This window comes from Chelonia mydas, chromosome 19, assembly GCF_015237465.2.
Source record: "Chelonia mydas isolate rCheMyd1 chromosome 19, rCheMyd1.pri.v2, whole genome shotgun sequence".
Taxonomy (NCBI): Eukaryota; Metazoa; Chordata; order Testudines; family Cheloniidae; genus Chelonia; species Chelonia mydas.
This window is the reverse complement of record NC_051259.2, coordinates 9,348,939-9,404,145: the sequence shown is the minus strand read 5'-3', so window position 1 is coordinate 9,404,145 and position 55,207 is coordinate 9,348,939. Positions and strand designations below refer to the sequence as shown.

General features: G+C 52.6%; 1 protein-coding gene across 1 annotated transcript; it reads right to left on the bottom strand.

Moving 5' to 3' along the window:
- Positions 1-946: 946 nt before the first annotated feature.
- On the bottom strand, positions 947-48,131 carry EXTL1 (exostosin like glycosyltransferase 1). The gene is made up of 11 exons (XM_027832990.3): positions 45,400-48,131; positions 11,960-12,053; positions 11,233-11,340; positions 10,132-10,251; positions 7,113-7,245; positions 6,908-7,026; positions 5,808-5,903; positions 5,383-5,469; positions 3,992-4,152; positions 2,752-2,908; positions 947-1,466 (listed from the first exon to the last, which is right to left on the bottom strand). Exons 1-11 carry the CDS (start codon positions 46,332-46,334, stop codon positions 1,278-1,280), a joined length of 2,199 nt encoding a protein of 732 aa, XP_027688791.1. The 5' UTR covers positions 46,335-48,131; the 3' UTR covers positions 947-1,277.
- Between the last annotated feature and the right edge of the window lie 7,076 nt (positions 48,132-55,207).

The window sequence follows — 55,207 nt, the reverse complement described above, 5'->3', positions numbered from 1 at the left end:
GTTTCCATCAGGAAGAACAATAAAGTCCCTCTTGAGTGCACGTGATTGCCGTGCAAGGTGATTTAACCCCACGAGCCTTACACTAGTGCCGCTGTGTTGAGCAGAACGTGCCTGGTAGCCATTGTTGCCAACCCTAGCGATTTTAATCAGAAATCGCATGATAGTTGATGTTTGTCTTAAAGCCCCAGCTCCTGGAGTCAGGTGAGTATGTGAGGCTCTTGGCTTTCACTGGGAATAAAAAAATACGTTTTTAGCTCTCCTGGTTGCAGAGAAAACCTGGAAAAATGTGACCCCCTAAATGTTCCATCATCCCAAGGCAAAGAAAAAAATGCACCATTTACTACTTTTTTACCTCTCGGGCTTAAAAATCATCTCTCGTCATTTTGGTGGCCTGATTCATGATTTTTGACCTCGTGGGTTGGCAAGAACAGGTAGACAAGGCGAGTCGCAGGCACAGGAGCTTTCTAGACATCTCCCTGGGCCCTTTGGTGGCACATCCAGAACCGGACACAATAGTTGTTCTGAGGCACATCCGACTGGACCCATGGTTATTTTTATCTGAGGACAATAACTAGTTTTGTCTGCTGATTGGAGGATGACTGGGCTTCATTCTCAGCCTTGTGCTGAGTCTGAGCTGTTCAATGCATGGGTATAAAACAGACCCTTGATGCCTATTCCAGATTAAATGAGTTTGGATTCATGGAAGATCAAACTCCTAACAGGGCAGCAAACATTACAACAGCTCCCCAGCGTGAGTATCACGGACAGGTGCTGACCCCTAGCGGCAGCAGGAGGAGGGATGATCCCTGGATTGTGTTCCCGCACTTCCACAGGACCCTATTTCTGCTCCTGTATTTCTGGTGAGTTGAAATAGGGATTGTGGCTGTCACCAGGACAATCAATGGCATATACATTCAAACCCAGCTGAGACTCCAGAGGCAGGTCAAGAAATGGAAGCGCCCAGCATCCCTGGAAACCTTTATTTGTACTGGTAAAACCCAATAAAGACGGAAATTCCTTCCAGTATCTCGCCAGCTACCGTTAACGTGAGTGTATCCCGCTCAGAGCCCAGCATTAGGGAGGTCTAAGCAAGGAATGTTGCCCCAGGCCCCACTGGGATTCCTGTTCGCGTGGCTAGATCAGTAACGTTAAAGTCTGTAGCACTGGAATCCCAGCTCAGTCCGGTATCCTAGGAGCATGGGAATAATGCGTCCAGCACAGCGGCTGCCTCCTCTCCAGCTTTGCTTCCCAAGGGCTCCGCTGGGCTCTCCCTGGCGCTAGGGTTTCTCTAAGTGCCGGTACTTCTTGCGCAGCACGGACACCTGGTCCTTGAACAGCACGGGGTCCAGGCGGAGCTGCGAGTGCACCAGTGGCATGTAGCCAAACCAGGCTGCGAACTGGTTGAGGCAGTCCTGGCGCTGGGAGAACTGCAGGTTCCCGCTGGAGACGGCCGCGCTCTTAGACCTCTGCGGGGCGCAAGAGGAGAAGAGAGTGCTCAGGGCTATTGCACAGACTTAGGGACTTATCCTGCTCCCAAGAAGACAATGGTGGTTTTGCCATTGATTTCAGCAGGACGAGGAGCAGACCCCAAATTAGAGGGATTTGACCCAATAGCTCATTTGTAAGCCCCCAAGGAGGGAGAGGGGAAGCCATCAAAACCACAGAAGGAGGTAGACGGAGCACTGTGATCAGAACACATGGGCGAGCGAACCGCAGGCAAGGAGAGAGGAGAAGTGGAGGTGCAGGAGCTAAGGGGCTGATAGCTCAGAGGGAGAGCTGGGAGTTTCCACGGCTTTCCCTTCTCCACCTACATCACAGGTTGGCCCTGAACAAGCCGGAGAACCAGGCACTCCCCAGCTCTCTGAGAGATCCCACCCCGAGCAATGAACCCCCTGAGGGGAGCCGTGTTGCAGCTGCTCCTGTTATTCGTTGTAGGGGATGTGGCCTAACACCAGGCCCCGGAGGAAAGTAGAAGCAGTGGCCAGTGGGGTCGCCCTCTGATAGGAGCCTTTCCCAGAATGCCTTTCCTGGGGCTGGCCCTTTAAATCTGGGAGAAACAAGCTGCTGCAGCTCTAGGGGGAACGTTTTGCACCTAACAGTTACAATCTGCACCTCCCGCCCATCTGGTAAGTATCTGTCTTTTATTTTGCTGTCTTGGCCTGAGGGGACTGCCCATCTCCAGTTCCTTCCCCCTCCCTCTGCCCCACAGGGCACAGCAGTCTCTGAGCTGAGCTGGGACTGGTTCCTCCAGGATACACACAGCCTGCCTGCCCCAGCCCTGTGCTCTGCACGTGGCCGCAGGCCCGGGGGCCGGAGCTACGCTGCCCCAGGAGGAGGGCTCTGAAGCGGGTTGGCTGGGTGGGAAGCAGACGGAGCTCTCTGCGGGTGCTGGAAGGGGCTAAGCCCTGAGGACGTAAAGGAAATATTTAGGGTGGCCCCTGGGCATATGGCACTGAGCAGCAGCGCGAGGTTAATAGGTAAGGCCTGGATGTTTTAGGCTATTGGGAAACATTGCCTAGTGGTGAGCTCTACCCGGGTGCGGGATGTCTTCCCTCGGGGACAAGGCAGCTCTGCTGCTTAAGTCATTAAGGACTGAAGAGGGCAGGGCACCGGGGCCCAGGCAGCAGGACCCATCCGCACTGTCCGAGGGGACCCAAGAGGACCCTAACTTCGAGGATTCTATGCCCCCCCCCCATGCCTGGTACGCTCCTGTCTCGGTGGCGCCCCAAAGCACCACTCTCAGCTCCCTACCTCCTGGTGCTGCTTCTTCTGGGTCACTTTGATGGGAGGCAGCTTGGTGACGGCAGACACTAGGAAGTTCATCAGGATGTCTTCACAGTTGGAGAGCTGATCGATCAGGCTCCTCAGGCTGGCAGGCAGGTAATTGGTGAAGAGGCTGTGATAATACCTGGCGGGCGGGGGGGGGGGGAGCAAGGCAGAGACTGTGATAATATCTGCGGCGGGGGAGGGGGAAGAGACGGGAGGGGTGTCTCAAAGAGCATGAGCCTGCTGGACCTGCTTGTACATTTCCGCTGTGCTTGGCTTTGCCACCGAGGGACCATCCCGTTCCCCAAGGCTGCGGGTGGCCAGAGCATGTCCCATGGGCCAAAGGCCTCCTACAGTCACAATGCAAGTCCCAGCAGCTCTCTCCTTCCACGTGGCGGCACAGGCCGGGGTGGAGACAGGCCCTGTCCTCGCTCTGTGTTCCTCGCCTCTCCTCTGTTCCAGAGGACTTTCCCCAGCCACGGACGCTCAGGCTAATGCACCGGCCACTCGGTGGCACGGATGAAGGCTGCTCTTTGTGAGCTGAAAGCAGGAGACCCACGTTCTCCTCCCGCCCTCGACCCTCAGGCCATGACTTTCTAAAACGGGCACCAGTCGAAGCGCTCCTGGATGCACAGGGCTGGGTGCTCAGCACTCCCTGCATCCCGGCCACTTCTTCAGGTCCCTGCCTATGGATTTAGGGAGCTACCTTTAGCCTCCTCTTTTTCAAAAGCTTGGCCTAGGTCTCCCTCCCTGTCCTGGTGTCCAAATGGAGGTTCATAGAATCATAGAATATCAGGGTTGGAAGGGACCTCAGGAGGCCATCTAGTCCAACCCCCTGCTCAAAGCAGGACCAAAGCAGGTTAGCCCTACTGAACTCCTTCCCGGGGCATGGGGCTCGATTAGTCCGTTACTACATTGCAGGACCACTTCCAGCACATGGCCAGGCCGGGCCCCGTTGTCCTGGACGCTGCACAGACACGTAGCAAATGGCAGCCACCGTCTCAGTCGAGGGTAAGTGCTTTGAGATCCTCAGCTGGAAGGTGCTATCTAACCCCAGGCCTGTTATGACTGAAGCCTCCATGTCTGGGCTATAGACGGTTCCTACCACTGGGTGGCTTCAAGCTAGTTCATCTTCCAGTGGAGCTTTTGGGTGGAAGAAGAGAGCCCTCCAGCGTTCACTCTGCCTGGGACCCTCAGGCCGGAAGTTCTGGAGAAGGTGCTTTACCTGTGATAGAACGCAGCTGCGGTGAGAACCATGGAGAACTCATTGGTCCACTTGGAGGTGTAGCCCCACTGGCTCTGGTTGGAATCCCAGAAGTGACTCCGCATGGGGAACCCAACGATGCGGTCAGGGAAACTCCTCCACACCACAAAGGCAAAGTCAACCTGGGGAGCCAGACGGAGAGAGTTCACCACCAGGGCAGGGCCGATTAGCAGCAGATCCGGAGACAAACGCCTCCATCATTTGGAGGAGAACACTGCGGAGAGCAGAACTACCCTGGCTAGGAGAGAGCCCGTCTGGATTTGACCCACTCGATCTTTACCACGATCGCTACTCTCTGCGAAGAACGGGCACATCTTCAAAACATCCTCAGTACCTCTCCGAGCCTCGACGCCTTGTGCCATGCAACCTGCACCTCCCTACTCCCTTTAAGGACATGGATCCTCTCCCCCAAGCCACACCCCAACCAGCTAAGACCAGAAACGCAATGCCTCAATCCTCGCCTGCAAGTCAGGTTGCCTGCTGCCATGTGATCCTGCTGGATCACACGCGGTAAGCACCCTTGGGCCGGGCGCGTACTTGGGTGGAGGGCCTGCCGGGCACAGCCAGGTGTCTCAGCGAGAGACGTGGGTGATTCAGCAGGTGGCATGCTGCCATGTGGGTTTTTCCTGGAGGTCTCTTATTCAAGTACTCAGCCAGCCCAGCCCTGCTTAGCCTGGGAGATCTGGTGCCCCAGCGTGGTAAGTGCCAATGACCTGGCGGGGGTGCTGTGCTGGAGAGATGTAAAGCAGAGCTTCTGGCTGCTCAGGGGCCATGGCACTTTTTGTAAGAGGGGGGCATTAACCCCAACGTCCTGGCCAGATTCTAGCTTGATTATTATTACAGGGTCTATTCCCACCATAGTTTATTTGCCCCTCCTGCCCTCAACTCAGGCCTGATCCTGCGATGGTGAGCATTCTTTAGCAGGCCCTGGGAGTTGAGGGCACTCGGCACATCACACGATCTGTAGAGCTGCTGTGCCCTGTTGAACTCCTGCCACGTTCCAGCCGAGAGGTGGCTGCACTTTCCATGGTGCTCTGGGTACAGAGGCGGATTATGGTTTTGTGGGGCCCTGAGCCCCACCCATTCTGCCTGCAGTCCCACCCCACCCTCTACCCCATGGGGTCAGAGCACTGGTTGGGCTGGCAGAGCCGGACAGGGCAGGAACACCGGGCGGGCAGAGTGAGTTGGGGCACGGGGGCGCTCATTTTTCCAGGGTCCCCCGGTTGGCTGGAGCCGCTTGGGATAGGCCCCGTTGGCCCAGTGGCTAATCCGTGGACAGCTTGTGAAGCCCCTTGAGACCCTGCTCTCCCAAGAGGCATCTTTATCTAGGTCCCTCCAGCCCCGGGTCTCACCTCGCTGGTCGACAGGCTGGTGTGTTCATCCAGGCTCAGCACCGCATCCGTCCCGATGGCTGAGTATGGGAAGAAACGGTCGCTTACCTGGAGCGAGAGGGAACAGCAGAGTCAGGGAAGGGGCCAGAGCCCCTCTCGCCCCTTCCCCATCCCATGGAGAGCGCAGGCTAGCGCAGAGCAGCGGGCAGCTGCTGCTGAGTCCCGGCTGGGCCACCGCTGAGCCGCTCCCTGATGCACAAATCGGGGCTGCGGTTCTTTGGCCGCACGTTCCCCTGGCCCTTGGGAGGGCCGGGCTGCCGCAGCGCGGAGAGCAGCAGCCCCACCATGCACTGGGGGGTGCATAGCCCGTTCACAGCCCTCCCTGTCCCGCCTGAGAAATCCCGCGGCAGCAGGCCCACAAACAAACCAACCCGGCGACTGCTTACTTTCCGCCGGCCGTGAATGACTGTCAAAGGCACTGCTGTCTGGGGCCATTTCCCCCTCGGTGGGGGAGGCTTCTCGCAGCTCCACAGGACTAGGATCTAAAACCAAACCCGAGGGCGCCTAGGTCAGCACATGTGGGTGGCTCTGTGTGTCTGGGAGGGGGCGGGAGGGTGTGCCCCAAACCCACAGCCTCCCAGTCCTCCCACCCAGCTGGAAAGTTCGAGCCTGGCACGGAGCTACCACCCTCGCTTTAATCAAACAAACCCGGGCGTCACTAGGGGCCCAACCGCTCACCTGTGGCTGCTTTTAACTTCTACTTGCTATGCAAATAGCTTCTAATTGGAGCCTGGAAGTACTCTCCCAGCTCGAAATTAAAAATCGTAATGCCTAGGCTGGACGCTCCTGCCTGGGGCTGCGGGCGTGGGGCGAGGTCTAGTTAAAGAGGGTGATTAATAAAGGTACATAAAACTCTTCTCTCTCCCATCCCTTTGCCCCAGATAAACCCTTTGGGTCTGATTTCCAGAGGTGCTGGGGCCAGCTCCAGAACCGGTGTCACTCCATTGGAGTCAATGGGCCCGAATCCCCCAGCTGGCATAAATCAGTGTCACGCCATAGGTGTCAGTGGGTCAGATCCGCACATGGGGCGATTCGGCATCGCTCCATTGAAATCAGTGGGGCCAGATCCTCTGCAGGTGTAAATTAGCATTGCTCCGTCGGTGCGAATGGAGCTATGCTGACTTCCGCCAGCTGTGGGCTGACTTTCTGGTGGAGGTTCGGGGGCTCAGCACCTCTGCTGATCTACCAGGGCCTTTCCAAGGCTTTCTGGGTCTCTATGTGCCGTTGTCAGAAGTGGGTCTAAGGCACCATGGCCCCAGATCCAATGCCTGCGGGAGTCAATGGGGGCCCTTCCAGTCAATTCAGTGGGAGAGGGGTTCAGATCCAATCCAAATGTTCCCAAAGCCCAGGGGTATCTGGTTCGGGCCTGTCTCTAGTTCTAACAGGGAGAACAAAGCAGTAGCTTGGGCCCTCGCCTTCTCTTCCGCAGCGCTAGAACCCAGGAGCGTGGCTGGGGGGGGGAGGGGGTTTAACCTTTGCCCCTGACCTGGGCGCAGTGCTGGGATCTGGAGACAGTCTGGATGAGCTTGAGGATGGGCTGGGAGAGGGAGACCACAGGGGAGACGGCCCGGATGAAAGCTGTGAACTTGCCAGAGGGGCTGGACCCTGAAAAGGGAGAGATCGGATCAGTCAGGGGTTCCCAAGGGAAGCGCCAGGGCACACCCGGGGTGGGCGGGGGTAGCGGTTCCTACCGTGCTGCAGGTGGTAGAAAGGGAAGTCACCGAGGTGGGTGGAATACTCCGGCAGAGCCAGGAGCCCCCCAGGCAGGGTGTTCCACAAGAACTTGGGGCGGGATTCTCGACGAAATATCCGATCCTTTATTATCTGGTGGGAGATAGAGACTGCTTTCATCACCCTAGCAGCAAGCAGGCGCATCAAGCCAGCAGTGCTCAGCAGAGGAGACAACATCCAGTTGCAAACCCGGGGCTGGGGAAATGCAACCCAGGCCTCCCAACGTCACCCAAACAAAGGGTGAGCTGCACTCTGCAGCGCGGCAGGACCTGGCTGGCCAGGCAGCTTTGCAAACAGAGTTGGGGGGGGGGGTTGATTTGGGGAGGGAGGGATCATACCCCTGAGTTTTTGCCCTGAGATTCAAATCAGCATGAAACTGATTCAAATCCACCACAATTTGCCCGACTTTGTCACTGAATTTTTCCTGGCTTCCATCTGAAACCATCCCTCAGTCCTGAAAGTTGGGGTGGTGGGTGGGGTCCTGCTTATACTGTACAGTGGTCAATGCATAAATCCCTGATTCTCTTGCCGCACCAGCTTTACCCCAGGCTAACTGCACTGACTTCAGTGGCGTTCCTCCTGATTTACACCAGTGAGTGGAAGCAGAATACAGGCTGAATGCGTAACTAGGAGATGGGCTGAAACCAAGATGGGCTCTAGAACTGAACTGCTAGATCTCCCATCTCTATCCTGAGATGAACCAGCCCCCCCAGGATTTCAGGGCACTTTGGATCCAGATGCTGAGCCCTTTGCTCATGCTGGCACACTGACTTCAATGGGGCGAGCTGGCACCTCCCCAAGGGTACAAAATCTGGCCCTGGACCTCGCTCCCTATTTATAGCAATGAGCAGACCTCAGAAAGTCGAGGTTTTGGTTTGGCCGAGCGGCCAAACGTTCTGCTTTGAACTATCTTGCTGAGCAGCAACAACAGGGCTGGAAACGGCACAAAACCAGACTTCCTGGCACTTCCTTCTTCCAACCCAACCGGAATAACTGGGAGACGCGGCCTCCCTGCGGCCCATGCCGGCAGGCTGCTCAGAAATGACGATGACAGACAGATGTCAAACTCTTTGCTGTTTATCGGCGGGCGTTGAGCCCTGGATCGTGACACGATCGCGCACCTCTCCTTTCTGATGGGAGGCTTTGTGTAAAAGATAACGATGAGTCCGGGTCTTGCTCCCAAAGGGGAAATGCCATTCGAAAGACTCACAGCCTGACAGCTTTGCTGTGTGTGAATTTAGCATTCGGCAGAGGGGCGGCATGGATGGCCCTGGGGCCTGAAGGCCTCTGTTATTATTTGATTATTTGATTTAGTTGGGGATTGGGCCCGCTTTGAGCAGGGGGTTGGACCTCCGGAGGTCCCTCCCAACCCTGATACTCTATGACTATTATATTTATGTACGGTGCTGTGGTAACACCCAGGAGCGCCAGGACCCTGGTCTGCTAGGCACTGTACAAACAGAACGAATTATATCCCCTGCCCCAAAGAGCTCACCGTGCAAGTGTGAGCTAAGAGATAACAGGGGGAGAAAGACAGAGAGGAGGGAGCACTGCACAGTTCAAGGAAACAATGAGATGTTGGCCAGCGATCTCAGCCCACCAGTTGCCTCACCATAGGGCAAAGGCAGGGCAAGCTTCCCCCGTCCTGCCCTGCCCGTGTGTCAGGGGCTTGTTGGGATAGATAAGAGAGCACCAGGGTTCCAAATTCATCCCTGGTGCAACGTAGAAGATTAGGGTTGGAAGAGACCTCAGGAGGTCATCTAGTCCAACCCCCTGCTCAAAGCAGGACCAACACCAACATCGTTGATTGCAGTGGAGTTACACTGAGGATGACTTTGGCCCTGGGTCTGCTTGAGTTCCTGGCCTTGCTGAGATCATCAGTTTTTGGGATGATCTCTCTGGGGTGGAAACCTGTCCACTGGGAGCTGCGCTGAGACCCCCCCCAGGCTCATTTCACAGGTGCCGCTGAAGAGCCAGCAGATAGTCAATTTTGGTCATAACTGAGCTGGGTGAGATTTGAACCTGTGGTCTTGAGGGGAGGAGAACAGGGTAAAGGCAGAGAAGGAGACAAGAGAAGGAAGCTTGGTACATAATGAGCTAGAGAACCTATTTCTTTACTGGCTTATCCACAGCCATCCAGCGATGCCTGAAAGGAAGAGAGTGGTCTCTCTGCAGACAAGGGGCTAATGGCCCATGTTCCACTCCAGGGAGAAACTGGGTTAGAAGCCAACCATGGGGCAGAGCTGGGAAGCCCTGGTAGATGCTGTGCGGCAGCTGGCTTCCTGTGGTCAAGGCATCCTGCTTATTATGTCCAGTTAAAGTCTTTTCTTTCCATTGAGCGACTCAGGAAAATGTGAGTTCGAGTGCCCAGAGTGGAGACAGTAGGGATTTGAATTGCCCTGAAGCCAGAAGGCAACAGGTCCGTGGGCAACATCTGTTATTGTCCCCTTCCATTTAGCTGAACAAATTCATCCTTCTGTCCAATCGCAGTTGTTAACACAGGGACCAGAGCTCTGAGCCTTTCCCAGCCCTGTGCAGAAAAGTCCATTAAAATATTGCCCAATGAGGCTGACACAGGCTCACGCTCCTCTTGTAGAGCTAGGCAAGCCCATCAGCCAGCACCCCTGCCCCACACCCCACAGCACCCTGCTGGGAGAGGCTGGGACTGGAGTAGCTAGGCAATCCCCCACAACCAGCACTCCTGCCCCATTCCCTACAGTGCCCCCTAGTGGCTGGCACTGTCGTAGCGATACATTTCCCATCCATCTACTCACTCCTGCACTGAGCGGGTGCCAATCCCTCTGCCCTGATCTGCTCTCTCCCCCTACGGGATGCAGACAGGGTGGGATTTGCCCCCACCCTGTTGTTGTTGGTCCCAGCTGTTGTTGCTGCTGCTTGCCTGTTTAAAAAAACCCAAACTACGTGGAACGGTCACCGAGGGAGCTGCTGTGAGAGAGATACCAGAATCTTGTGGCTCACCTCAAGGGTGGTTTGCACTATTTTCTCCACGGAGGAGAAATATGCTTCCCACAGGAACTGGGTTTGCTGCTGGAACGCCAGGATCTTGTCACTGGGGATACAGCGAACGGTGGAAGGAATCTGAGCAGGACAAAAACCACGGAAACGGGGAGACAGAGAGAGGGGACGGGGTTAGTAAGGTTTATGCAGCCAGGCAAAGTGTCTCCTTCTGATTGTGGCGCTGGGGAGCCAGGCCCTAACCCTGGCCAGAGGGTTAAAAACATTTTAAGCAAAACCAGGCCTCGATCCAGCCACCCCACCACCCCCAGTGGAGCAGGTGTGGGGGAGTGGGTAGGTGGATCTTTGGCTTCTCCCCCTCAGCGTGCCAGCCAGCACAGCTGAGCTGTCCTGGGGCTCACTGGAACTTGCTGCTGATATAGGCCAGTAGCAAATTATTACACACCCAAAGCAAGGGGGAAGGGGTTTGTTCCTCCCAGGGCTACTCCTGGCAGGGGGGAGCTTAAATGCCAGCCCTTGCTCAGGACTGAGCCTAAAGGTACAATCTAGCCTTTAATGTTCCGTGCAGATGTGCACAGCAGGCTTGTTTATATAGGGCCTACACAAATCCACTGTTTTGCGCTGACAAGGGCACAAGCCAGGCATCATTTTCCATTACCTGCAGGCAATGCATTTTGCAGCAATGAGCGAGTTTCTCTGGTGTCCCCTCAGACCTTTGATTAACGCCTCTCTAGCTCCCTCCCTTAAGCCGCCCCTGTGGGGTATTAATGAGCCTTCCAGTCCTGCCTGCCCTCCCCCGAAGTCAATAGCAAACTTCAGTGGGAGCAGCGCGGGCTCTAAGCCAGCTGTGGGAGGGTGAGGCAGGACACATCTGCCGCGGGAGACAGGGGACAAGGGTTGGGAGAGGGGACGACTGGTCGGCCAATTTCTGATGGCTGGCTGCCCTGTCCGGCTCTGTTGCAGCCGTCGGCTAAGGGGCGATCCACCCGTCCACCACCAGAACAGGGAGATCCGATGGCCAGTAATTCTCCGGTGCTGTGAACGAAAGGCACTTCACACCATGGCACTGTCTGCTGTGCCACCCTGTGCCAGGCGCTGCGTTACCTGCAGGAGGAGCCTCTCGTCCCCGACAATGGCCGATTTACTCCAGTCGATCACTTCGGAGAACGGCAGCTCCCAGCCGTTACTGAGCAGCACTGGGATGCAAGCAGCCTGGATGGATGAGAAACAAGCAGAAAACCGCGCCCATGAGACCCAGGCCAGTCAGCCTTGTACCCACCAGCTCAGGGGCCGACAGCCCGGCCGCTGGGTCTGACAGGGGTGGGGGAAACAGGAGGCCCGAGGGAGGCGCACAGCAGCTGGCTAGTGGTATTGGAAGCCCAAATAATTTCTAGAGAGCCCCCTTTCAAAGACTGCTTTCGTCCAAGACCTAGGAGCATTAACCCTGCTCACGGCCAGCCCAAGGCAGGCATGATTTCCTCAGGGACCTCCTGATGGCTGCTTCTCTACCAAGGGAATAGACAGGAAGGGCTAGCGGCAGAGGGAGGGGATGGGGGTAGGGGAGTGGAGGGTGTCAGGGAGGGGGATGGAAGTGGGAGAGGAGAAGATGGGTAGAAGGAGCGAAGAGGAAGGAGGAGGGGGAAGGGGCACTGATCTCTGAGGAGCAGAATTGGAGACGTTGAGATAAGTGTGTGGGGTGCGGGAAGCCACAGGCTCTTGCCCTGCTTCTCTCTCTCCATTCTCAGAGGCTCCTGTGCCCTGGGATTGGGGTGAGGAGGGAAATTCACGGACTGACTACAGACATTTCCCGCTGTCTTGCCCGCAGTGGTACCTGCAACGCTTCCAGGAAGCGGAAGGAGCCCAGCCGCCTGCCGCGGGGGATGATGCAGAAGGTGGAGTTGTGCAGCAACTCCTGATAGTCAAACCTGGGAACAAAATGCAGCTCTGGTTAGAAACCTGTGGTTAGAGCTCTCTTTTCCTTCCATGTGCCACAAAGCTCCCCCACCCGCCTTGTCGACTTAAGTGTCCTCAGCGCTGTGGTTGTATTTCAGTGGCAAGACCTCGAGGACTCATATACGTCACTCCTAGAACAGAGGTGGTCACAAATAGCATGCAGGCATCCTCTCCGTCACAAATCTGAGCCCAAATACCAAAGCGCTGTTGCCAGGGAGCACCTCCACCTCCAGAACTGAGTCCAGTTGGAGAGACTAAGGCAGGGAGCACCCTCCCCGCTGCTTGCTACAGCTCCCCCAGAAAGAAACATCATCACAAAACACAACACAGCAGTTTCTTCCAAGACTAAACGCTTGTCTGCCAAAAAAAAAAGAAACTTGTAAGGCTACGTGTAACAGCACCATGGTTGACCACTGCCATAGTAATATGAAGGGGCATTAACGAGATGGTTACATTTATTTAGGATGAAAATGTTTGGCACCATGCTGGTCTTTTGGACACTGTTGAATAGGGAGCAGTCGATAATGTGCCATCTATCAGCCGGGTGTCACGTAGCGGAGATGCTTTGGGGCCACAAAGATCTCTTTTAGAGGCGTGCCAGCCAGCATCACATGCAGCTGGTTCACTGGCCGGAGCCGATGACCTCAGTGTGGTGACAGCACAAATGCTGTAAATAAATACTCAGAAACCAAAGCCAAGAAAGGCAGGGCTAAGCATTACATTATTATGATTGTATTACCATAGCTCCTGGGTGCCCCAGTGATGAGCCAGGATCCCAGTGCGCTAGGCGCTGGACAAACAGATGGTCCCTGCCTCAAAGCTCACAACCTAAATTCCATTCTTATCCCCAGAGGGGGCTGCCTCGGAAAGCTTAATATGCCTTAGTGTTTGTCAAACCCTCAGGATTCCCCCCTCCATGCACCCACGCACAAAGCCACTATCATCGTCCCCAGTTGACAAAGGGGGAAGCTGAGACAGAGGTAGAACTAAGTGACTTGCCCAAGGCTAAAGAGAGGTGTCAGTGTCTGAGCTGGGATGAGAACCCAGGTGTTCCTGGGTCTCAGTGTGTTTAGATCCTCCGGCAAGGCGGCCTGTGATCATCCAGGCATATGACCACAGCATGCTGGAGTGGAGATGGCTGTGTGGAAAAAGCATTGGCGTGAAACTCAGAGGAGCTTGATTTAGTGGCTGGCTCCTCCATTGACTCGCAGGTGACTGCAGGCAGGTCTGTGCCTCTGTTTTCCATCTGTGAAATGGGGCTAATGAGACTTCTCTACCAACCAGGGGTGTTGTGAGGTTAAATTCATCAGTGCTTGTGAAGTGCTCAGACACCCTGGTGTCGGGGGCTGTGATAAATGAAGGGGGCTCCCTTTTATGAACACCCAGCCAGCCAGTTAGCTATAAAATCCCTGTTAGTAGCTGTTCTCTATTTGCTTTACCTGTAAAGGGTTAAAAAAAAGTCCATAGGTAAAAGAAAGGGAGTGGGCACCTGACCAAAAGAGCCAAGGGGAAGGCTAGAACTTTTTAAAATTGGGGAAAAACTTCCCCTTTGTGTCTGTTGTTGTTCTCCGGGGAGGAGGGGAACTGTGAGAAGCTTGGGCCAAGTATGAAATCATCAGAATCATACCTAGAAACTGCTTATTTGAAAACTCAGCTATGTAAGTCGATCAGGAAATGTCTAGGAAGACGCGATCAGGTTTATTTCTTTCGGCTAGTGGACTCCTCTGTGCTAACCCCAGATGCTTTTGTTTGCTTGTAACCTTCAAGCTGAACCCCCCAGAAAGCTAGTTTTGGTGCTTAATTTTTGGAAATTGCTCCTTTAAAATCTAGCAATAGCCTGAGTTTTTGTTTTTAATAAAATTTACCTTTTTTAAGAACAGGATTTGAATTTTTGTGTCTTAAGAGGTTTGTGCACATTTTTTAATTAGCTGGTGGTAACAGCTGATTTCCTTTGTTTTCTTTCTCGGCTCTTCCCCGGAGTGGGGGTGAAAGGGCTTGAGGGTACCCCCCAGGAAGGAATTCCCAGGAGCGCCTTCCTGGGTCCTAAAAGGGGTCTTTTGCACTTGGGTGGTGGCAGCATCTACCCATCCAAGGTCAGAGAAAAGCTGTAACCTCGGAAGTTTAATATAAGCCTGGAGTAGCCGGTATTAATTTTTAGACTCCTTGCGGGCCCCCACCTTCTGCACTCAGAGTGCCAGAGTGGGAAATCAGCCCTGACAGGGGCCGAGTGACCAGAAGTGACCTATTGTGCCTATCTCAGCTGTATGTTGTTTTAGACAGGGGCTGCGGAGTCCCATTTAAAGTGGCAGGGAGCACAGATTTTCCTCTGCCGCCTGACCTGCCACCGGCTCATAAGCCCCTACACCCACCCCCTCTACATTTGAATGAGCGGCATTGCCACCTGGTGCACAGGGGCACAGGGTCACTCTGGTTTGGCCCAGCCAAAAAGTGCCCTCCCCCGCCCCAGCCCTGCAGCCTATGGCATGGGTTCTCCACCTGGGGGCTGTCCACCCTCCCTTCCTTTTAGCTAGATTTAACAGGGAGGTCCTGTCACAGTCTGGAAAGCTTTGAGAACCCAGCCCTCCAAGGATCACCTGCCAATGGAGTGCCCCCTGCAGCAAGGGTTGCGGAAAGGATGGCATTGAAGCCACTTACACTGGCTATATGCACTCTTGGGAATGCCCACCCCTCCATGCCCGGAAAATCCCTAGAAGGGGAGAGAGTCCAGAACTCTCATCAGACATCAGCGTCACTTGGGCTGCGTTTTAAGAACCGGTATGTAGTTGTTTGATTTTGTGTGGTGAAGAGTCGGTCGAAGATCAGCCCTGGAGACTGAAGTACTTTATGTTTCCACAGAACAAGCACAATATGATCTGCATCAGGCCAGTTTCCCCTCACTGCTGCATTTCCCCCTCCCCCCCGCCCCCTGCTACCAGCATGCCTCAGCTCTGAGCTGGAAACAGACCACCCTCTGGGGATAAAAGGGGAGTTCAGTTTTCATGGTCAGATCAGTCCTCAGCATCACCCCAGAGCCTGCCAACCAGAGGGGGGCAATTAGTGCCAAATGCCAGGGTGGTTTCTGTGGTGTGGAGGTTGTGGTGAGTTTTTACACTGGAGCTTTTGACTCGGATCACATCGCCTCCAGCAATGAGCAGACGCATGCAGAAAGCCAGCCTGGCAGCATCCGCCCATTTGTGTATCAGTTAGATGCTGCTCATTAAAACCCCAACCAGTCTTGGTTGTATGGTTGTCACCATTACACAAACAATGGCCCGGCCAATTGAAGCCCAGCGTTTAGGTTTGTAAAGCCTAATATTAATGCAAATGGTTTCATGAAGTTTGATTTTTTTTTAAATACCAATGAAAACAATATTTTGTCTAAGCTAAACATTCCTCTGCTATGTTGGCAACCCAGCCGGCCCTGCAGCCTCCTGCTCCTGAAAGTGCAATTGACTTAAACCGGAGTGAAGTTGACCAGGCTGTTTCCACAGTCCAAGCTGAGTAAAATGCAAACAGCAAAGAACTGGAATCGATTGGTCAAAGTAAATCCAATTAGTACAAATTCTCTCAATTTCCATAATCTCTGGTGTCACTGAGAGCACAAGTGACAGTATTCGTATTTCTTAAACCCTTCTAAGTTACTCTTGGAGCTCAAAATACTGGGCCAGATTTTCTGCTGTGCTGAGTTTCCAGTCAGTGCAGTGGGTGGTATAGTTGATTACTGTAATCAACTTCCTGATTCTCCGCTGGGCCCTGTGAGCCTCCATAGGTTAGAGCAGCCTGGGGGCTGCTCCAATTTGCACCATCTGGCAACAGTCCTCAGGGGCCAACAGAGTGCCTGCATGGTATTGGAGCCAACTACGCTGGTTCTTTGCCCACAAGGGAGTTCCTGCCCCCTGTGCCAGGAGAATCCCCAGCAGGGGTGAGAGGGCCAAATCCTGTCTTCTCTGTGTCACCATGGCGGCATGCTGGGTTGGAGTAGGTGCAGTTCCTCTGACCCTCTATCTCTTGTGATGTTTTTAGTAGAACCATGCTCAGGGCCCGATCCTGCAAGGTGACTATCTAATACAGGCCAACAGGGTTAAGGCCATTCAGTCCTTCTCAGGAGACACTCAGCAACTTCCAGGTTCAGGCTCTTCAAGTGGCATCAGCCCCTAAGGGAACTTCCAAGTCCCACCCTATTTAAACCAGACTCTGCTCATCTTTCCTAACTCTCTCAGCGTTGTCCTGGCCGGAGTTTCTCTCCTTCCCAGCCCTGTTCCCACAGAGAGCCCTCAGATCTGGACTGTGATATTACAGACCTCAAGGAAAGGTGAGCCCTTCTTCTTCCATGTGATGCTGAATCCCGGGAAGCTGCTCACCCAATAAGCGTACACCGACAAGCTGAGTTGCGAGGCGTGATACATGAGGAAATGATAGAAGACATTTGTCAAGCAGGAGGGGATCATTTATCGGAGGGTCCTCAGTGAGCCACAGGAAAGCATGATCCTCAGTGTGATGTACAACTCTTTGCAAAGTGTGGTCCTGGTCCATGATTTGGGGGAGCGGGGGGCTAACACAGTATAAAAAATAAGAACGCTGTGTAGAAAGGGAGATGTGGCCTGCACTCAGAGGGGCCAGAGGCACCAGGGACAGCGTCACACAGCTGTCCTGTTGGCTGCTACTGAGAAAAGTTCAGACTGTAACTGGCCCTGCCTGCATGCACAGAGAGGAGGGACACAAGGGTCCCTCTTTGCCCCCCTGTGCCAGCTGCAACACTGTGGGACAAGGACATGGGGAGTCTGTGCTGCCAGTGGCTCCAGGCCCCCCGTTCCTAACCAGCTGGGGGTCAGAAGCAGGCGTGGCTTCAGGGCACAGAAGTCTACGCAGAAGTCTGTAAGCCTGTTGCAGTAAGAGCTCAGGAACTGCCCCCTCTATGCCTCCCCTCCACCCCCACGGTGCAGTGGAAGGGACCAGACACACAGCAGAGAGGAGCGTATTTGCCTTTTCCACATCCTGAAGGGGAAGGGGCTGGGACGGCTCCTTTGCTGGCTCCTGCCCTTTGCCGCTGCTTCCTGGAGGGCAGCCATGTTTGTAAAATGTAAATCATAGGCCGCATTTTTTTATCTTAGGGATGCTGGGAATCCCAATCCTTGTTTTGTGGCTAAGGACTAGCGGTAGATATGCCCAGTGGCCTCTGATGGGATGTTAGATGGGATGGGATCTGAGTTACTACAGAGAATTCTTTCCTGGGTGTCTGGCTAGTGAATCTTGCCCACATGCTCAGGGTTTAGCTGCTCGCCACATTTGGGGTCGGGAAGGAATTTTCCCCCAGGGCAGATTGGCAGAGGCCCTGGGGGGTTTTCGCCTTCCTCTGCAGCACGGGGCACGGGTGACTTGCTGGAGGATTCTCTGCCCCTTGAAGTCTTTAAACCGCGATTTGAGGACTTCAATAGCTCAGACATAAGTTAGGGGTTTGTTGCCAGAGTAGGGGGGTGAGATTCTGTGGCCTGCATTGTGCAGGAGGTCAGGCTAGATTATCATAATGGTCCCTCCTGACCGTAAAGTCTATGATTCTGTGATTCTATGACTTCAGCAACACCCCCGAAAGGCAGACAGGATGCGAGCTCACTGTGGGCCAACGTGCTTGGTCACACCCATCACCTTTAATAATACCATGATAACAGCGCCGAGATGCCCGGCTGAAATCATGGCCCTATTGGGCCAGACGCTGCAGCACACAGGAAGCCAGAGTCCCTGTCCCAAAGAACTCAGAGGAAAGAGACAAGAACAAGGAAGGGTTATGAGTAAAGCCGGATGGGAAGTTTTTGATGAAATGTTTTTTCATTGGAAAATGCCACTTCATTCAGAAGGTTTCTCAGGTCCAGGATAGAATTGGGGAGGGGGGGGGGGGAGCAAGAGCACCACCCCAGAATAGCTACGTGGTCAGGGCAGTCGCCTGGAATGTGGGAAACCCAGATTACTTGTACCTCAACCTTCTGCATCCGAGGGAGTGCCCTAACCTCCAGGCAACTGGCTATTCTGGGGTGGCGCTCACTCGCGCTCATTAATTTTGCGAAAAATTTCAAAAGGCCTTGTTTTCCCTCTGCCACGGAACTAAAACAAAAGTCAAAACCTCAAATTTTGTTGTGAAACAGAACGTCTTGTTTCCGACCGACCCTGCTTATCAGCCCATGTTCCAGGGGGGAAACTGAGGCACAGGGAGACTCAACAACCAGCCCAAAGTGACACCAGGAGTCTGTAGGAAAGCCAGGGAATTGACTCCAGATCTCCCAAGTGCCAGTCCGTAGGACGGCCCTTCCACTCAGAGGGGAACGTCAGAGGAGTGACTCTGGATTACAGCAGTGTAAAGCGGCGAGATCAGAATGAGGCCCGTTATACACCTCGCAGCCTCATGCCACCAGGCGTACTTAACCCTCGCAGACAGAGCCATGCGGGACACATTATTAAGCAGATGCAGCCAGGCAGAGATCTCAGCACAGTCCTGTTCACAGAGCCGTGCGCTCCCCTCCCAGAGCCCCGTGCACGGGGGCACAGTGCAGCTTTCTGCTGGGTAGGCCCTGGGAGCGTTCCTGACAGGACAGCCCCATAAAGCAAGGAGGTTTCTCTGCCCCCTGCATGTGGAGATGCCTAGATCGGGAATGAACACACGTCCGAGCTGAGTTTTCTTGCAAGCTGGGCACGTGCTCCTGACTCTGTTCCCCACTCCAAGGACTCAGACTCGGAGCCAGGAGTGGGACCCAGTACATGGGCCCCTGGGTCGGTGGGAGGTGCAGCATGGCATGGGGAGGAATGGGGGCCTCCCAGCTGCCTGCTGGGTGGGCGGGGCAGGGAGATCTAAGGCACGGAGCGGAAGATGAGTTGATGCTGGGGGGTGGCAGAGTGTCTGGGGCAGACGCAGCTTTGGAGGAAGAGCGTTTCTGGAGAGGGCAGGAGGAAGGAGGCCAGAACTCAAGCTGGTCCAGGCCCCATTTACTCTGGTGACGTTTCTTTACACGGCACGGCCTGCCTGGAACAAAACTACCCCAGGGGCTCCCTCGTCCCACCCCGATCCCAATTCTCACACCCCAGGTTAAATACCCCCCTCCCTGCACACTCACCTTCCAGTGCTCCCCCACTCCTCCGCCCCCCTTTCCTTACAGTCACTCCCCACCCCCGTCAATCAGCCGAGCCGGACTCTGCCTGCTTATCCTGGTGTGAATCGAAAGGCACCCCCTGACTTCAGCGGAGTTACCTTCCGGGTGACCTGTACCTGGGCATAACCCCAAGCAAAAGCTGCCCCGTGTGAGAGCTGGCACGGCAGCAGCGGGGAGGGGAGGAGAGATTCCGTCTGAGGATACTGGGGAAAAAAAATCCCTTTGTCCCAGGATATTTAATGTCCACGTAAGGGCGGAGGCAGAATTGGGGGATCCCTGCTCCTCCCAAGCCCAAGGCAAAACCCTCATTGCTTTTGATGAAGGCAGCAGGCCTCTCCTCAGACCTCGCTGGCTCACGTCTCATGTAAGACCCTCCACCCGCCTCGAGCAAGCTGGGAGCCGACTGTGGGTGTTCCAAGGCGCCTAGGTATTTCCAGCCTGCTGCTTCCGTCTCCCAAGCCTTCCCCCCGGTCGCTGTTTCTCTTGGATCCTCATGTATGAGTCCCAGGCTCGTCAGCCTCTTGTCCGCTCTCTCTGTGTGCTCACTTCCCTGCGAGCCCTGGCAAAGGTAAAGCACTTCCCCAGCATGATCCGCCCCCCCACCCCCGGCTAATTCCTTGGAGGCCGAAGGCCGGTGCCTCCTCCAGGTGACTCCCCCTTCATTAATGTGCCTGAAGTGCCCTGGTTTGAGGGTAACTGTTTCCCCTTCAGTGTTTCATTCTCCAAAGCTCAGCCCCTCGCTATGAAAGAGGTTTCTGTGCAGCTGGCCTGTGAGAGGCACATTCATGGCTGGGTCCCTGCAACCGCACCGGAAAATCCAATATTTATGTTCCTTTTGGACAGACCCACCTTTCTGTTTCTTCTGTAAGCTCCACCAACAAGGAGGGAAGGGGCAGAAAGAACAAGGAGCCACTATTTCCCAGGCTGCGCCGAGCTCAGCTCCTGGTAGCTTGGGAAGGGGGGGAATACACCTCTGGCATGTAACATCCAGGGGTGTGTTGGACTGGAAGGGTTCTATGGGACCAACTCAAGGACCTGCTCTAGCCTAGCCAGAAAAGGGCTGTGCTCCCGCTTAGGGGATCAGCAAAGACATCACACCCGTCTGAGCAGTCCACATGTCATGACATCACACGCACACCAGCACTGCATCGAATGATGTCACACCCAGCTGAGCATTCCATAGGGATGACATCACATGCAGCAATGATGTCACACCCATCTGAGCATTCCGCAGGGATGACATCACACCCACACCAACGCTGCAAAGAATGACATCACACCCAGCTGAGAATTCCATAGGGATGACATCGCACATAGCAATGATGTCACACCCGTCTGAGCATTCCACAGGGATGACATCACACCCACCCTAGCACTACATAACAGTGATGTCACAACCATCAAGAATTCCACTGCGACATCATGCCTGCCCTAGCATTGCCCAGCAATGATGTTGCACCCACCCAAGCATCGTGTGCTGATGCTCTGATCCACCCTGAGAATTGGATGACAGTGATGTCATGCTACTAACTGAAGCATTTCATGGTGATATGACACCTGCTCAAATGATAGAATCATAGAATCATAGAATATCAGGGTTGGAAGGGACCTCAGAAGGTCATCTACTCCAACCCCCTGCTCGAAGCAGGACCAAGTCCCAGTTAAATCATCCCAGCCAGGGCTTTGTCAAGCCTGACCTTAAAAACCTCTAAGGAAGGAGATTCTACCACCTCCATAGGAGATTCTACCACCTCCCAAATATTAGGGGATGATGTCACAGTGGCCAGTAGGTAGTGATGACAGCACACTGGCCTCAAAATCATGTATCCCTGTCTCACCCAAGCGAGAATAAACAAGTCAATGCTCTCTCGCTCTCTCACACACACACACACAAACACACACACACACACACAGACCTTTTTCTGTTACGCCGCTGTGTTATCCCAGGTCTCACTGCAGGATCTGAGCAAATCACACACCAAGGTGGCTTGTTCCACCGCTCCTGTTACACTTGCACCAGTGACCCCCCCATCACCTTCAGTCTCCCATGTGGAAATCCCCACCGTCTTTCCCTGCCCCTTCCTAGGACCCCATTCTTCCCACTCAGGCCCTGTCCACTCTGTAGCTGACCCCAGACTCTCACGTTGCTGGCTGGGCTCAAGTGTGGGCAGGGCTATTTTGAGCCCTGTACGCTCCCCACGCTATAGATCAGAAGGGTGGATTGAGGCTCCAGCCCGGCTGGGCGAGCGCAGGTTTCAGCTCACTGAACTAGCAAACAGCATTGCTGTCTGCATTCACTGAACCGTGCTGGGATAACCATGTTCAAGCACGCTGCCCAGAAACCCACATTATCTCTGCCGTGCTCACAAGAAGCAGGGCTGAAAGATTCCCCATCCCTCCCCAAGTCCTGCTGGGGCCGTCCCTTTGCCTGAGAGCACTGGGCAGGCACCAAGACATTGCCCTGACTTTGCAGCAGCTTGGTGATTTGGTGCAGCGGCAGAGAACGCCCCGTGGCTAGTCCTCGCTGCCTTTGCCCCAGCAGACTGCATGAGAAAGGGCTCCAGGCTGGAGGGCCTCCAGCTCCTACTGCGGCTGCCAATGCTTTACCCGGTGTTCTCATGCCGCTCGCGTCGAACAGTCCCAGCACTGGCAAGCCCAGCAGTCTGCTCCTCTTGGCCTGGCTTGCGGGTTTGGCTGGAGCCTTGCTCAGGGAGGTTTTCCAACCCTGATCAACAGTTTGCTTTCTTTAAATCCATATGGCCCTGAGCTGCCTTTTGGATTGCAGCCAAGGGAAAGTCACCGGGTCCTGTCAAGGCTCCTGTCTCGGTGACGCACAGAGCCCTGGATGGATCCAACGCCTCTGAGCTCTGAAGGAGTTTGGAGCCACCTCCCAACGTTGGGTCTTCTGTGCAGCAATTGCAGGAAGCGACTGCAGCGTGAGTAGATGGACCCGAACTCGCTTCAATCTAGCCAGCCCGGGTACCAGAGCATGAAGCCACAGCTGCCTCTGCTTCACTCTGGGCTGCCCCGCGAGCAATCACCCGGGGCTCTGGGCGGGTTTGTCCCACCTGCACCGAAGCGCACTCGGCCATGGCTTCACCACGCCGGGACTCGAAGTGGCTACATTAAAGCCAGCTCTGGAATGTCAGCCCAAGCTGTCATTACATCCTGTGATTGCAGCACAAACCATAGGCACAGACTTTTATTGGTGTTCAACCCCGCTCCACCATGAGGTCCCACCCCCACTCTGCCCCTTCCTCCAAGGCCCTGACCTCACTCTGTCTCTTCCTGCCCCTGCTCCACCTCCTCCCCAAGGCTCCTGGCTTGCACATGGCTTCTCCACCCTCCCCCAAGCACCTCCCACCAGCCGCAGAACAGCTGATCGGCGGCGCCACGGAACAGCTGTGGCTGGTGGGTGCTGAGCACCCACTGTTTTTTTCCAGGGGGTGCTTGAGCCCCGGAGCACCCACAGAGTCGGCACCTCCGGTATAGACATACCTTTTGTTGCTAGCCCTTATGGGTGATGTCACAAGGGTGACTGGCCCCTTTAAGGGGAGATGGGGCCAGCCACACCTGTGTCATAATTATTTCACTGCTTCCCAGCCTGAGGGGGTGGGGTGAAGGAAGGTCAGGTGATAGCTTAAGGGGCAGCTGGGCCTTATAAAAGGACTGAGGGAGCAAAGTCTGGGTATTAGCATTGCAGAAGGCTCTGAGCTGGGTAGGGGCTGTAGGAAGCCAGGTGCTCCCAGAGCAGAGCTGAACCCCGGGAGGTAAGCAGGCCATGGTCTGAGAACACCGGGACTCTGGGAAAGCCGGGCTTGGGGGCGGAGTGCTCCATACCAGAGCAGGGGAAAGACTTACAGAGGGCCCTAAAAGGGTTTGGTCCCAGCGCCGAAGACCCACAAGGACCTTTTTGTTTGTTGTGGCTGGTTTTAAGGTGGCTCTGTGCTTTCCCGGGAGGAAGTTTGGGGTGTTTGCGACTTGGCTGGAGGGCTAAGCCACAGCTCCAGCTCCGAGCCATGTGTGGAGAGCCAAGAAAAGCCACTTTGGGGAAGGAAGTTGAGGCAGGGAGCGCTGGCAGGACCGTGCTCACCCAGCAGGCGTGATACAGGGCAGGGAGATTTTCAAAGTCACGGAAGTGACTTAGGTGCACGAGTCCCCCTGAAAGCCACACTGGTGCATCTGAAAATCCCCCCTACCTGTATAACAGGCCTGAGCTCCCCTCCAGATACCCCATAACTTAAGATTCAAAGCCCCCATGGGAATTTGGAAGCCTGGCTGCTGTGCACTTTTTCCTGGGAGACCCAATAGGGCTGCAGGCGTTCTCTGCACACCCCGTTCAGCTTGGAACCGTACAGCCAGGCTTTCACAGACCCAGAACGCCCCCACCCTGACACAGCGGAGGGGGCTTCCCTCTGACAGCCCAATCCATTTCACTCATTTAAATCTGCATCAGCCTAACCCTTCCCCGCTGATGGCTCCTGTCAGCGGGTCCCAAGCACGTTCTGCAGGCAGCTGGCTGGATTTGGTAAATTAGCCCCAGCTGGGAGTTGATGTATTGACAGCATAAAGTTTATGAACAAAAACCACCTCCAGGGAATTCAGCCAGACTCCTCGGATAGATGCCGAAAACCCCATTGGCTCATTTCAGCTCATTAACAACCCTGTTCTTACTCGCGCTACCTGCAGAGATGGAGGGTAACTTAAAACAGGCTCTCAACAAAAATCCCATTCCCATGAAATGTCATTAGCGAAGGCCAAGGTCAGTGCTTTCTCTGCTGATTGCCCCCCTCCATTCTGCTACAGCTCCCAAGCCAGGGCGAAGGACAGCTACAGCCTCGGGAGCGAGAGTCTCTCTCAAACCCCCGGATGCATCTCTGGGCTTGCAGCTACTTTCCCTCGTTGAATGCTGGGACTTATGTGGCAAACTGGCTATGTTACGTCCTGGGCCAGTTGCACCCGTGTCCTTCGGGAGCTGCTCCATTGAAACGATCCCAGTGTAACTAAAAGCCGAATCCAGCCGGCTCCCCAATTCTGATCGCTTGTGTTAGAAGAAATGTCCGTGCTGCCCTTATACGCCGGTGTGGGTGACCAGTTCATTACTGAGCTCAAGGCAAGTTCCAGTGTAAATACTGACGTGTCCAGTGGCGTTTCTGCCCAATTCCCTGCAAACACCAGGCATGATTTTTGAGGCCCTATTTTAATTCACTTGGGCCAAATACTCCACTGCCTGAAGTCAACCAAGTCACGAGGAATCTCGGGGTTACGTCTGCATGGCCATGGAGCTGTGGCAGGCCCGGGTCAGCTGACTCTGGCTCGTGGCACTAGAAAATGGCAGCGTAGATATTTGGGGATCGGGTGGGAGCCCACAAGAGCGGGGGAGTCTCCGAGCCCAGGCTCGGCACAAGCCCAAATGTCTTCACTGCTGTGTTTAAGCTCAGGCTGCAGGGCTGAGTCAGCTGCTCCAGGCTCTAAGACTCGGTGCTGTGGGGTTTTATCACTGTGTAGACACACCCTGGGGAAGCACAGAGGGAGCCGTATGCCCTTCACAGAGGGTTTGGTGTCCCATTGATGCCCCTTTCAAGACAGCAGCAGAAGTCGCGTCTTCTCGCTCCAGCCCCGTCCCAACGATTCTGCGGCAGGTGCACCTCTGCTCAGCACACAGTCTGTCCCCTTGTATCCACGCTACACCCGCTCCCCGCTTGGCAGGACGCTGCTCTCCATGACCCCGTGTAAATCAGAATGACCCCACTACAGTCTCCCTCCAAAGAGGAGCTGAGACCAGGAACTGGCTATTTAAAAAGAGATGCTAATGCCAGGCTGGGGAAAGATGCTGGCATAACAGCCCTGGAGAGCTCCTCAGAGCAGAAGCAGGCGCTCCGTACCCCGCCGACGTGCCTCGGCTCAACTGTGGGGCTGAGCGGGGAGTTCAGTTTCCGTGGCGTGCGTGGCCCCAAGGCCTGGACTGCCAACAACGCAGCCACTTAGCGCCCCTTGTTCTGGCGGCGGCTTGGTGATGATGTTTGTTCAGATGAAACTGGCTTGCATCGTACATTTCCGTTCCAATAGGCCACTAAACAGCTATCCGAGGGCAATGACTTTTGGCTGCTGCGGAGGGGGACGGGATTTGAACCAGTGAGCTGGGGGTGACGGCTGTGTAGACGGAAGGATGAGCTTGGGGTTAAGGCTCTCAGGTGGGGCTTATGAGGGCTGGGTTCCAATCCCAGTGCAGCCCCAAGAGGGGCAAATCATTTAATCACAGTTCCCCACCTGTGAAGCAGGACTAATACAGCCCCGAGATAAATCACTCACGTTTGTCAGGTGCCCACCCACTGTGGGGACGGAGCCCCTGGATGTAGAGTGCCGCTCCTTCTCGCCCTGCCGCCTGGACCCAGTAATCCACAGGCCAGTAGCAGTGGCTAGAACCCGCTGCTTCAGGCGGAAAGTTCTGTGTAGGTGCCGGCGATTACATTTCAGACGGAGCCTATCACCAAACTTGTTTACAAGGCTACAAAAGTGAAACTCTCTTCCTTCCCTCCCTCCTCCCCCAGAAAATGATTGAAGCTTAAATGCCAGCCGCAGTCTGTTCGGGCAGGGCTGCTTCTCTCAACTCCGCTGCTGGCGCCTCCGGGGGAAAATCCTAATTAGCTGGTAAATAAAACCAATCAAAGCGCTGCCCCTGGATCCTGTTCCTCTTTCAGATCCTAAAACAAGCTGGCAATGTTCATTGCACTGAAAATCGGAAGAACTCGGTGGAATTAAAATTCTGAATGAAATGACAAAAAAAAAGTTTCCCTTTTGTTCAAAGTTTTTCATAGGAAAATATTTCCAGCCCTATTATTCGCCTAGCAGTAGTGCCTCCATCAAAGCCAGGGCCTCATCGTGTTAGGTGCTGTACAAACACCACCAGAGACAGTCCCTCCCCTGATGAGTTTGCAATCTAAATGGATACAACGGACAATGGCATGAAGGGCATAGAGCAAGTCTGTAGCAGAACTGGGATTAGAACCCAGCTGTCCTGTCCCCTAGGCCACTGTGCTAGCCATCAGACCAGTGGTTTTCAACCTTTTTTCATTTGCTGACCCCTAAAACATTTTGAATGGAGGTGCAGACCCTTTTGGAAATCTTAGACATAGAATCATAGAATATCAGGGTTGGAAGGGACCTCAGGAGGTCATCTAGTCCAACCCCCTGCTCAAAGCAGGGCCAATCCCCAATTTTTGCCCCAGATCCCTAAGTGGCCCCCTCAAGGATTGAACTCACAACCCTGGGTTTAGCAGGCCAAGGCTCAAACCACTGAGCTATCCCTCCCCCCCCCAACACGGTCAGGTTGAAAACCACTGCTTTGGGCCATACTCTTTCCTAACGTTAATTTAAAACCCTCAAAGGAGGAGAGTTCAAGCTTGCGATTCTCGCGATTGCAAGGTGTTTCGCCGCTGAAAAGGAATGACCCCAACAAAGGTGACATTTCAGCTCGATGAGGAAAGGGCGCTGGGCATGAAACAGCTGTTGCTATAAACATACAAGAGCCAGGGCGATTTCTGTAAGACGTGGCATCCAAACCGAATGTTCTGCCATTGCCATGCTTTCAATTTGTGGCATAACTCAAGATCCAGGGGCTCCGTGAGTCTCCAGAGAAGCAGCAGCCAGCTCTGGCCACTGCTGAATTTTAACCAAAGACGGCCTGAAAGGAACCCAGATTCTTTCTCTGCACTCTCGGAGCCCCAGGAGACTGGGACCGAGGAGACTGCAGCCTGTGGTTTACATAGCCGGATTAAGAAGTAAAAAATTTCCCCTTCCAGAAACATGCAACTAACTTCAGGCCCCGGCTCCAGCAAAGCGGCAGGGAAGAGGGGTTTAAGTTTCACTTGGAAGCGCCAGGTAGGAAAGTGGCAACTCAGGAGTTGGCTGTTACCCTCATTCCCATCCTGCTGGGAATTTATACCATGGAAAGAAGAGAGAAGGGGAGATCTCATACTTCTACAGGGCCAGAGAAAAAGGGGTATTTGTACCCAGAGAGAGAGCGGGAAAGGGGGGTGTTTTCAGGGCTGTCAGAGGTCAGCCTTATCAGCCAGGGAAATGAGAAAGTGGCAGCCGATGCTGGCAGGGCTGAGGCCTTATGGAAACACTTTGCTCTTGACGTTCTGTGGTTTCCAAGCAATAATATCCTCAGTGCTTCCCTGTTTTCGTACAACCCGAGGGACATAAACTCTCTGATCTCTGTTCATCCGCTCCCGTCATTCAGAAGCAAAACAGCAGGTCTGGGATGAGGGGCCAGGGGGGTGACGACGGTGGGTTTCACTAATTGGATCGAGAAGAGCTTTTCCAAAAAGCATCGGGGGGGGGGGGGGGGGAGGAGGAGTTGGTGTTTTTTTTTTTTAAACCAGCGTTCTTCCTGCAGCAGAACAAAGATGCTACAAGACGCGCTTTATCAGGGCACAGAACCTGTTTGTGCAGGCAATTCCCTGAGGCAGAGGGGAGCCTGAGCTGCTTGCAAGCCCTTCCTCTGCTTGGAGCGTAATCTGGAAGGAGGCAGGTTCCATGATACATGCAGTAACATGCATGTGTTACATGCAGTTGGAAAGTTAGAGCCAGGCAGCTTGTTGCCGTGCTAGGCCCATGTTTCCCCTGCTAACAATGGAGCAGCCACTTATCTACTCTCGCTTCGCTTGCAGGGTGAAAGGGGAAATACTCCAGACCTCTAGGGTAGGAGACTGAACCAGGAACGGGAGTGAGGGCCTGGTACAGCCCTCTCCGGCCTCTGGGAGCAAGAGGACTGGGCCTGGGTTGTTAGTTCTGAGCCAGTCTCACCAAATGTGGGGAGATGGGTGGGGTGTCCTTGATGTTACTAAAAGAAAGCCAAATGGGAGGGACCGAGGATTACTGACTAGCATTCCAGATTGGGAGTCAGCTAACCTGGGATCTGTTCCCTACTCTACTACTGACCGACGGCATGACCAGGGGAAACTTGCTTCATCTCCACGTCGCCTCCCACCTATTAAGACTGTAAGTTCTCCAGGTCAGGGACTGTCTCTGCACAGCACCCAGCACAATGGGGTGCTGAGCAAGGTTAGGGTTACCAGGCCCCCCTATAATGGTGGTGATCTGCTTTTGATCTCAGCCTCCTCAAAGATTTGGGGGTGTTTAGAGATGGAGTTCTGGCTTGGGTGCATTCTTACCATGTGCAAGTTCCATACGAATTCTAGGCACTATCCACTCACCTGGAAGAGATCTCTTCTCCCCCCCCCCCCCCACCCTGCTTTGAGGAAAGCCCATATTCTTCTCATCTTACTGATGGAGAAACTGAGGCAGGGAGCAGGTTAGTGGCTTGTTCACGATTACATCAGTGCCACAGCTGAGCAAAGGACCCAGGTCTCCTTGTGCCTTTAAGACCATTGCGGGATCAGTGGTTGCAATGAAATGTGCTTGGCTAGCTAATGAGAACAACATCACTGCCGACAGAAGAAGTACCTTGCAGCCCAAGAGCTGGGAGCACTTTACAAAGGTGGGTGGCCAGGTACCATTATCCTCGCAGTTCAGATGGGGAAAACAAGGCCCTGCGAGGGTCCTCATCACTTATTAGTACAGGAGCACCCAAAACGCACTGGGTGCTATACTGGGATCTGGGATGGCCTGGCCTGGCCTGTGCCCTGGAACGCTTCCATTCTCACCATCCCCCCAAGTCAGTGGCAGAGGCGAGTGTTAGGCATGGTGGTTGGGCTGCTTGCCTAGGACTTGGGTTCAAGTCCCTTTGCCATAGCTTTGCTGCGTGACCTTGGGCAAGTCACTTTGCTCTGTTCTATCGTCCCTGTTGTACACTGCCCTAGCTCACAGGGGTGTGGCAAGGAGAAATACATTAAAGACGGTGAGGTGCCCAGACACCATGGTAATAACGGGGGCCAGATGAGTACGTGAGCTAGAGGAGAACCCAGGTGCTAGGCGCTAGCCCAGGCTGCCTGTCTCAGCATTAGTATTTTTCATCCTACCTGAACAATTACTGGGGGCTCTAGGGGTGTGAGGGTCTCCAAACGTTCTCCGAGCAGCTGCTGAGATCACGACGACCAAGCACTCCAAGTGTTTTCTGGGAATCGTGCGAACGGGAGCGCTCTATTTGTTTCTCTGCTCTGGGCTCATAGCTTTGGGGAAGGGGGACTGCTCTCACATAAGCCCGTCCACAGGCAGCTCGGGCGCTCCCCCACCAGGCAAAGTGGGCTTAATCACCTCTCCAGTGGTTGGACAGCCCCGTGGCGCCAGCCGCAGAATGGTTCTTGGTGGGGTTTTGTGCGAGAGGAGAGGAGAGGGTTTGCACAGAGGTGAGGTGTCTGTAGGCAATGGAGCCTTGAGTTGTTAATTCTTCCCACTCACTCCCCCGCCTCGCAGCTCTCCTGCAGGTGAAACCACCTGCTGCTTTAGCAGGGCTCCCATAAGCTCCTCCTTTCCCCTGTGCTGTGCTCCTGCTTGCTTGGCAGCCAGTCAGTGCTGCTCCATACCGGTAAAGGAACGAGGGCCAGAGCAAAGGGCAAGATGGAACCCTGCTCTTCTAGGTGAATGTCTGATTGTCCCAGGGTGGGTGACTGATCCCTTTAAGCGGGTGTCAGGGCCCGGTCTGCCCATGAAGAGCTTCTTTAAAGACAACCAGCCCATCTCAGGCCACCTCTAAGCAATGAGCTGCCAGCCAGCTGCTTAGGCAGTTAATTGACTAACGAGCACCTGGCCTGATAAAAGGCTACCAGAGGCCAGTTGGAGGAAGATGCCCTTTGAGAGAAGATCCCTGAGACTGTAGGCCTGGTAACCTCTCCAAGCTGATGGGTGAAAGGTTTCCTGGATCTGAGGCCTGGTTAGGGTGACCAGGTGTCCGGTCGAAAAGGGACCCTGGCGGCTCCGGTCCACACTGCTGACCGGACCATTAAAGGTCCAGTCGGTGGTGCTGCGGCGCTATGGCAGGCTAGTCCCTACCTGTCCTGGGGCACCGCACTGCGCCCCAGAAGTGACCAGCAGGTCCACCTCCTAGGCAGGGGGGCCACGGGCCTCCGTGCTCTGCTCCTGCCCTGAGCACCAGCTCCACACTCCCATTGGCTGGGAACTGGCCAATGGGAGCTGGGGGGCGGTGCCTGCAGGCAAGAGCAGCATGTGCGTAGCCTCCTGCCCCTCCTCCTCCACTAGCACCAGACCTGCTGCCCACTTCCGGTGCATGTGCAACGTAGTGTCAAAGTATCTGGGCGTTACGCTGGACCGGAGTTTGACCTTTCAACGGCACCTCAAGAACACCCGCAATAAGGTCAGGTCTCGTGTCGCGCTTACCAGAAAACTGGAGGGAACATCATTGGGCTCCAGTCCACAGACCTTACGAACTGCAACAATTGACTTGATATATCCTGCAGCTGAATATTGTGTGCCAGTGTGTCTGACAGCAGCCACACTTAACTCCTGGGCACTCAACTCAATAATGCCATGCGCATAGTGTCAGGGGTGCTCAGATCGACTCCAGTCAACTGGCTCCCAGTCCTATTGCACATCCAGCCTCCATAGATTAGAAGAGCTGCTCAGACATCTCTCTTTCTCCACTAGGTCACTGCAAACGTGAGGATCCTGCTGTACCATGACCTGCAGAACCCACCCAAGATGAGATTAAAATCCCACAACCATTTATGGAACTGTATCAAGACCCTTACGCCCAACTTCAACGCTGAGGCTCTGTGGAGAGTCACATGGAGCATTTCGACCGCTCAAAAACCGCTCATCGTTGATCCTGCTGAGAAACCACCAGGTTTTGATTTGTGCAGATTGAATCGCATCAGGACGTCTCATGGGAGATGTGGACAAACCCTCTTTAAATGGAAAACGAGGCAAACCTCTGTATGCGACGGTGGTCACCAGGCACAAACGATGGAGCATATCATATCTGAGTGTCCCCTTCGTTCTTTTGCCGGGGCCCTGCAGGATGTTCACCAGCTCACTGCTGCAGCAAAGTGCTGGCTATCAAACTTAGATATAAATTTGTAGCTGTTGCTACCTACCCAAGCTATACGAAAGAAGAAGAAGAACCAGAGAAATGCTTTCTTTGTAGATGATGGATGAACCCCTGAGGTTTTATTATGGCAGGGTAAGTGTCTGTAACGAGGACCACACGTACATTTCTAAGACGTAAAACCTAAAACAATTCTTCGTAAACCACGGAACCTGCTGAAGGAAGATCTCCCCAATCCCGGCACCACACGATTCCAGGCCCAAGGTTTACCATCATGCTGGGAGGTGTTCAGAGGAGGGTAAGAGGAGTCTAAGGTTTGGTCTACACTTAAAAATTACATCCATGTCGCTACATCGCTCAGGGCTGGGAAAGATTTTGCACCCCAAGCGCCGTAGCTAGGTTGTCGTAACCCCCTGGTGAAGACACAGCTAGGTGGGCGGAAGGATTCTTCTACTGACCTAACTAATGGCCAGATTTTCAAAGATTTATATAGGGATTTTCAAAAGCACCTAAGCACCTAACTTCCATTGATTTCAATGAGGGGCATCTGAAAATGCCACGAAAATCCCACCTTTAAGTGTCTCTGTACCTTTAAAAATCCAGCCCCAAGGGCCCAGATCACTTGTGAAAATGAGACTTAGGTTCCTAAGTCACACAGTCACCCTAGATCAGGGGTGGGCAGCTGAGGCGGGCCGCATCCAGCTCGCTAGAGCATTTTATTTGGCCCGCCAACCGGACGAGGCAGAGGGGAGGAGGCTGCCAGCAGGGAGAAGAGAACGGTGAGAGGTGGCTCTTCCCGCTGCCTGGGAGGGTTGAGGGGGCAGCTTCCCAGTCTCACTCTGGGATGGCCCTGGGGGATGGCACCTGCTCAGAAGGTACCGAATGGCGGGGGGGGGGGGGCGCCCTCTGGCAGGGGGCACAGACTCATCTGCCTTAGGGATTATGGCCGGGCAGGTGGATGCCACACGGCACGGTGGGTCAATGCAGGACTCGCTGCTCTGGCATGTGTTCTCGCAGCAGCAGTAGCCGCCAGGCCAAGCTGCCCCAGGACAGCAAAGGCGGCTTCTTCCTTGACCCCCAAAGGGTTCTGTGGATTTTGTGGCCTTCTGTTACCTTAAAGCTGCCCATCCCTGGCTGATTATCCCCCGTACGTAACTTCATTCAAATTAGGGGGACCAGATGTTCCAATTTTATAGAGACAGCCTTGATATTTAGGGTTTTTTCTTATATAGGCGCCTATTACCCCCCACCCCCGTCCTGATTTTTCACACTTGCTATCAGGTCACCCTAATTCAAATGTCTAATTAAGGGCCTGAGGCTCCTTTGCGCATCCCTGGGAGCCTAAGGATGCCTTTGAGTAGGTGCAAATTACACTTGATTACTCCTTTACGCTGCCAGAGAGGTGTAAAGGGGCCTTAGCATGACTCAGAATCTGGCCCTGTGGGTTTTGGAGAAAACCCTCAGAATCAAAAGAGACACAGACACGAGTGGGAAAATCTGAGATCTCATTGCTAGCTGATGTAGCCAGTTGAGGTCAACCCTATATACCTTCCACCTGGGCTTTACCATGGCTGGCTACATCGAGGTAAAATACAGCACCTGTCTCCACTGGGCTTTTACATCGAGTTCACTGTCTCGCTGTCAAAGAAATGCATCTGAGACCACTTGCCCCTACAGACCAAACATACATTCCCACAGCCATTTCCTGCGGTGACAGCCAGGGTGTTTGCCCCTCCCTCGTACCGATCAGTGAGTTGTGAGAGCCAGGCTGAGAGTCATTTCTGCCATGCTTGCAGAGGTGGGAATGAATTTCACACCTGTCTGGGTGCCCCTCGGCTGCAGATAAAGGACCTTAGTGCCTCCGGGAGCTGACAATCAGAGCCAATTATAACCGGACTGACCTGCCGTGACATTAAAATGCCCAGCAGAGCTCATCTGGTCCTGGCAGGATGGTGATTTTGCATGGCTATGTGTGGCTGATGTGGAAAGATCACTATTTTACAGCTCTGGAGGTGACAATCTGTTGGCCCTAACAATCAAACGAGCGGTTGCCCAGATTAACCCTTATTACCCAATTCGACTGTATTTTCATGTACAAAATACAAAAGGAATAACACATCTCCCGTTGAGAGTCTGCGGACAGTAAATTCTAATAGGCTCAATAACTGGAAAGTGGTTTTTTTCCTCCCATATCTCCCCTTTGCCTTGTTTTTCTGACCACATTACATTTTCTTCTCATTAAAGGCCATGAGTCACAGATTCTAGGTCATCCACTTTCAAGCACCAGGTTAATGAAGCTGTTCTACGCCGATGGTCTGGGGCAGGCAGCTGCTCAATAAACCAAAACAGGTTAAGAACCCAGTGCTGCCTTGGTGAGTTAAGATTTGTTTGCAGAAACATTGGTGCTGATACCATGAGAAAATTGAACTGAAACTGCCATGGATGGACCCATTCTTGTGGGAGGGTTTCAGCCTGGTCCCCCTGACCTCAGTGGGAGTTTGGCTGCTGGTTTCAGTGAGATCGGGATTGAGGGCTGAGAGTTAATGGATGGGCCACAGGTGTGCTTCAGGACGCAGCTGTCCGCTCTGTGACCACTTTTGGGGAGCCCTGCTGAAAAAGACAGACCAAAACGTCCACCGTCTGCCAATGGAGGGATAGCTTTGGGGGGGAGGGATAGCTCAGTGGTTTGAGCATTGGCCTGCTAAACCCAGGGTTGTGAGTTCAATCCTTGAGGGGGCCATTTAGGGATGTGGGGCAAAAACTGGGGATTGGTCCTGCTTTAAGCAGGGGGTTGGACTAGATGACCTGCTGACGTCCCTTCCAACCCTGATATTCTATGAATGCCAAGAGACCAACAGTGCTCTAGCCCTGCCTGCAGAGGGAGCTGCGCAGGGTGGGGAGGGAGCCCAATAGAAGATTTCCAAGCAGCTATGGGGGCATCCACAAGAGACATGCTGGTTTCTGTGGCTGTCACGTCACATGGCCACTGTCCTGGTGGGAGTCCATGCAGAGCCCCCCATGTCCCTGCACTGGATATAGACTGCTATGAGTGTCACCAGACACAGCCTCCCCTTCCCCAGAGACTGAGTGTGCTGGGTCCAAAGTACACCCATCTCTACGAGCTCAGACCTCACGAGCCCTGGATCGGGACTCAAGCCCTCATCTTAGGAAGAGCGAACTCTGGGCCATCAGGCCAGCCCTGGCTCTTGTTTTTAATCAGTGTTTTCTTCCTGTAGCTGGAGATTACCAGCTGCTGATTTGATCCCGCCTGCCTCCTCAAGCAGCACAGCCGGGCCAGTGCGTGTCCTGCCTAGATCTAATGGAAGTGATATTTTCATTAAACGCCATATGGCGACTGTTACTAATATCCTGGTTTCTGCAGGTGGCTGGGCAGAAGGTACGTAAATCTGGTACATTTCTCTTTTCCAAGGGGCCAGCTGCCAGGGAAGTGTTATCAAGCCTTGTGCCTAGGACAGGCTAGCAGTAATGAGACGCGTTTTATCTTCACTGAGTACTTAACTGCTCAATAGCAACCCCCCAGCACCCAGTGATCCCAGACCCCCCGACCCCGACGTCACCCAATTACCCCCAGATACAGCCAGCAATGATCATGCTCATATGTCCAGGCCATCATGTGAGGAGTAGCCTTAGAGTTTATGGGGCACCAAGCTGCTGAGGGGCACTGAGGAATAGGGCTTTTGAGGACCGGCTCTTGGCTTCCCTGCACTTCCAGCCCTACAACTAGCTAGGACACTGTACAATAACCCCTGGGGGATGGAGAGGGACCCTGGAGAAGCTGATTGCTGACTGCCAAGATTTTAGGATTACTATCTGCATTTAACACGTGGGGAAACTGAGGCAGGGAGCCATTAAGTGACTTGCCCAGGGTCACAGAGGAGTGTGTCAGAGCCACGATTAGGATTCGGGAGTTCCTGGCTCCCACGTCAGCATGCAGCCTGCTAGATCATGCCTCTCTCACCGCTCTTCCTCACAAGATTAGCCTCCAAAGAGTTTTTTAGGCTCACTCAAACCAGGGCTCACAAGGCATGTACCGATGTTACGTCAGCCAAAGGGGCAGCCCGGCGCTTTCCAGCACTCACGTGCAAGCAAAGGCCTATTTTAATTCTTGACGCCGATGATCTGCAGGTGTTTAATGAATCTGTGCTATGGACAGCGTCTCTTTTCAGAGGACAGCGTCGTCGCATTCCCAGCTCAGACAAGACGATTGCTCATCTTCGCTTCGTAATGGTCCTGGCCTCATCTCAGCGGCTCATGCAAAGATACCCTAGTATGCAAAATGCATTGCCAGGCGCAGTTATGTGTAATGTGCTGGGCGGGGAGGGGTGGTATCAGGGTGAGGCCGTTTTCATTAAGCAATTTTGTTAGCATTGCTACAGGAGCACAGGAGGAAAATTCCACCGGCGTCGACCTGCCTGTTCCCACCCATCCCCGCACGGGGAAGGATATTTTAACGAGGTGAGTGCAATAGAACTGATTACTGGGAAGCAAGGATGGTCTGGCTGCTAGTCAAAGACAAGGAGACTGGGAAGCGGGAAAGCTGGGGTTTGTTGCCTGCTCTGGGCAAGCAAACATGGCTTCAAAGGCCACATAAGCGTGTGTGTGGATGGTTGCTGGGGAGGTTGGGCCAAACCATGTGTAAGGACACGCGGTAAGCATGCAGCACAGACATACCCCTGTTTTACCCTGGAGGACTCCTGCTGACGTCTGTGGGAGTGGAAGATGGTAAGGATTGATTGAACCCTACATTTTTCAAAGCAGTGGGTCAACAGAGGTGCTGCCACAATCCCTTTTTAAATGGCCACGAATTTGCAGTACCCAACCTCGGCCACCTGGGACCTGACTTTAAGAATCACTGAACCCTCTCCCCCAGGCCCACTGGAGTCCACGCGGACTGCGGGGGCCCTGCATCTTTGAAAATCAGGCCCAAGGGGTGTCAAGTTGGACACCCAGAACTGAGGCGTATCAGATGAGGCCACTTTGGCCAGCGTAGCCCTTGACCTCCGTTAATCAGCTGTAAAATGGTTGTAAGCCTCACATTCCAGGTAGGCATGAATTCACTGATCACAGACATGGAGCGCTGGAAGAGACCTCCGAAGGTCATGGAGATCCACTCACCCACCCTGAGGCAGGATCAAGTACATCTAGATCATCCCTGACATGTGTTTAACCTGTTCTTAAAAACCAGCATTTATCCCCACCAGCTAAAGGGCAAAGACCTTTTTTTTTTGAAAGAGAGGAGTGAAGTGATTCCAGTGAAGTGCTCTGAAGTCCTCAGGTGGAAGGTGCTAGAGAAATACAGTGTGTTAGGGGAACCTGATTCTCCTTTCCAGTAGGCGTAAATTACACTGATGTCCACTTTAAGGCCCCTTTACACTGGCAGAGTGGCGTAAAGGAGCTTTGGTGTAAAAGAAACCAGGTCTGTAACGTTTTCATCCCCTCCCCCCCCCCCCTTCTACCTGGGCTAATTGGCTGCCACGATGATTTTGCAAGGCAGTGCCCAGAGAGCTGGCAAAGTGCCATGAGAGCCTTTGGGATTAAAGCGCTGCATAAAGGCAAATTATTGTTGTTAACAGAAATACTTACGCATTATGGGTCCAGTATTGTCCTGCCGAGACAGTAGCAACTTGTGACCATGTTTGTGCCGTCAGTGGCTTTCACTGAGGATCAGAAAGGCTAGGGTAGGATTAACTCGATACAGCTGTGATTGAAATAAAGCTCAATCAATCATTTCTCCCAGGGCCGTCTCCCATGTTGCCTGTTTAGTTCAGGAGGCTGCAAAATGTTTGTCTTTCTTTATGTACGTTGTTTTTCCCAGGTGGTTTTTGTTTTGTTTTTTGAAAGGATCTGGTTTGGGTTAAATTGGGTTTGATCCTGCAGAGCGCGGAGCGGCGCCTCAAAGGTGCTGCGACCGACGGAAGTTGGTGGGGGATGCTCAGGATTGGGCCCTAACTTTGCACATCACGAAGGTCCGGAGTGGTGCTGCCACAATGAGCCCTCACCCAGTGGGCTGGCAAATCTGTGCCAAACGGGGGCTGGCCCACAGGCACAGATAGGGTTTCCAGCTGCTCCCCTGGCCTTGTGCCTCCTTTGAAAATCTGGCCCTCCGTATCAATGTGAAGATTTCACTTGCTCTGCTTTGCAAGTGTCCGTGCATGATCACATGGGCACTTGGCATTCACACAGGGCCTGCTGCGGCAGTTGAAATGAATAGAAGTCTGGCCCCGTAAGGAGTGCAGGATCGAGCCCACAGCTCAGCGGAGTCCTAGGATGGCTGTTGGATAACCCTGTTAAATAGTTAACTCTTAGACATTCCTCGCACGTTCAGCCCTTCATCCTTCCAGGGTAGATCTGCATTCGGTTCCAGGCAGCTTAATGGGTGCAGATCTTTCCAATGAAACCTTTAAAAACCAAGCTCCCATTTGCTCTATATGGACTTTAAAGATCCCAGGGCACTTTTCAGAGGAGCAGGGGGGTTGCCTCAGCTTCCTTAGTCAAAATCTCCCCTTTCCCTCACATTGTATCACTAGGTGACCCTTGCGGTCCCTTCTAACTACTATGATCCTATGATTTCTTCTGGATTGACACCAGAATCTGGCCCACTGTTGGGGAGGACTCAGGGAGGAAGGGTGCAATGCAAATGTCAATTCTTAACCTTGCCAGTTCTTAAAAGTGTGCAGCACAGCAAGGGTTACTGTTGGCTAGGGAAATAGGAAATGTATCAAAGTTTTCTACCTTCTACCCATTCTCAGAGCCCTTTGTCACCTTGATCCCAGCTATGGAGTCCCATATGTCAGTCTGCCAGTCGGCCAGGTGCTCCCCATGTATCATAAGTCTAATTCCATCCTCTGTTCAATGTAAATCTTCTTGTGCTTGCAAACCATTTTACTGGATTACTTGAGTATGGGGAGGGGAAGGCGTTTCACTTTCCAAAGCTCCTTCTGGTGAAGATCTGAGCTTGGTCCTGTCCGAATGGTGATTTTTCTCTTTCTCTACTAACCCTAGCACTTCTATGATGCCTTTCATCTGAGGATCTCAACGTGCCCTGCTCAGACTAATGAATTAAGCCCCTATGAAACAGGGAAATACTACCCATATTTTATAGTCAGGTGCTTAGTGTGGCTGAAAAGCAGGCCTGCATATGCGTTTAGGTAGCCTGGTTTGACAAGCTTGGCCTAAAAGAACTGCCTCGGATTGGTGATAGTCGTAAACAGAATCCAGGAGTCCTGGGTCAAGATTTTTAAACTGCAGATGCCTAAAGCCAACTTCCTAAGTTCACATTTAGAAGCACAAATAAGTGGCCTAGTTTTTTCAAAAGGACTGAGTGCCCAGCAGCTCCCCCTGAAAACAGCTGGGGCTCAGTGCTTGGTGAGATCATAGAATCTCAGTGTTGGAAGGGACCTCAGGAGGTCATCTAGTCCAACCCCCTGCTCAAAGCAGGACCAATCCCCAATTTTTGCCCCCAATCCCTAAATGGCCCCCTCAAGGATTGAATTCACAACCCTGGGTTTAGCAGGCCAATGCTCAAACCACTGAGCTATCCCTGCCCACCCCCTATTTAGGCCTGCCCCCTATTTAGGCCTCATCCAGGTGCCTAAATATGGACTAACCTTAGGCACCCAGGCCCAGATCCTCACAGGTATTTAGGTGCCTAAAGCCCACTGAAATCAATGGCAGTTGGCACCTAAATACCTTTGGGAATCTGGGCACCCAGTCTGTAAATGGGGGCCTGCGTGACTTGCCCCGTGTGTTAGGAACAGAACCCAGGAGTCCGAAATTACTGTCTCAGGAAGGAACCAGAAACAACTCCCTTCCTTCACTGGGACATTCACATCAATGCCATATTACTCTTTTGGCCTGTGTCCCAGCTTCCTGCGACCTCTGCACAAACGTTCGGACTCATGCTCTCATAAGCCTCTCCCCAAACCAACGCACGTTAGCTGCTACCCATGTGCACACTCTCCTTCTTGTACCGAGGACGCTTCCTGCCAGGCTGGCATTTTAATTCCTGGGGAACTGTTCCCTTTGTGATGGATGAGACATGAAGAGCGCCTGGCCTCTGACAGGAGGTGAAATCCAGCAGGTGGCCGGGTAGTTAAACTAATACACCATTTATTTTAATTCTCGGGATAGCAATTACTGAGCTAGAGGCATATCTAGCGCTCCAGGGCAAGGGGTGTTTTAATTATGCACGAGGTAGAGCTCTCCAGGCTGACAATGCCTCTGTCACGTGCACAAGAAATAAACCCTTGCTTTGTCTCTTGGGAGTACGAGGGATCCTGAAATAGTTGCAGAGAGAGACGCTCGCCAGAGGTGGAGGACACAGACGCGCTCAGAGAGGGTGAGTACCTAAACCTTCTGTGACTCAGGATCATAGTATCGCAGGGTTGGAAGGGACCTCCAGTCCAACCCCCTGCTCGAAGCAGGGCTAATCCCCAATTTTTGCCCCAGATTCCTAAATGGCCCCCTCAAGGATTGAACTCACAACCCTGGGTTTAGCAGGCCCATGCTCAAACCACTGAGCTATCCCTCCCCCGATCTTCAGGAACATCCGCACTTTGAGCTGCGGGTCTGATTCCCAGCACGAAGCGACCTATCCAAGCAGCGGGGGCGGGGGGCTAGCCACCCTAGGATGTGCCTGTCCGAGACCACAGGTATCCTCAAAGGCATCCCGACCCCAGCCCCTGGAAGACAGATCGGGAAACGCACATCAGGGGGTGACCTGTCCTGATTCTCCCTAAGCTCCCCTGACACAAACACCCTTGACCTGATTGTGATCTCACGTGCACTGGTGCAAATCCATTGACTGCAATGAGGTTCTCGTGAGCACCATCTGTGTTCAGAGAGGGAAGAACCATTCCTTCCTTCTGATTCTCAACCGGGCTTGGCAGTGGGTCCAGGCTGCTCCCATTCCCTTCTGAGTGGGAGGCTTCACCAGTCATTTCTAGACCCTGGGCCAAATCCTGGCCCGGGCTGAGCTGCTGCAAGGCCCCAGTGCACACCCTGAGCGAGTGTTATTGCTCCCGTTTTACAAAGGGGAAAAATGAGGCAGAGAGCTGCCTTGCCCAAACTCTCGCAGGGAGATTGTGGCAGAGGCAGGAACAGGGAGACCCAGCCCTGTCCAGTCACAGCACTCCCTTTCCCATGGGGACCCCTTCATGGCGACTCTCCATATCCTCTTGCAGGCTCTCAGGGCCTTGGTCATGCTTTACTCCATTGTAGTGGGTTCTCCTTTTCTGGGCCCCTTTCCCTTCTAGTCTCTTCCACACAAGAACCCTGATCAGGGCTGCCCTGTGCTCCATGGTCCTGTTTCTCAGCGAGGGCTGCTTTCCTCTTTCCCTCTGCCATGCCAAGCCGCAGGACCTGGTAGCCTCACCAGGGTGCACTGCTCCGGGGACCTGATGTGGCAGCTCTCGCCACCCGCTTGGCGGGCAGGATCTAACGCCACCCTGGACATCTCTGCCGTTCTGACCCATCCACGATCTCCTCTCGCCAGTCCGCACGAGACCTGGGAGGCTGGGTTTCTGGTGGCTTTCCAGTTAACAGAATCGGTCGCCTCAGCCCTCCGAGCCACACAGGGAAACACCCCCCACGGGGGCAGGCTACGGAGAGGCCTTCACGGAGTTCCTGCTTCAGCCACTGCATCCTGCGAGGCGGGCGAGACTGCCAGGGGCCTTTGGAATTCTGATGATCTTTTCTCATTTCCCTGGCTCCTCGGAGTCTCCCTGCAGCCCCTGATAATCTGCTCCACCTGATGACACACGCAGGCCACATATTAACCTCCCGCTACCTCCTAATGCCAGCGGCCGACGATGGCTCTAATGCTGTTGCCCTGAGAGGCCTTTCCTGTTGATCCGATCTCCCTGCGAGACGGAGATATTACGAATCTATTATGGGGCTGCTGAAGGGCATCTGTCGCTGAGCAGAGACGGGCAAGGACAGAAAGCCTTGGTGGGCTCTGGAGAGCGCCATCCTCTCCGCCCGTGTTGGTGCCAGGCCTCATATTCTCAGTGAGCACTGCCTTCTACCCATCGTCAAAAGAAGCTAGAGCACTAGCAAGTGCCCGCTTCCCAGGCTAGCTGCCTTCACCCGGATCTGGACAAGACCCACCTTTCAGCCTGGGAGGTAGCTCAGTGCCTTAAGGCCTGTTCCAGCCTTGGCATCTTCTGAGACTGCCAACAAAGGGGGCTCTGATGTGGAGACTTGGCCACTAGGGAGAGCTTGGCAGCAATTAAGGTGCCAGCCTGAGACTCACAAGACCTGGGTGTGATCCCCAGCTCTGCCACAGACTCCCTGGGTGACCTTGGGCAAGTCACTTCCTCCCTCTCTGCCTCAGTTTCCCATCTGTACAATGGGAATAACAGCACTGCCTTGCCTTACAGGGTTGTATGAAGATAAACACATGACAGATCAGGAGCTGCTCGGACATGACAGTGATGGGAGCCGTGTGAGTCCTAGAGCTAGGAAGCTCACCAGCCCTCGGACGGTTATGGGCTTTATCCCTACCAACCAGTGATCTAGAGGCAAAGGAAGGCACTCGATCCTGTGCCCATGGCAGCCAACCCCCAGAATCGTTGTTCTGAACCCAGTCACTACTTGAATGCGAGATCCTCAGTGTTTGAAAGAGCCAGTAGCCTTATTAAACCTTAGCTAGAGTCGGCTCGAGGAACTAATGATCTTTAGTTAATGAAACCATATTGAACAGACCTTTAAAAAATACCAACATGTATATCTTCCCCAGCGCTTTGCAGCCATAGTGTGGCCCCTGGGAGCTGCCACTACCAAGACTCCTATGATCTGACAAGCACCAACTGTCCCCTCCCCTTGGGGAAGAGAGCGGAGAATGAATGCGATCCCCCCACCCCCACAAAAAAAAAACTCTTCCCAGTGCTGCACTAAAGGATATAATTGCTGCGGACGGGCAGCGCCATCCCTGGGATGTGCAAACCTAGTGACGCTGTTATGATCCATAATGACACCCCGATCCCGGCTGGAGGAGTTAGTTCAATACGCTAGGCGTGCCGTTTGGGAGGGCAATACTCCCTGGATGCACCTCTTCAAACCCTACCAAGGCTGTCTCAGCCCTTCTGCCTTGGGAGGTAGCTATACTGAGTAACATGCACCTTACTGTGTGAAGGTCTTTCAGACGAACCTTGAGAACTGAGCTGGCAAAGGTCAAAGGTCCCCAGGCTCTTTCTGAGAGAGGATAGGGGGTCTTTAACCAGCGTTTTCCCTCCCCCCCAGCACTGCATGGCACACGGGGTGCTGCCCCCCGCCTCAGAGGCGGCTGTGTTTCTGGTGGGCTGTACGTATAGGGTTTCATCCCGTGCTAGCTTTGTCATTGGCTTCAACGAGAGCAGGAGCCGACCAACGCAGCTGCTACCTCGGTGGGCTCAAGTGGCCGAGTTTGGCAGTCAGTTAGATTGTGTGGAAGGTGCTGGGCAGGATTTCAGGGCAAGGAAAGGGGAGGAAATGAAAGTCCAGAGGGGCCCCACTCATTAGGACTCTGTGCAGAGCCCCATGACCTCTACTAGGCATTGAGATACTCCAGGGGAAGCCATTGCATCCATCCCGTCTCAGCCATCTAAGGTGCCCCAGCAAGGGCATGGAGAGGAGGCGTCATGGGGAGCCGGGTGAGGGTTTAGAGAAGCAGCATAGCAAAGGCAGAGATGGAGGTAAAGCAAAAGGATGTGGGGAGGCTAGAGAGAGAGCGAGCGTAGCAAGGGGACCACTGCAGCGATGCTACCAAGAGCCACGGGGAGTAGCATGATGTGGGGACACCCTGACGGACGGTGCATGGAGAGAACACAGACAGGGAAGAGCAGTGCAGGGAACATGGTCAGTGCAGATGTTTGTTGGGGACCCAGAGCGCCAGCTTGGTGGATGAGGTACATTCAGACTGCAAAGCCGGGTCTAGATGAGAGTTACCCACCCCTCGACAGACATGGCCCCTCAAACCTCTGGAGCTGATCTGAAGCTACCCACAGCTGGGGCAGGCGCATCCTGGGATCCATCGCACACTTTGACCTGCACTGCTGGAGTGGTCAACCAGTGCCAAAAGTCTGTTTCCTATGTGCCTGGCTGCCTGCGGAGTATAAAATGCCCACTCGAATCTACTGGGCAGAATTTCATCCCTTATATTTAAAACTAGAGGCATCAGGACTTCCGACTGAACAACTCCCACTGGGATCCCTGCTGATGGAGTATAAAAGTAAGGGGACAAAACAGTCCTTATTCTCCTTGCATTATTCCACTCTGTCTAATGCCTCCCTCTGCTGGGTCTCATCTTGCTAACTGATAGCAACGGGCTTGAACCGAAACCTTGGATCGGAGCGCGCACACACACTGACCGTCAGGAAAGTGACTCATTGTTGACAACCATCATCAATAACAGCTCAGAGGAAAATTAAAATGCAGGAATTGCCGGACTGGAGCAGACCAGGGGTCCATCTAATTCAAAATCCTGTCTCCAACAGGGACCAGCACCACTGTGGGGCCAAGAAACTCCAAAGTGAACAATTATAGAATTGCCGGCCCGCAGGGGGAGTGTGCCTAACCACCACCATCGGGTAGTGGGTGGCTCATGGCCTGGAGCCAATCTCGCCTCACCTGAATGTTCCTGCTGCTGGAACCCTTCGGTCAGTGATCATTTGCAGTCACAAGAATGCCCGGTGGCACTGAGCTCAGCCTGACGTCACAACACGGCCCTGCTGGAAAATCCCACTTGAACCAGTGCACGCTCAGCTACAGCCCTTCAAGGAGCCGAGCGGCTCCGGAGAGATGCTGAGCGCTCTCCATGTAAAGTCAATGGGACACGTAGCCGTTCAGCACCGCTCAGGATCAGACTCTATGGCTACGTCTACATTGCAAAAAAAAAAAACAAAAAAAAACCCCACCCCAGAAACATGGCAACAAGTCTCAGAGCCCAGGGCTACAGACTCGAGCTCGTGCTATGACATCTAAGGTGTGGATGTTTCCGTTTGGGCTAGGGGCAGGCTCTCAGACTCGCTTCCCTGACTGGGTTTCAGAGCCCCAGCTCCAGCCTGAGCGGGAACGTCTAGGCTGCTATTTGTAGTGCCATTGCATGGGCCCAAGTCTGTAGACCCAGGCTCTGAGACTCGCTGCTGCTCGGGGCGTTGGGTTTTTTTTGGCAGTGTAGACGCACCTACGGGTACAGCTACACTCAAGCTGAAGGTGGAATTTCCAGCTTGGGTAGCCAGATGCACACAGGACAGACCAGCCGCCTGAGTAAGTCCCTAGAGTCCAAGATTGGACTTGGGGCAGCTAGCCATCCTGCTGCCTTCACCCCCATGGCTATGCTTCTATATTTAGCCACGAGGTCAATTAAAGCTAGCACACATATGTCTACCTGAGCTGGTAATAACACCTCCAGCTTGAGTGTAGATGTGATCTTAGTGAGTAAAGACTCTACCAACCACGGCATTGCAACAGCTCAGCAGTAATCCCCGTCATTACCAAACTAAGAAGTTCTGCCTAGAATCAGTATTCCGATAAAACAACCTCTCCACCAGCCAAGGCACTGCTATGGGCCAAGGGCCGAAAGCCTGGATCCAGATTTCAAGCGCCACCACGTTAGGGGGTGTTCAGCTCTGAGGGTTTAGTCTGGGCTCAGCTCCAATAAAAATATTTATGCTGGGGCGGGGGACGAGGGGAGAAAGTATCATTCCTCTCTGCCGGAATTCTGGAAAAAAGCAAATCTCCTATTAGAGGGGCAGCTGCGCTGATCGCAGATAAGAGCAGCTCTCACTAGATTATTTGAACTTTAATACAGAACAGGCACGCCCTGCATTTCACTTCCCATCACGGAAATTAAGCAGTGATTTATACAGCGGGATGGGAAGGGGGAAGATGACTAGAGAAATTACTCCTGTCTGTTATGTGGCTCAAAATGTTCAGGGCCAGATCTTCAGCTGGTGTAAATCATCACAGCCAATGAAGCAGTGGCCATTCACATCAGCGGAGGATTTGATTCTCAGCCAGGAGAGACATCTTTTCCTCCCCTCTTCCTCTGTCTTTGCATTTTCATTGGCTAACTGCATTTCCAGTGCACTATTTATCTTGGTCCAGAGCCCCGGCTCGTGTGGAGTTTCCTCCATCCCCTAGGGATTTCACCCATAAATCACATCTCAACATCAGTAATGATTGGAGTACATCTTAACATCAGTAATGACTTACTTTTCATAGTCAGAGTTATCCTTGTCACAGCGTGTGTCCTTGTGTTTCTCCCAGTCTTTGCCATGTTTGCATGTGGTCAGGGAGATGATATCCTTGCCATTATGGATATGGTGTAATGCATTCCTGGTGTCAGAACCAATGCCAGTCAGGTACCTTTTCCCTTTAAAAGCCAACTTGTACTTTTTCTTAGGAGGCACAGAGTTCTGGTACAGCCAGCCCCTCTCTCCACCCTTCTGAGGATGCTCCTTCGAAAACAAAGGGATGGAGATATCAAAGCCAGGCCTGAAGTTCTCAACATAAAAACTTGCCTTGGCCAGGATGGCCTGTCCAATGTCAAAGCCCAGATCCTCTGTGTAATTCGGCCAGGTGCCTGAGTAAAGATTAAATATCAGATGGTTTCGGCCATCGTTCCATAGAGGGAAACCTTGGATTTTATCGTTGATGTTGTGAACGTACTGGATGGAGAGATGATCCCTATCCAAAGTATCAATATTTAGGATAAAGAGGCAGGCTTCTTCTGGGTTGGAGGTGTAGTATCGGGACTCCTCAATGGATGTGATTATTTTGAGGTAACTTTCTGACACCGGGTCCTCTCTCTCCATGGGGTAGACAAAGACCTTGAAACCATGTTTCTCACACCTCGAAAAATCAAAGCAAGTTTCCATGCGGCACCTGCTGTGCTTATAGATGTTCATTCTTGACTCCCTTCTGGCTTTGGCGGATTGTTTGTGGTGGCCTCCATCACTCTGAAGTTCTTCGGGATCTGCAAAGCTCTTGAGGAGGGACCTGTCCGTCCAGCGGGGCCAGTTCTTCAGCACTGCAGCTTTCTTTCTGGAGAGGAAGGCCAGGCGTCTTAGTTGGTCTCCTCCAAAGAAGAAAAGCAGAAGCCAAGAGGCAAAGAAAGTTATGAAAATGTATTTCTTCCTGGTCTGCATATGTTCATTTGGGACCCTGACTCCTCATTTGAACCAGGAGGAGGTGAATTTAATCAGCAGGTAGATTCAGAAAGGAAGATCATTCCAGTGGGCTCAGTTCGCAATCCAAAGTCCACTAGCCAATGCCAGCTTCCGAACTGGAGTGGGAGCAATTGGGAGCATGTGTTTTGTATCCTGTCTTTTTCAGGACTTCGGAGCACTGTATTAACCTGTAGGCTCTTCCAGCATTTCCAGCACCACACACTTCAAATTGGACTCTTCTTGCTTTTCTTATTTAAAATCTGTTCTCCTCCCATGGAGATTTAATAGCAAAGCTTCCCCAGCACCATTTGGTTCTGTACCCTTCAATTTCTTGACGCCGTACAAGATTTCCAAACTGTCTGATTCTGTCTTCTATAATGCAATATTTATTTCAGCATGAAATTGTGTTAAGCAATGATCATTTTTCTACCACTGCTTGGCCTGGCTCTTAAACCCCTGGAGAGAAAGGTTACACCATTCCTTTCTCTTGGGTTAATACTCTGTGTCATTTTAATCAGCTCCCCCACACTTCACTGTTTTAGTTCAGATGTAGGATTTTTTGCCCCAGTCCCTTCAGACTTCTCTATGTATCAAAAGTTTACACTTTCCTGCAGGCAGCAGATAAATGTCTCTCTGAGTGGCTCACTCTAATGCTCTCATTTAGAAATCTTTTCCTTTCCACTTCTGACAGCTTTTAATCTCAGTCTCCCCTTTACCTTCAATGGTCCATAGATAGAGATCACCACTTCCTCTGCCATTGAAGAGCTTCAAGAGAGCAGCCGGGGCTCCAATCTGCTATCCTTCGATTGTTCTGTCTGTGGAGCTTTGACTTCTAGCTTCTTGCTGTGTTTGGAGAGCATTTCCAGTTAAAGAGATCGCAGTGCTGAAGGCATGTCCCCATGCCCTTTCCACAGATGATCAAAGCAGCTCTTGGTCACTAATTGATCGGAGTTATACTGACATCCTCAGTCTCATTAGAGTCTTTGGAGGTCTTTTAGGAGTAAGCTCTCTGCTCTTTCTGCCTGTTATTAAGCTCTCTCTTTCTCTTTATCCCCTTTGGTTAGCCCTTTCTCTCTGAGTGGAGAGTTATTTCTGTATGTGTATGGGGGTTTTTTTTACCTCCCACTTCTCTGGGTGTATGAAGAACTATGCTCTCTCATCTTACCTTCTGTAATTAGCCCCCTCTACCTCTGTGTGCATGTATGGCATGTACATATTTATACAGAACATGTCCTAGTTACTGTACCTAGTCACCTTTCTCTCTGCCTGCCTATTTTCTCTCTGTTTCCGTGTCCTCCTCTCTAATCCATGATTAATTTCTTCTTGCTCTCCACTCACCTCCTCTTCTATCACTCTCTATTAAACTACATTTATATCTTTTTCTCCCCAATCCTCTATTCTTCTCTTGCTGACTACTTATCCTGCTCTCTTTCTGGGTATGTATCTGGCTTGATCGCCTTTCGTCTCTCAGTACGTCTATGTTGGTCTCTTTCTCTGTGTGTGTCTATCTTGAGCTCTCTCTTTCTCTATTTATTTTGATTTCCATTTCTTTCTGATCCCTCTGCGCTTCTTTCTAGCTACCTATCTGGGTCTAGTCATCTGTTTCTCTACTTCTCTCTCTGCCTCTCTCCCTCTCAGGCTGCCAAGCAGCAGCTGTTACACAGCGTTCTAATGCCACTTTCACAACATTCCATCCCGGCCCCGCCCACTCGTCTCTCATTCGTCCCCCAGCCCCTCAGAGGGCGGGGCTTCTACTTAACTCCTTCCTAACCGAGCCGCAAAAGAGGGGAGGGGCATGGAAAGGTCCTGGGCTTGCGCTCCGATTGGCTGTTAGGCGCCCACCCGCAAGAAGGGGCTCTGCGGGGCTGCGTGTGCGGCGAATCCCAAGGCAGGGGGGGTCTTCTCTGCTCCTGTCTCATCCCGTCCCAATGGGGGTGCAGCCGCCCCCTCCAGTAGGCGCCTGGGAGGGGAGCCTAAGCCTGACAAAGGCATTGTATTGGTAGGGACTCGGGAGAGAGCCTGTAAATCGCCCCCCGCCACACACGCACCGGCTAGTCGTAACAGGGATTCATATATAGGGGGAATCCAGGTGATTCATTCCCCACCTGCACCCCTTACAGTGATGTGATTGGCCCAGGGAAGTGCCAGGGGGATCTTCTCTCCGTCCCCCCGAGCCAGCATGGAATCAGACCTGGCTTTATTTAGAGAGAAAGCTAAATGACCCCCACCACCTCCTAGGTGACTTAATAGTGATTTGCTTGTAAGGGGGATTTTCCCCACGCCCTGCCACCAAAGAGTCCTGGCAGCGATTTATTCCCAGAATCGGATGAGCAGGAAAAATTCACACACCCCGGGCATCTTCTTAGCCGTTCACTGTAGGCAGGAAGAGGGAAAATATCCCGCATGGCCTCTGAGAGCAGAGATCTGGTTTTAGAGGAGAAGCAGGGAAGTCCCCATAAGATGTCTTTTATCAGGGAGGGAGAATGCCAGGAAATCCAACCTTCTTCCCGCCGCCCCATTGCCCCCACCACACAGACACTCCTGTAGCCTTGTCAGCGATTTCTTTGCGCTCCCCTCAGCCAGCCACTGTGCCAGCAATTCAGTTTCCCTTTTGGAGCCTGATGCTGATTACAGAGCTCTGGGCACAGCAGGAGGGAGGAAGAATCAGCTCTCAAACTTTCTGGAAAATGATTATTTAGAGATAGGAGCCCTGAAAGCACTGGGCTGAGTGAACTCCATTGAATTCAGTGCACCTGATTCTCCTATCTGACCAAGGTGATGTCATTGACCTCAATGGAGTTGATCCAGATTTGCCCCGGTGTACATGAGAGGAGATGCAGGCCCGGGGCTGTGTTTAACACACTAAATTCTCTGCTGATCAACTCATAATAACGTTTCTTTGGTTCAGTGTTGTGATTTGGATTCCCACAAAATCCCGCTGGGCCAGAGGGAACTATTCTGGTTTACACCGGCTTGGGGAGCTGCCTTCCTGACTGGAAAGTAATTTGATGAGAGATCCCCAGTGGTGTCTCACCAGGTTTTCCTAAAGTCAAGGTAGCAGCACCTTGTTTGTTATGTGGGAGCACCAGTGTTCCTCGCAGACTTTAACTGGGAAGAAGCAGACTTTAGTGAGCGTCAGGACCCCTGGGCTGTTTTCCCAGGTGTGCAACTGACACTTTAACCTTTAACCCACCTTAACCTCAGTTTCCTCATAGATACCATGCATATATATTTAATACCCACTGTCGCCCCCTGCCTCACAGGGCAGTTGTGAGAATTAATATTTGTAAAGTGCCTTAAGAGTGTAGCCTACAGGGAGAGGTATTTACAAGGGTGTAAGTTAAGGCAGTAATGTAATAAGCCTACAAGAACTTAGCTAAACAAGGCATAAGGCTCAAAACCCTTAGCATAAGCAGCTAACCAGGAGTAAGATATCACAAAATAGGATGGTATAATGACTAAACTGCTGGCAGGTAACCACAAGATGCTAGTTTATACCAGCCTGGGATATTTTACATTAGGAACATGAGCAGATGCCTGACCACAAGCGTGCCGTGGTAACCGAGGTATGTGCTGAGAAGCTTGAGTGCAAAGGCCTAGTAAGCTGAGGGAGAAGGGCACCCCACCACTACTAGGGAAGGGACCGACAAATCAGGGGAAAGGGCTGAACTCTCTACCGAATGTGTCCTAGGCAGAATGACATCAGCATTATAAACACGTTCTAACAGTTTTCAGAGTAACAGCCGTGTTAGTCTGTACTCGCAAAAAGAAAAGGAGGACTTGTGGCACCTTAGAGACTAACCAATTTATTTGAGCATGAGCTTTCGTGAGCTACAGCATCCGATGAAGTGAAAGCTTCACGAAAGCTCATGCTCAAATAAATTGGTTAGTCTCTAAGGTGCCACAAGTCCTCCTGTTCTAACAGTTGTAGCCCGGCCTGTGAGCCTTGGGAGATGTAACTCTTGGGAGATGCCAGGATGATGACCACTGGTGGTGATGATGTTAAGAATGAGGACGACGGACACTTCGGGTCCTTTTGCAAGGGATGGGGGGAGGATGTGGATGCTCAGACACACATGCTGTGTGATTTCTATCTGCCTTGCTGGGTTTGGGACTTTATTAATTGTGTTAATAAGACAATTGCAGATTCAGAAGGTTTTTCCTAAGTGTGAGTATGGCAACCGTGCAGGACAGCGAGGTTCCCAGCTAACCAGTAATTCTAATAATGCTGGGCCTGACCTTGGGACAAGGACCCACCAAACTTCCATGTCTTAATTGGTTTCAGAGGAGCAGCCGTGTTAGTCTGTATCCGCAAAAAGAAAAGGAGGACTTGTGGCACCTTAGAGATTAGCAAATTTATTTGAGCATAAGCTTATGAAAGCTTATGCTCAAATAAATTTGTTAGTCTCTAAGGTGCCACGAGTCCTCCTTTTCTTTTCATGTCTTCATTGGGAATTCTTAAGTAATACACAGTCAATAGATCAGGGAACAAGATCCTGAGATGAAAGAGAATCCCCTCCCATCTCTTTCCTGGGCTCCGATGATCACAGTCTTCCATGCCCTTCTGTCCTTTTTTACTAATTCCCTTCTCCCCCTCTTCCCAGCCTTCCAGCGCCTTGCAAAGCTTCACAGGATCTGGAATTCAATCTGCCGCTGTCTTTGCAGGCTGTAGGCTAGTTTCCTGGATGTTAGTTTCCCAGGTCCAGATTCTGCTATCTATGTCTGTGAAGTCAATGAGATTATCTCGCTGGGGCATGCAGAATTTGGCCCCCTGGCCTATAGGGAAAGTGTGAGGGCAGGGACTGTGCAGGTATCCCAAACACCAGTGATGAAGGCCTGGTTTTCAAAGGCCCTGAGCACCTGCAGCTCCCATTTACTTCAGCGAGGCTTCAAAAGCTCAGTACTTCCGAAAGATCGTGGAGTGTCCCTGCAATCCCAGTGTCACTACATCTCCTGGTTTCTAGCTCCAGATCCTGGGTCCCTGGCTCTACTCACTCCCTGTCCTGTCCCTCTGTTCCTCCTTATCCTTTCAACCAGTGATCGTCCCATGCCCCTTCCCCTGGTGCTAATTCAATCAAATCTTTGCCATCCAGCTGCCTAGCTGCCCCCACACCTCTTGCTGCAAGCACTCTGAGTGGGCTCCCGGCTCCCATCCCCTGCTCCTGCCTTTCTCATCAGTCTGTTTCCATGTCATTAATCTCCACTCTTTGCTCCTATTCGCCTTCTTAATCCTCCTTATTCTCATTTTCTTCTCAAGCCTCCCTGCCTGGCAAGTCCCTTTATGAATGGCTGCTAGGGTCACACCGGTCACAGTGGGGATTTTCCTTTGTAAGGGAGAGCGGCTGATACCAAGATGATTCAAGGATCGTGCCGCACCCTCTGCGACTTCTGCCGCCACCTGACTGGGTTGAAAGGCTTGTGTTATAATCGGGGGATGGGGAGGTCTTTCACCATTGATTCGATGGCACACAGGCTAGCTTGTGAGAGCTGGATGGCTCAGGGCATTAGTTGTGGGCTACTGAACCTTTCGCTTTCGCAGTCTGTGCCAGCAAGGACACACACTCTACCGGCTGAGGCTGTTCCGTGCCATGAGTGAGATGAAGTGGAAGGTCTCAGTCCGGTTCCTAATAGAGAGGTATTCACTTGGCAACTGGCATTAATTGCCCCCCTTCCCATCTTGCCCTGGTTCCCGGTGTCAGCAGGGGCCAAGGATGGGCTGGGCCATGGAGAATGAATTCCCCTCTTGCCCTGAGATGTGGGGTCACTCCAGAACCAGGTGAAGGCACCTTGGCAGCATGGCATGGGGGCAGTTTGCCCTGCCACTGCCTGGGCTGTACCTGCTCGGGGTATAAACTCAGAGCCATGGTCTCCAGGGCTGTGAAGCCAGCATCCTTCACGAGCATGAAATTCTCTTGAAAGAGAAACCGCAGAGCAAAGATGTTTTTTTTTTTCTTCGTGCCCTTTACTGCTCCTTTGAAGTTCACCTTTAAAAAAACAAACCAAACCCTCCCTGCATGTTGGCTGGATCTGAGCTCAGCACATGGGAAGCTGCAGCTCTTCAGAGTCTGGGAGAAAATGAGCAGGACTGTTGTACTTCTAAGGGCTGCTCCTGCTCCGTCTGAAGTCAGTGGGACAATTGCTGCTGATTTCAATGAGTGCAAGAATGAGCCCATGACACACGTCAAACCCTGGCATTCACTGAACAATGATGTTTATGTGAAGCAGCCCTTATTTGTAATGGTACGAAGAAGAGACTGCTTTGATAACCCGCTGATTTCCTCAGCTTCTAACAGAAGCACTAAAGGGAAATAATCTAACAGTTTGGAAATGCATGTTTCACGTTGCCTAGCAGTCTAAGCCAGGGTCTGGAAAGTACCTGGGAATCCTTCCTGTCTCTGCCACTGACTATACATGTGACTTTCAACAAATTACTTCACCTCACTGTGACTCAGTTTCCCCAGCTATTAAATGGGAATAATATATCCCTCACAGTGGAGTTGTGAGCCTTAATTAATGTTTGCAAGGAGCTTTGAGATCCTGTAAGGGAAGGTAACAAAGGAATGCTGATTATTAGTAGTCCAACCACATATAAACCCACATTTTAGGTAAGTACGAGAGAACAGATAACCACACAATAGGAAGGGATTATTGAGCAAACACTTGGTTTAGCCTAATACATTAATTATTTTTATAATTGTTGTTTGTATTACAATAGACCTGGCCCCAGCTGAGAATGGGCACTGCTGTGCTAGGATCTGTACAAACACATAGGAAGAGAGTGTCAGGCCTGCCCGCCCCAGTGAATTCACAGATAGATCTCTGACCCCACGGCACCTCCATGCCGTACAAAAAAAATGGAATGACATTCACAGACTTGCCACAATCCAACTTGCATGGGAGTAAATCTGGGCACAGCTGGGTTGATGGGCATCAGTGCTCATTGCAATAAAGAAGTGGGACAGTAAAGACTCGGCTGGAAACAATGGATTGGAAAGCAAGGCAATTGTCCAGGTGGCAGAGTGATGCAGACTAGGAGGACAGGTGTGATCTCTCTGCTGGCATTAAGGTACAGTGAGTCCAGCTTCCATCCTTAGGACTGTAAGTTAGGGGCCCATTTCACATTTGGGTGATCAAATAGGTACCTTCCAATGGATCATGAGAGATGCTGGGTGTTCGGCACCTCTCAGGGTTAGTTCCTCTGGCAAGCTCTGTCCCCATGTGTTTGTCCACATATGGAACCGGGTAACCCATCTTAGTGGCCCAGATCTGGAAACTCTGTCCCAAGGGGCCAAATCTTAGATCCTTGAAATCAATGGACTCTTTGCCATTCAAAGGGAATAGGGTTTGGCCCACATCTACACCTCTAGGGGGCCACAGTGCAGGCCACAGAATTCCACAGTGCAGCTTGTGACTGTGTTTTTAATACAGAGAGGCAGCACCCAGAGACTACAGGTCCCATTGTGCAATGCTCCGTCTTGGCTTAGCCGCTTGGATTAAGCTGAAGCTTTGCATGCTGGGATCAGTAGTCTTTAGAGCCCAACATCTGGATTAAAAATAAATGCAGGTCCAATCTGCTGCCTTTTGGGCAGATTAAGGGTGGGATTTTCAGAAGCATTTAAGGGGTTTAGAAGCACAAATCCCACTGAAAGTCAGGGGGACTTGTGCTCCTATATCCCTGGAAAATCAATCCCTAAGTAATTAGTGCATCCCCTGAGCTTCTGGCTAGTCACAGTCCCATCCTGGAGCCCCTCTGCTCTCCAGAGACCAGGGCTGCTCCTAACACCCCTGCTACATTTGAGCTGTTTTAAAGATACAAGGAAACTGACCTCATCGCTTCCTTTGAAGTACGAGATGTAAATGACACCATCAGGATTTTAATTAACAGTGTTTTGGAAGTGCTGTGTTTGATGTCTATAAAATATTGAAAGGAATCCAAAGCCAAGTTTGTACTTGGGTAATTTTATTGTCCTGCAAGTGCATTGCACAAAAAAAAAAAAAAAAAAAAAAAAAAAAGCTAAAGCTGTCTTTTAAGTAATAATATCCCTTTTACGTATAAAAGGGATTCCTTTCTGACTCAGATGGCAGGAGCCTGCATCTTTGGAGCACCACGTTGCTTTTGACACCTATTGGGGAGTGAACAGGGGGAAGAACAGACCACGGCTTCTTGAGAACTCCAGAGGGACAGAAGCTCCATCATGGAAGGAGCTGCCATCACCTGTTGACAAGCAAGGGGAAACAAGGGAATAGGCCAGGCCTCATTTGCATTTCTATTAGATGGCAGTTTGGGGGTGTTTTGATCAAATTTCAATTAAGTTTTAATTTGGGGGGGAATTAAATGTTGTTATCCCTGTCAAGGAGGAAAAGGGGCAAGGGGATGGCACCCATAGTGCATGAGGAAGGGGTCACCCTAACCTAAATCACAGTCAGGCATGGTTGGGTACCAGAGCCTGGCTAAAGCTAACAAAAGATAGTAGGAAAATGGTTGCTGCTTTCTGGGGGGAGTGCTTTCTTCATGGCAAGATCTCTATTTCTAGATGTATAGCATAGAGCAAAGGCTGTATTTCAGTATGCGTAATAAATTGTGTAGGGGATGAGTCTAAGGTGGTTTGGGTGCAAGCCTCAGAGAGCTACGTTCTAACTGAGGACTCTGGTGTCAGCCTTCCTACCCAGCATGAAAGCTGTCATCGCTTCAGCTGGGGTAGGTGGTAGGGTACAGCAGCCCCTGGAGTACCTAAGCAACACTTCCCTTCGAGGCTGGAGATGGACCTGCCTGGATTTTGGACTCCAACAAGCCTGGATGACAAACTGTAAGTGAATCATAGAATCACAGAATATCAGGGTTGGAAGGGACC

What these genes read in the sequence shown, in the direction of transcription:
- EXTL1 (XM_027832990.3), bottom strand. Translation starts at nt 46,334, where the DNA reads ATGCAGACCAGGAAGAAATACATTTTCATAACTTTCTTTGCCTCTTGG. An exon ending in TTTCTACCACCTGCAGCACG is followed by an intron (nt 7,027 to 7,112) that starts GTAGGAACCGCT and finishes CTCCCTTTTCAG; the next exon opens with GGTCCAGCCCCTCTGGCAAG. An exon ending in AGAAGAAGCAGCACCAGGAG is followed by an intron (nt 1,467 to 2,751) that starts GTAGGGAGCTGA and finishes TGCGCCCCGCAG; the next exon opens with AGGTCTAAGAGCGCGGCCGT.